Raw genomic sequence first — 64,958 nt, forward strand, 5'->3', positions numbered from 1 at the left:
ACTTTGCAGTAGAAATTCCTGAGAGTCACTTTTCAAATCACGTTATTTAAGAGACAATAACTCTCTGGCAGAGAGCCACGAGAGACGAATCTGTTTCCACTATCTCCCCGTAATCCTCCTCATCTATTCATTTTAAAGTTTCCTAAGTTATGTCCAATAATGATACTAAGAACAGTATCCATAGTTATTTTATCATAGGAGAAGAGATTGGATTTACATATTATTATATTTCTTAAAGGATAGCACGGCAAAAACGATTTTAGTATATTTATAGGACCTTTCTTCAATAGAGATAAAAAGGAAGTGATGGCTAATTTCAGGCACAATTAAAGCTAAGATGCCCACTATAACAGTTAATCTGGAGATGAACGGCTTAAAGGAGACTCCAAACCATCACCAACGGTCTGGCAATTGGTCTGTTAAACGCACCTTGAATAATAAAACGTCAAGTAGCATCTTAGGTGGTAGTCATGTATGAGTAATCGAGCATTGTGACTAAGCCAAAGGTTGAGACCTCTTAAGAGTAGGTTTAAGGTAAATTATAAAAATACACTTTCTAAGAAAGAGAAAATTACATTAAATAACTGTATTAATTATGTATTGAGTCAAATTAGCTGACTGGGCTGAGTAAATTTCTTTAATAAATGAATGTTCCACTTTCAAGGATAGTTCAATACCTATTACTACAAAACATACGTTCAACATCTATTAACTTAATTTAAAACTATTAGGAAAAAATGTAATCTTTGACATCCGAGCAATTTAACATTAATAGATATGTAATATCCGGCGGTAATGTGAATCGAGCAAGTATTTTCGATTAAATTTGAAACAAAATAAGAAATGTAAAAATGTTTTGATGAGGAATGTAAAAATTTTGTATAACACCTTATTCCAACCTACATTAATTAGCCACTGTTTTTGTCTAGTTCTCAACAAAAATTATCACTCAGAGTCCACTTTAAGTTGAAGTCCTGGATAATTTTCTCGAGTAGATGTTTTGTTACATATTAAACATTTGACAAATAACATGTTGACACTAAAGCATGATGATCATTGGATGGATTTTGTAATGAAATGTCATTAAATTTGACACTATCCTTTTTCATTGCAGTAAGTACACTGAATTTATATAAGTACTTACATATACTGGAGAGTGGGTTTGACACAATTAAAAAATATAACTATATATTATTTGTATTTTTAAAACATTATAGAATAAAAAAATACTGATAGATCTAGAGCTGCTTTCCCGTAAATTTACAAGGAGTGGAAGATATAAAAATCATAAGCCTATAGATATATGGAATAAGACGGGTTTATCAAAAGTTTACAAGAAAATCAAGTTTTACATTTTATTCTACATTCTACAGTGTGCGGAATGTTACATTGCTACAAATAAACTGTACAATATGAATTATAATAAAGAAAGATTATCTAATTTTAAACTAAAATACTTAAAATATTAAATATCTACCCATTTATGGGTAAGCGGTTTATAACTGCGTTTTAACGAGTTCGTAATAATGTTGTAGTGTCTCTTGAATGTTTAAATCAAGTGGAGTGTAATAAGATCTCTAGCCAGTTTATGACATTACTTTCCTAGCTGTAGCTATATGAAAGATACCTAAACATTCTTAAAACTTTTAACTATTAGTATATGGAAAACAAGAATAAAAATATCCATAATACTATTCAGTTTAATGACAAATATATTATGTTAAACTTCATTATTGTAAATAAACTATGTTTGTATTATCTGTAAATAGATACAAAATTATTGTAAAACTTTGACTACTACATATTTAGGTGTGTATTAGTAAATTGTTAGTAAATTAGTAAATTGTTACTAATTTACAGTTTTCCAGTAACTTCAACAATGTACTTATTTGAGTAAGGTACAATTAATAAACTGTTGCTTCGCAAGATATTGAATTTAATAATGATTTTTTATTTCGTTTATTTTTGTTAAAGAAAAATCTTTTTTTAAGTAATTGTAAGGGTTTACATTTTTATTTCATACGGCAGAAGACGTAAAAGCTAAAAAAATAATAAATACAAATGTCGTAATATGCAAATTAAAGGAAAAAATATAGATATTTATAATTAAACCTCTAAAGACAGAAAGAATCCATTTCTTATTTCTTTCCTTAAAAAATAACCTCTAGATAGATTTGAGATAGAGGTGAAAACTTTAAAGCGCTCTCCTGTAAAATTTGTACTGTTGAGTTGTGTCGTCTTTCTTTTGAATGAGCGATGTATAGAAATATCTGTAATTCTATTTAGTTGAATCAAAATTAGGTTATTGTAAACTATTACCACATTGTGGGCGCTTCTTCTTATTGGGGTTTATTCATTAATTAGAAAAAATCCACGCAATAATAATTCATCTTTATTTTTGTAAGACATTTTGTTTTCAGTAAAAAACATTTTTATACCCATATACTGAATTTCTACTTAAATGAAAACACTTGTCACTACACAAATATAAAGAGATACATGATTTTAAACCATAAAAGTGCTCCAGGTATATACGTAAAAAGTAAAACAAATATTTAGTCATATCTGAAACTGTGACTGTGAATTTAAAAAAGGCTTAAGTTCATTATTTACTGACTTATTTATATTCTTCTGTATAAAAATTGTTTCATACCAACTAAACAAAAGTGTTACGAATGGCTTACTAGCTGTAACTTAGCCCGATAAAATAAGGCATTCTTTGACTTTAGCTATATTCATAAGTAACTGCTAATATGTCTCCACATACATATTAACACAAATAAATAATACAATATATACATATATATACACAATACAAACAATATATATTTTAACGTATTATTTAAATAACAAATTAAAAAAAAAAAAATTTATAGAAGTTTTGATATATACTGAAGAGACAATAACAGTTTACGTATAAATGCTTTGTTGTACTGTTTCGCAGTGTAGACTCAGAAATGAGTATTTTACGTTCCTTTTGATCATTGAAAGGAAATGTGCCGGAATCCCACAATCCATGGAAAATAGAAGGTTCCTTTATTTTGATGATACATTTTAGGCCAGGACATGGAACTCTGTCCCAATTAGAGTGGCATATAGTCGCTGATTCTGATGTTTGAAGCTGGTAGAGTGGTGACATATAGAATTACCCGTACAGAATTGTTGATTGCCCTGATTAGATAAAGTTCATTAATTAGCGTTGCATTGTATGGCACCACAGTCCTCAAACAATTGTCATTGCGTTTCTCACAACGCAGAATTCCAGAGCACTGAAATACAATTTGTTTAATTGTAATGAAAATACTTATTAGGAGAACATTGAAGGCGCGACGTGCAATCTTAGAACTATGAACTTTCACTGTCTCAAAATTGGTCGATACATTTTGTACATTGTTAAAAGTATTTTTGTTACATTATTGATATATCTAAAGTTTTTAATGTTGTTGTATTAAAATTCATAAATATAAACTTTTGCGATACTCCACACCATGTCACGTAACAGGCTTCACTGATTTTGCATGCAAAAGATCAAGTCTGTAGCTCGTGTAATTCTTAAGGTCCCGAGTACAGGTAACCAATCACACAACAATGCTAAAAATAAATACTTTTTCCATCCCCCTTAAAAAAGAAGAGAAATTCTGAGAACATACTGAGTTAGAGGCTTCAGTGACTCTCAGTCAAAAACTAAGAATAAACATTCACCATTATATAGTAAATTGAACTTAAAAAACTAATATAAAAATGGTTTCTCTAATCCAATTGTTTGTTATTGTTTGTAACGTATACTAGATATGTCACAAGTGACCGGAGGAATTTTCGCATTCCTTATAAAGCATAATCTCTATTCTGAATAGCAAAGTCTGTATTTTATTTACCTCAATTTGTGTTGAATCACAATCCTCACTTTCATTTTTATTCTAATTATACTTCATAGCACATTTAAAATAAACATGTCCGTGTCTGAGGCTTCCTTAAAAACGGTGTTTTCCTTAAATACACGTGTATAAATTAGCAAAGTACAATTATATAATGCAAAATACCTTCCAAACTCTAATCACAAGTTAGCTGCAGAAAACACGTTAAACTACGAGTAAAGTTTATTGGTTGAACTTCGTATTGGAGATCTTCCAGGAAAGTAAATATGTAATATTGGCATATGCTTAGACTGAAGTGTAGCCACGGGGAATATCGTTCCTCGTTCATTACTTTTTACACGTTCAGAATGTTTTGACCTAATATTTTTAGTGTAAAGTAGCAAATGAATACAAAATCACTTAGGTGTATTAAAAATATTTGCAAACTTATCTGTGTTATATTTTTCAATAAATTTGAATTCCATAAAAAGTTGTTTTTTAATTTTTCATTCTTACTACTCTTTTCATATTGACGTAAATATATAAGATTTTAGCCTTCTGGGGAGAATATTTGTATAGGCAATTTTAGGACAAAGTCAACTTTGAATGTATATTCATTACAAACCAATTACATTAAAAGCTCCAATGGTTGGAGATTACTGAAAGCAGTTTTTTTCGTAATACGTATTTTAAGTTATATTAAAATCATATATATTTTACTCTTAATTACTCCATACAGTAATATGGCAGAGTCAAGAAATACAGATGATATGTATTTAAATATTAATCTTTCATCAATAAATCCTGATAAAGTATGTAAGATTATTTCTAAGTTTTATCAGGGCCAAAACATAAAGCTATAGTTCTCATATAACCCCAGATTTCTTTCAATTGTGATACTATTACAACTCGCTTGCTGTTACTAAGTCATTGTTATAACACTTTTACTACCTTTTTGGCACCTTTTTGGGACTAGTATGACTTTTGACAGCGAATGTGTATTTAAATAATAGTAAACTTATTGCATGTTACGTCTACCTTTTGAGTACCAAGAAAAGTAATGATTAATGCTGGCACACATACTACCTACCATTGTAAAGTGTATTTAAAACATGAATTTGATCGTAATTCAGGCTCTATGTTGAATAAAGACACTGACACGGAGATGCATAAAAATATAAACATTAAACAAACATGCCCCGCTGATTCATAAATGTGTATATTTAACTATTGTTCAACCTGTTTCAGCTGTTCTAATAACAATTCCCTTGAAACTTTGTTTAACGGTTATGGACAATAATTACGGAATTATTAATAAAGTATAAAATTAGCAACCGATCATAAAACTTTGTTTTGAAAGCTTAGCAGTACTTCTAAGTGGTTTTTTAAGTCAGCTAGCAGTGTTAAAAATACAATAAATATCTGTTAGAATATAGCGAAAAGAGTACCAGTTTTTATAACATTGGTAGTATAAGAATTCCCAATATCTATATTTTGTCCACTGCCTGTAATCAGATTATAATACGACTTTACATTTATTAAGTAAATAAATTAAACAATTTAGAAGTGAAATGTTTACATGAAATGATATTTTATATCCGCCCGTTAGACAAACGAGCAATTATTGCAGTCTACTTAGTCTATTATTAAAGTTCACCCCAAATGATTCCATATATGAATATGCACTATTATAAAATTCATTCTTGTTAAACAAAAATGAATCGAAATGTTGACAATAAAGACGAACGTGCACAGCATAAATATTTCAAACACATCACAGATACGTATATATAAATAAAACCGATAAACAAAGAATCATATAGCCAACAATTTCATGTTCCTCAAAGTCATTTGAAAACTTCGAAAATACTGCGAAATAAATTAGAATATTCATAATTTTTAGCCATACCTTCTTTTATTATGAAAATAAAAAAATTAAGGACAATCTATGAGACAGTTCGGTATGGACTAAACCAAGTTTTTTCTTATAGTAAAAGCTACATGGCAGCTTATAGAACACGTTTATTATACGGCTTTTTTATGTGGCGGCTTGTTTTAGGTACACATTGTGAAGTACATTATGCGCTGCCATTTTTGACTGGATCGTCGTATTCTGATGCGGTAGGCGGCGTTTCACTCTACTAACCAATGTGTTTTCACTGACTTTTTTTAATTAGCAAATTATGTCATAAATTTATAACACAATAAATAAAACTAAAAAACATTGGTATTTATTACACGCTCTGAGTCAGATAAAAATGTAGACCCTGAGGGATCTCTCCAAAGAGAAAAACAATCGCGGCTGTTGTTAGAGAGCAGATAACAAGATCTGTATCTGTAGAAATGTAGAACTTGAGAGGACACCTTAAGGAAAAAAGGTACTGTGGCTTTGGCAAAAGGGCACTTTAACGCATTCCGTAAACATACACGTGATCAGGATAGGACATGAGTTACACGGAATTTCGGGCTTAATAATTTGTAACAGATTTGTATTTAGAAACTTATAATTTTGTTTATGATATTTTATTTGATTACAGTCCATGGTACATTTATTTACATTTAATTTAAATGTTTAAGATAATTAATGTTGAATAAAGAATGATAGTCCTTGGCTACTATATTAGGTTTATATTAATTAATTACAGTTTAAAATTAGTTCCTTCTGTAATCAATAAAGCTGTCATGGAATTCATGAACTCATCAGGGAATGATAATTATTTAATTCTATCACGATGGCAGTGATGAGCTTAATTTTCTGGCATTATGAAAAATTATCCGACTTCTCATAAGAATGCTACAGAATCTAATATAATATTTGTTCCCTATGTGTTCCTTTTTTAGATGTTTTCATTTTTCACCCATAGCTTGTTTATTACATTTATTTTACACGTACGTTAAGGACTTTTCTTATGTTTAAACCACGATTGATGCCTATAACACCTCTGGAAAAAGGGCCATTATGAGCTCGCATTATATAGTGGTTATTTTTGTGCAGATTTACTTAAAAAAGACAAAATTAACAGTACAAAAATCATATCTTACCCATAGGAGATGCTTGATTAATTTTATATAACATTTGGTAACATTGACGTATTAGTTATCAATAAATCTAATAAGGGGAAAAATGTTGCTTCAAATCAGAGTTTTCTTAATAAACCACCAAAAATACATTTATGAATAATTGAACTTATTGATACTGATTAAAGTTTTATTTGTTCATGCATAAAAGTGTGAAAAATAATCACACAATTTAACCAACAAATAGAAATTATGACATTCTAAAATAATACCAGAAGTGATACAATACGGAACAGGTAGAATGGAAATGGAATCATTTTGTGTAGTATTTTGAGGGCACAGCTAGGATTTGAAACTGTACTATCTCTAACTGATCTAAGTTCAACATCTTAGACCACTAGACCTTCGGATCTCACACGATCGGCTCAAGGAGTTGGTCTAAATTAAACCAGCAAGAGCCTAGCCTATTTTTTTGGACTACTGCTCCGTTTTGTTATAGAATATCTTACTGATGGGTTTACGCTATTATAAGTGTATGAATGACTACAATTTGCATGTTAGGTAATGTCTCGAACTTTGTCTGGATAGGAAAGCGTTGTTAATTTCGTTTTAACATGTGGATATACGACTAATATTACTTTATCCTTATCGTGATTCTCAATATGGATTAAAATAATTCACGCAGTTTCATTAAAATATTAATATAAAATGGAGCTTACAATATTTATTCAAAAAGGTTTCTAAATTTCCCTATGATTGTGCATCATGAAAAGAATCAATTACTGGACTATTCCATTAAGTTTCAATATTTTTGCTAAATGGCCATACTTATATTATTACATTTTGAATAGTTATTAAAAAAACTTTTTTTAATTAGTCAAACGATCATATCAAAAATATTTTTGTACTAATAAGCCTCATAACAAGAATTTTATAAAAATAACCATTTATCACTAACCAAATGTTATAGGCATCTTATTTAGTAAAAACTAAAAACATATGTAAATCCAAATATAGTTTAAACAGCTACATTACTAAAGTATTGCATAACCTGAACAACCCTGTGTAAATTTTTCAAATATATGCTATAACGTTGAAACATTAATGTATTATGTTACATGAATGTAAAGGACCATCTCACTTGACAACTTATAATAAGAGTTATGTGTAATGGAGACCAGGAAATAATGATCTCTAAGGTATACTGCAGCTATAAATCTGTTTTCTGTAACCAATGTCAGGTTTCAGTTTACAGTCGGTCTGCATCAGTTTTACTGGTTTTACTGCTTCCTGTTATTTTAAAAGAAACGACGTTTATATCAGCAATAAATGATTCGTTTTACTTAATTACACTATAAAATTCTGTACATTATTGCATAAAACACTATATATATATATATATATATATATATATATATATATATATAATATATATATATATATATATATATATATATATATTTAATAAATGTATCACCAACTGAGCATCAAGATGATTTCAATAATTGATGCTAAAGCTAAGTTGGTGATACATATACCGTAGTTTTGAGAAATGCGTTAGTGGCCGGATATAACATATCTTTAATTTGATAATTACAGTTTAATAGTTTTCCTTGCTACTTGCATAAATTATTAAATAAACTATAGCTATATCTAGACTACGTGTACTAGAATAACGAGAATTTGAACTAAGTTAACTAAGCTTTTTATGCATCTTCAGAGAATGAGTTTTATTGATTCACCAGTATAGTTGTAAATTTATTTACTCAATTTTCAAGAATAATTTTAGATAGATTTGAGTCAAAAAGTATTTTAATTTAAAATTAAAAAATAAATCTTTTGATCACTTGATTGATATAAATAGAAAGTTTGTAGGTATTATTATTCTTGTTTATTCGGTATAGGCTTTAATTTGGTATTTGAAAATGATTTTATTTATTTAATCTTTACAAATAACAAGTAAGCGGATTCTAACAATGTTTGGAAAATACAATTGGCCGCCGTGTTGTTAGATTCAACCTTTTTAGCTCAGGGTTGTGGCCTTGCGTTCAATAATGAATATTTGAATAATTAATAATTTAATTTACAATAAGACCTGCACTTGGCTGTCGCGTGATAGTTGTCATGTGTTTTTGGTTTATTATTTGTTTTGAGACACATGTATTTTGATATATTTTATCTATATATGAAATTTTTTAGGATTCTTGAAACATCAAAATACCACACAAAATTTGTGTATAGGCCTACAACAAAACTACACCGAATGGTGGGCGTAAATGTTACATTCTGTTGCTAACTTACAAAAATATTTGTATAGTGCCAAAAGTTTGCTATCAAATTTAATTGGAGGGAATATATTGTTTTTGAATATTAAGACGATGTAATAATCTTGAAATTATGCAAAAATATGATCAAAAGTAAGTGATGATTTTCTGAAAGTACATTAAATCTTGCACTCATGTGTGGTAATTGAACCTTACATACAGCAGGTGAAATGTTATAAATTTACTTTATAGTGATATTCTCCAGATCATCCTAAATATATCACTCAAGCTTTCAGGGATACGTAATTCTTTATTTATTGAGGAGTAAATGTATGGAATACACTGCATTGCTCAATAAATATAAAAATGTTTTAACTTATATATTAGTTACAATAATATATAATAATAATAGTTACAATAAGAATAATTCACTAAAACGAAATAATAGTACATATTTCGTAGAAAATAGTTATTGCTACAGTGATATTTATTCTGATTAATATCACAGTTATCGAGAATGTGATCTAGTTTCAGTGCTGTTATAGCTACTTTTATATATTTACTCATACTCTTGTTAATTATTTTAGATTTTCATACCCTAGTAATACGAGTTACATTCATTATGAACTAGTTAAATTAATAATATTGTATACTTAGGTAATCTCGTATTATATAAATATTGTATTATATAAAATATTGGTTCCCCGTTGTCAGTAATGAAATAGTTTACGTTTACTACAATTTCCGGTAAAATGTTTTTAACTAAAGTTAATTTCAATGTTTCAATGTTTTGTGGACTAGTAATGATCACCTACTCTACAACGTTACTGACATATAAAACATGGAGACTTTAAAATCCAATTTTGTCAAACAAGGAACATATTAACAAACTCAAAACTCCACATACCTTCCAATATTGAGCTATTAGTATATTTTATATCAGATCTTTTTATTTGCTACATTTATATCAACAACAGTTTTTAAACATCTCATTTCCCTAAGGAACTTATTTTTTAATTAATGGGACTCATTCTCTCACGCACAGGTGCTAGGCACCTATGTGAGGAAATATTTCCACAAACATTAGAGGAGTCTATATGTAAGTATTTAATTTTTTACAATGTTATATTTTGATTTTAATTCCTAAAGTAATGTTATATTATGAATGTAAAATTATGCTCCTACGACTACTAAATGTTTGTGTCATATTGGTAAAAAAGTTGTTTTTGATTTTTTTTATATCAAAATGTGTTTTATATGAATTGATACACCACATGCACTGGATTGTGTGAATTTAACTTTTGTTAAAATTATTATTATTCTTGTTTTAGATAGGTACATTACATTTTTCACCTCTTAACCTCCTCAATCCTGGAAAAGTGTTGTTCTTTTTATTTAATTGTTTGTATGTAACTTTAAAATTTAATGAAATATTTATTATAACATTTAGTTAGAATAAGGAGAAATGGAGAGTAATGAAAAATACTTTGATTCAATTACTTGTACTGCTTTATGTCTCCTATACAGGAGATAATTCGATCGAAACCACTTAAGAGTACATAAACAGTAAGGAAAATAAAACTCTTATTTAGAAAATACTGTTTATTATAATATATAATTTGTTACTGAAAATTTCCTTAAATGGACTTGAATTATATTTCAACCAAACAATATGAAAGGTGTCAATAATAAGTCTATAATATATACTATATGATAAATTATAGGTTCCTTGATAAATAAAATAACTGTAAATCACACGATTTATCTTAACGTTCTTAAATAAACTAAAACAGATTTAATTTCTTTCTCTCAAAAAATACATTTCGGGAAAAAATTAAATAGTCACAGCTCGTTATAAAGTAAACCTTGCATGTTCAGCACCTTATTCTTGCTGTGTTTGCTGAACGATCTGGCATTTCTGGCAAGTGTAAAGTATACTTGGCCAGTAGTGTATATGGCGGATGGCTTACTGTTTTTGTCTTCTGAGGAGGAGACAGAGAAAATTCTGAGTTGAGTTCGTCTTTATCTGACTTTCCTTGGGTACCGTATGTGATTTATTGAGTATATTCTTCCCTGAACTGCGTCAAGTCCAATATGTCTTCTCCGTGTGTTTTAAATTAATTTTTGATTTTGAATCTCTCCTCTATTTAACCCATCCAATCAATTTTGAATCTCCTGGTTGGGACATCTTCGTCATTTTCATAATCATGTCTTCAGTAGGCTCCTTATTTAGCTCAAAAGTAGGATCATTGTCCAAATCGTCTTCGTCATCAAAAGCATATATATCGCTGACGTTTTAACGAAGAAAATTGTCCACGATGTCTTAAAATTGCTGGGAATATGTAAAAAAATAGAATACTGGGTTAAGAGGTTATAAAAAATGAGGTTGTTTTCCAGTTAAAAATACAGTAAGCATGTACAACATTTTTATTTCTCATTTTTATGCTAAGGATAAGAGAACAAAATAAAACATTACTTTTCAATCGTTATTTAATATTTATTAACCGTACAATAGTGTCTTTTAATTTTAATTTGTAATTATTTCTTGGTAATAACAAGGTAATATGTCTTATTACAAAAACAATCCAATTTTATAATTTCTGTTATGTATTAGAGTATAATAGAAGTTGTGTTCTAGTTTTGGATCTATTATCTTAAAACAATATAAGATTTACTTAAAGCACATAATATTTTAATACTTAATCTATTAAAAAAGTTATTCACTCTTATTACTAAATCTCGCATTTAGTATGAGCACACGTCTTTAAATTAACCATGAAAACCTTGCCTTTTGTCTTGTACACTCTTTTTTATTTCTATTGTTTTAGTTTTACGGGTTGAGTGAGAAACAAAGCGAGTAGAGTTTGAGAGAAGTTTCTAGTAGTAGGGTGAAGTTGGTTGTATCAAAGTAGTTTTATAGAAGTTTCGTGTTTTATTCCGTAAACTTTAATTTCTTTAACTAATCACATCTCTGTGTTAGCCTACAAAACGTAGTTTATTATAAAATTATTTTAAATATGTTCAAGAAATGAAATGAAATGAAATGAAATGAAAAATGACTTTATTAGAGGCGAAGTTAGGACCATAAAGTCCTCTCTACCACTTAACTTCAACTTAAGAAAAGGTATATTTACATATTTTTACGTGGTTAAATATAAATATGTTTCAAATTTGATACGGAAATATATTTTCAATTTAATCAAAATTAATGATAAGGCGGTAGTCGTGGAAGTGAAGAGCAGGATTGAGCATTTCCGTGCTGCAGATCTACTCTCAGTGTTGTCTTTGTGTTCGCGGAGTTTCAGCGGAGTTCAGAGATTCTGTCACCAATATATTTGGTGGTAAGACGGCTTGCAGGAATCCCACTTCAAAAGGAATGCCAGAATTTGTTCCCAAATGTCTGATGAAAATTTAAATATCCACAGGACCTAACTTACTCCGTTCTGACAGAATAATCCAGCTGCGTATCCTGATAGTTTTGATGTGTAGTTCCATGAACACCATCGAACTTGTTTCAGTTCATTGTGGTTTTTAGAGAGTTCTATATAAGCCATTTGAATTTGTAATAGGTTTTCACATCTCCGTGTTAGCCTACAAAACAAAAAAGGTATATTTACATATTTTTGTATAATTAAATGTAACATATGACTAGACTATATTATTTGATGTGAAAATAAATGTTTAATTTAATTTCACTTAGAAATGAGTGGTCTATATAAATAGGTTGTCGTCTTTATAAATTTTTCCTCAGGAAAACTCATAGCTGTATTGGGTAGAAAAGGCAGGATTCTATAGTCATGTTATTTAGACACTTTTTGTGTGTAGAGGCTTGGTCCTCGTTGGAAGAGGGTATAAAAGATTATTTTCTCATCAAAGTCAGTATATACAGATATGTCCTAAACCCCTCTTGAGATTTCCTATCAAAGAGGCATTCCTCCACTGGTAGTGACAAAATCAATGATAAGGCGGCAGTCGTGGAAGTGAAGAACAGGATTGAGCCTTTCCGTGCTGCAGATCTACTCTCATTGTTGTCTTTGTGTTCGCGGAGTTCAGCGGAGTTCAGAGATTCTGTCACCAATATATTAAGGTAAGGCTGCCTAATTGCAGGGATCCCACTTTGAAAGGCATGCCAGACATTGTTCCCAAATGTCTGATGCAAACCTAAATGTTTATAGAATCAAACTTACCCCGTTCTGACAGAATAGCTGCTTACCCTGATAGTTTTTATATTTTGATCATGAACACCATCGAAATTGTTTCAGCTCATTACGTTTTTTAGAGAGTTTCCATCTACGCCATTTCAATTTTTAAGAAGTCTTACACACTTTTATTTTATACATTTTTAAAGTTAAAAGTTACAAACCTTTTCTCAAATTCTGATCGATACATCCAGGAAACGGATACATAAAACATGTTATCCATTAATTTGGTCTTCTTGCTTTTTAACACCTGATGAAGAAGTTAGGTTTAATAACCCGAAACGTAGTGTCCTATATTTGAAACGTAATAAGACGTCAAATGTCCAAGATTATTTTATCCGTTAAAGCCATACGCCTAAATAAAAAATCAGTTTACAAAGAATTTAGAATTGCATAGAAAGGTTCTCTGTGAACGTCTCCAAATACGTCATCATTGCCCACCAGTAACAGAAGTAAATGTAGTACAATTTCTATCATTTCCGCCAGACTGTCAAATATTGGTGCAAGCAGATGTTCTACACAACCCGTCATCGAAGAACAATCATGGCTTCCTTTCTCATCAGATATCTCAATGTTGTCTTGAATATATGGTAGCCTTCGTATCTGTTGTACTGCAATTTTACTACGAAAATAGCAGCTATGGATTAACGATTTATATATTTTCTAGCTACAAATGACATATGACACTTAATAAATAGTTTATTTATTGTAGCAGATTTATAGTAATATTATAAATGGGTAAACTATACACGGTATACTATTACTGAAAAATTGGAACTAAATAATTCATAGCTAATAAAAATAATAACAGCAATATTAATATTTAGCTCAACAATATATTTAAAAATTTTGTTCAATTTTAGAATAAATGAAACGAGCAACATTCCCGTTCCTCGAAAAATTTTAAAATGTAAGATGAATAAAATTTGAGATATTAAATTAAAATTAGTACAGTATTTAAAATTTTGAATATTAAGTGGAACAATGGCTTTCTCCAAACGAATACCACATTAATTTTACTTTACACCTTAAACATAGATCTCGATGCTTGAAAAGACTGTCTTTGGCCTTACACTTATTAAATATAAGATCTACTTCGCTAGTGTTACAAAAGATTAACATAACATAACCCCTTGGCAACTTTTTGGGTGTAACTAATTTTGGAATAGAATAGAAAGTAGAACTAGAACTGTATCATAACTGTATTAAAATAGATAGGTTATTAGAATTAAATCATTATATCCCCAGTGCAATGTTTATGAACACCACGCACCTTTATCCTCTCAGGTTTGATAAAAAAAACACTATTACTATTAATTACTATTACCTCAAAATAGCACTTTTAGGGGAAAATGGATGTTTGAAATTTTGTAAAATAAAAGTTATAGGGCGTGTTACATTATATTCAAACAATCTTTAACCCAGATTATTTTTAGCACAAGTAATTTGACACAAAACAAGTTTTAACATGCTCAAAAATAAAACTTATAGGTGATGGAAGATGGATTAAAAAAATTTAAGTTAAACATAGGGTGGAATTTCCCCATTTTGAAATTCCACTAGACATCCTAAGCCAGACTATTCGTAGCAAAAAAATATAATTAAGTACATTTAACAGCATCTACAGGGAGGTTCCAATAAATGTTAAAAACAATTTTCACGTTTCATTGTATTTTACCACTTTCCTACTCGTGGACAAACAATATAGTTCTAAGACTAGTAATAAAATCAAATTTATGGAGAAAGGCAAGTTTCATCCCCATTTCCTGTATATTAAAATCTCATTTAAATAAACACTATTAAACGGCAAACTGTGCTGAATTGCACACAAATTTTACGTAAATATAAATACGCTATTTGTAAATGTCTGTTATTATTTTAAATAATTTAAAAGTCTTTGTTATTTTTATATTATGTTTAAAACAGGACTTCACTTGTTTTAATGTTTATTGTTGCTAATATGAGATTAACCCTAACACAATTGAGTGTTGTCAACAAATTTCTATAATGAATTTCTCGTCAAATGGACAAAATTTTTGTCTATAGACGTTGCTTTATCGTGTGTGGAGGATAAAAGAACTAAATTTTTTTATACTAAATAGTCAAATGAATGACGTTTAATGTGTGTGTTAAAAGTGTATAAATGCAGATTGAGCATTAATGTTCTGTAGATTATCCAAACTACCGGTATTGATTTCTATGTAAAAAATGATTTATGAGATCCACCGTTGAGAAGTTGTAAAATCACTCTGGTTTAGAAAGGGTTAGAACCAATAGAAGACATTTTATATAACATAGTACATCCTTTTAGGCCACGATTTCACTACCGTTCCAAAAAATGTTAAATAATATCACCTTTTTCTTGGTTATATATTGGTTTCATATTGAAAAGGCATCACATTTTCAGAAGATCATAAGTTTATCCAGGAACTTATTTGTTAGGATTTATAACACAAATAGAAGAGTTCTTTTTACATATGACCGCGTTGCTACTAATAGGCGCAGCAGAGGTTTCATCCAAAATTTAAATTTCATCCATATCTCATTTCGTTATCTTAAGCCTTCTAAACACTATTCTACTTAGTTCGTCGTTACACTCGACTCGGTCGGATGGCAGAGTTGGGGTTTGATATTGTGTAGTGACGGGCGAACAGTACTACACCGAGTTGGTTTACCATCTCGGACGTAAACATACGTCAACCATAGTGCAACAGACGGTGTGATCTTAACTTTGGGTACCAAACTACAGCAGATGCTACAACAGTAGCCTTGCACCTTATCGTACATTGTATTTTCAGTAGTTGCAAGTACTTGGCTGTTTTGTGTACAGCTCATTAAGTAGAGTTAAGTCCGCCAGTGATGAAACGCAGCAAGATATTAGTAAGTCTAATCAAAAGAAGAAAAGAAAGGTTATATAATGTCTGTTCAATGCTGATTAATAAATGTACTCTGTGCTTACAAGAAATTTTATTACAACACTCAGAAATGCTTTCTGTTTATGGGATGTAATTTAAAAGGATTACCACAATAAACTAAACAAAAATTGCCCAAGCGTGTAGTGCTCAAATTCCCGGAAGCAAATTATATCTCAGGCAACTTTGGGTTTCACAAAAACAGTTATATATATATATATATATATATATATATATATATATATATATACATATATATATATATATATATATATATATATATATATATATATATATTTAATATAACATGCTAAAATGATTTCAGAAATTTGGAGAAGAAAAGTGATGAAAGAGATCTGCTTAAAAATACTGAGTATGTATACTATAAACGTGCATTATAAATATATATTATTATATAAATGTTTGAAATTTACAAAATCTTTTGTTTTGTACACTCTTTCTTGTTTCTGTTGTTTTGGTTTTACGGGTTGGGTGAGAAACAAAGCGAGTAGAGTTTGAGAGTAGTTTCTAGTAGTAGGGTGAAGTTGGTTGTATCAAAGTAGTTTTTATAGAAGTTTCGTGCTTTATTCCGTAAACTTTAATTTCTTTAACTAATCACGTCTCCGTGTTAGCCTAAAAAAACGTAATACATCATAACATTGTCTTAAATATATTCATGATATTAAATATATTTACTTAATTTTGTGTGATTAAATGTAAAATATGTTTAGACTATATTATTTGATGTGAAAATACATGTTTGATTTAATTTAATTTAACTTAGACATGAGTGGTCTATATAAATAGGTTGTGGTCTGTATATATTTTCCTCAGGAACACTCATAGCTCTATTGACCAGAAAAAGAAGAATTCTATAATCATGTTATTAACAAGAATTGGTGTATAAATGCTTGGGTTCTCGTTGTCTCGTTGGAAGAGGGTAGAAAAACATTATGTTCTCATCAAGAAACTTCAACTGGCTGAATATTTTGATTGCTCATTTAGTTTTCTAGAGTCTGTATGTACATATGTGTCCTAAACTCCTCTTGAGATTTCCTATGAAAAAGGCATTCCTCCACTGCTGGTGACAGTATCTATGATATCGCGTCAGTCATGGAAGTTATGAACATTATAAAGTCTTTCCGTGCTGTAGATCTACTCTCATTGTTGTCTTTGTGTTCGCGGAGTTCAGCAGAGTTCAGTCTCTGTCACCGATATATTTTAGTAGTAAGGTTACTTAATTGCAGGAATCCCACTTCAAAAGGCATGCCTGACATTGTTCTCAAATGTCTGATGAAAACTTAAATGTCCGCAGGAACAAACTTACCTTCTTCTGAAAGAATTAACTATCTTGATAGTTTTGATATTAATTTAGTTGTAATTGAACTATTGAATTTGTTTCAGGTCATTACGGTTTTAATACATTACTATCTACGGCATTTGAATTTTAATACGTTTTACACACTTTTAATTCATACCTCTTAAAGTTAAAAAGTACAAAACCTATCTCAAATTCTGATTAATCCATACAGGAAAGGGGTACATAAAACGTTGTTATCCATTACTTTGGTCTTCAGGCTTGTTGACACCTGATGAAGAAGTTAGGTTTAATAACCCGAAACTTAGTGTCCTATATTTAAAATGTAATAAGACGTCATATGAACAAGATTCTATTATCCGTTAAACCCATACGTTGTAAATAAAAAAATAAAAAAAAACAGTTAACAAAGACTTTAAAATGTATAGAGATGTTCTCTGTGAAACTTCTTCCATTACGTCAACATTGCCCGCAAGTATCAGAAGTAAACGTAGTACATCTTCTATCATTTCCGCTAGACTGTCAAATATTGGTGCAAGCAGATGTCCAAAACAACCAGTCATCGAAGATCAATCATGGCTTCCTTTCTCATCATATGTTTCAAATGCTGTCTTCAATACAGTATATGGTAGCCTTTCAGAATTTGTACCTGATGTACTCCAATTTTAATAGGAAAATAGCAGCAATAGAATAATGAATATCTACATTTTCTAGCCATAAATGACACATGAACAAACACTCAATAAATTGGTTATTTATTGTAGAAGACTTTAAAATAGTATTATAACAGTAAACTATATTTGGAAAATCTTCCAGAAAATTCAAACTAAACAATGCATAGCTAATAATAGTAGTTTTAGCTCAACAAGTAAAACATTTCATCTTTAATTTCAGCCATAAAGTTATATTTAAAAATATTGTTAAATTTAATAATGAATTAAACAAGCATTCCCGCGCCCTGGAAACCCAAAAAGTAAATTTTTAAGTGGTAAATAAAATTAATAAAATATTTTAAATTTTGAATGTTGACGGGAAACATGGCTTAGCTTTATCCAAACGAATACCGTAATAATTCTGTACTATACATTACCTAGATCCTTTTAGATCCTTTACGTGGTCTTACACGTATTCCAAATAAAATCTACTGCGCTAGTGTTACAAAAGACTAACAAAACCTAACCCTGTGTCAAATGTTAACTAATTTTAGAATGGAATAGAAAGTACACCTAGAAATGGATCATAAATATATTAAAATAGATATAGATTTTTAAAATTATATTAATAAGGACCAAGTGCAATATATATGAACACCTCGCACCAACTTTTTTAATCTCAGTTTTGACCCAAATGAACACTATTACATAGCCCAAAAAAGCACTTTGGGGAGAATGGGGCTGTTTAGCATTTTTTGAAATTAAAGCTAAACATAGGGAGTGTTACATTTCATTTTAACCCATAAAGGACTGGAATTATTTTCTGTGGAATTTGAAATTATTTTGTATTTAAAAAACCCTTTTCTATAAGCTTTTTTGTTATTGGAAAATTATTGATTTTATTCTAGTGATGTATCTATATCGAAAATTTGTGTGTGACCATATGGTCACAGTAGGCTTTTAAGATACCTTTTCCGAATAAATAAACAACCAATCGCATTATATGAAACTTTACTTTATTATTTACTTTAAAACCATTAAACTATTAAGTAAAGTAAAATCAGATTATTATAAAGTTTTTGTAGACTCCAGAGTGACATATATAGTAGCCTACTGCAGTTTGTGATAGTTCTCGAAACATTTTACACACAGGCCGACGTCACATTTTTTGCAAGCTGTTCTTCCTACAGAACTGCACAATCTATTTGCGCACCTCCTGCGCTTTTCTGTTGGTATTACATAGTGATGTAGACCATCGTAGCGTAGACTATTTTTATTTTTTGCAACGAAGACCTTTCTTGAAGTACTTGGGCCGGGAAGAGCTGGAGGAGTCTTGTACCTTGTTAAGTAGCATTGAACTATTTCTCTTCTAAATGTCAGTTTTGTCATTTTGTTCCCTGACAATCTGAGAAGTCGCCAAGCATTAGTGGTGCCCAGATCTATAAGCCATGTAAACAAAGGCCACCACCACTTCTTTCCCCTGATCCCAATTCTGTGGGTGCTTATGTCCTCATCCATAAGGTCCGTCCCTCCCATGTGGTGATTATACTGTTTTATCACAAAGGGTTGTTGAATGTGGAGATATTTCTTTTCTGACTGAGAGAAGCGCTTCACACTAGCAATAGGCTCAATACCATATGATGTCGATGCGACTGTAAACAACACTATTGTCTTTCCAGCGAGCGACAAATATGCCATCTTCTTTTTCTATTTTACATTGAAAGCTTCCTCGAGATTCATTTTGCATATCTTTTTTTGATGAAAGAGGGCAGTCTTTTGGCAATCTGTTGATTCGGACAGTTCCTGTAGAACCATAACCTCTATCTTTCAGATGTTTCATCAGTGCTGGACTTGTAAACAAATTGTCAAAAAACAACTGGTAGGGTAACTCATCTTGAGGTATTTCATCCAGCATTGATACAAGAGGAGCTGCTGATTTCCCAAATAGCTTTGAATATGTTTCATTTGTTGTTGTGTTCTTCCCTTGAAAAATCTCAAAATTGATCAAGTACCCAGTATCAGTATTTAGGCTCCAAATCTTGTAGCCAAAACGGATAGGTTTCCCTTTCAAAAATTGCTTACATCCATGTTTGCCATAGTACTTTACCATGGACTCATCAAAACACAAAAACTCAGATGGTACAAAATTGTCAAGACATTTACATTTGAGTAAGTTCATAAGTGGCCTCATTTTCCACATTTTGTCATTTGGAATTGTCTCAGAGTTATCTGCACAGTGCAAAAAGCGCATAATTTGAATAAATCTATCACGTCTCATTGCTTGACAGACCATTTCATTTTTCATATCTAGTCCAGAATCCCAATAGCATTTCTTACCAGGCAGTTCATTGTATCCTGACAGTAACAAAATTGCTAAAAAGCATTTCATTTCTTCCTCCGTAACCTTTGGGTCTGGGCAGTTTTTGAATAAAGCGTACTTGTTTGTATTTTTAACTAGCAATTCAATAACACTGTTGTTGATGAATAGCTCAAAAAGTTCAACTGGGCTTAAAGAACTGAACTTACTGTAGTTGTATGCTTGAAAAGCAAGAGTCTTCTGAGCTTCCATGTCGCCATCAATCCAGGTTCGATGTTTTTTATCTTGTAGTTCCGTGCAACTTGATTCAACAAGATTACAAAGTCTTCTTACTCTTATTTCTGCGGGAGCTGATAGTTGTCCACCGTTCAAATTATTTATGGTACCACCTTCGTCTTCTGGACCAGAGTCTTCATCAGTGAGGATATCATTTTCTGGGGGGGCAATAAAGATGTCAACGTCTGAGGTGTCGAGATTCCCGTCATCAACAAAGTTTTCAATTACATCGACAGCTTCGGCTACAGTAAATATCCCTCGGCCAGTGACAGTTGTTGCCTAAAACAACAAATGAAGGATAATAATGTAATATATATACCTCACAAACATGAGAGGCGAAATAAAAATTACTGGTAAAACATATTCAATATTATTGTTTTTGTTCATATGAAAGCCTACTGTGACCATATGGTCACAGTAAAGTTTGAGGTGGCCTATGACATAACCTAAAACTGACATAGCATTTTCTTTAAAACATAACCAGTTAAAAGCTTATGAAATAACATAGGACATATTTCAGATATGTTTATCTTATATATAAAAAAGTTATAATACTTACAACCAATTGTTGTCAAGAAAATCAGCCATGTTGTAACATAAGTAAATTTAATACTTTACTGTTCCTCACAACTGAAACCAACCATCAAACAATAACACTACAGGTGAAGAATAACTCTTGTTCTGTCAGCTGGCTAAGAAAAAATCAAAACCAGCTTCATGAATCAGGCATACCAACCCAAAAAATAAAATACTGAAACTGTGACCATATGGTCACAGTAGTCTCTTATGGGTTAAACAATCTCTAACCCAGATTATTTGTAGTACAACTAATTTGACACAAGAAATGTTTTACATGTTCAAAAATAAAACTTTTAGGTGATTTAGGATGGATTTAAAAAATTTAAGTTAAACATAGAGTGGGATTTTCCCGTTTTGAAAATATCCAAACTCAGCCTTTTCGTAGCAGAAAATATAATTAAATACATTTAATAGCATCTACAGGGATATTCCAATAGGTTAAAAAGAATGTTCACGTTTTATTGTATTGTACCACTTTCCTACTAGTGGACAAAAATCATCTTTTTCTAAGACTCATAATAAAATCGAGTTTATCAAATTTAGGAAAGCTAGTTCTATCCCCATTTCTTCTATATTAAAATCTTTTTAAGTAAACAGAAATCAAACAGCAACCTGTGCTGAATTGCACATAAATTTGACGTAAATATAAATACACTACATATTTAATACATATTATTTTTTATTTCTGATGATATTGTAAATAATTTAAAAGTTTTCGTTATTTTTAGATTATATTTCAGAAAGGATTTCACTTGTTTTAATGTTTATTGCTGATTATATGAGATTAACGTGTTTACGTCGTGTTGTCAACAGGTTTCAATAACGAATTGACGTCAAATGGACAAGTTTTTTTGCCTATAGATAAAATAGATAGATGTCGTCGTTATCGTGTGTGAAGTATAAAAAATTATATTTTTTATATTAAATAGTCAAATGAATGACGTTTAATGCATATGTCAAAAGTGTATAAATGCAGATTGAGCTATTACTGTTTAGTAGATTATTCAAACTACCTGCATTGGTTTATTTGTAAAAAATGTAATTTATGAGATCCGCTGTCGAGAAGTTGTAAAATCACTAGATAGAGTGAGAATAAATAAAAGGCGTATTATAGAACATAGTACATTCTTTTAGGCCACGAACTCACTTGTTTCAAAAAATGGAAAACAAGATCACCTTGTTCTTTTATATTGGTTTGATGAAAACATCACAATTTCAGAAGATCAGAAGTTTATCCAGAAACTTATTTGTTAGGATTTATAACACAAATAGAAGAATTTTTTTTACACATGACCGCGTGTCTAATAATAGGTGCAGCAGAGGTTTCATCCAAAATTACAATCCATAGCTCATTTCGTTCTCGAGAACCCTTTTCAAAATTCTAAATTTTAGATTACTGAAAACTCAAAACACGGTTTTAGACAACTTATTGTCTAAACTCTATTTGACTTGGTTCGTTGTTTCACTCAATTCCGTCGCATGGCAGAATTGGGGTTTGATATTGTCTAGTGGTGGGCGAACCGTACTACACCGAGTTGGTTTACCATCTCGGACGTAAAACATACGTCAACCATAGTGCAACAGACGGTGTGATCTTAACTTTGGGTACCAAACTACAGTAGATGCTACAACAGTAGCCTTGCACCTTATCGTACATTGTATTTTCAGTAGTTGCAAGTACTTAGCTGTTTTTGTGTAAAGCTCATTAAGTAGAGTTAAGTCCGGCAGTGATGAAACGCAGCAAGATATTAGTAAGTGTAATCAAAAGAAGAAAAGAAAGGTTATATAATGTCTGTTCGATGCGGATTAATGTACTCTGTGCTTACAAGAAATTTTATTACAACACTCAGAAATGCTTTCTGTTTATTGGATATAATTTAAAAGGATTACCACAATAAACTAAACAAAAATTGCCCAAGCGTGTAGTGCTCAAATTCCCGGAAGCAAATTATATCTCAGGCAACTTTGGCTTTCACAAAAACAGTTATATATATGTAATATAACATGATAAAATGATTTCAGAAATTTGGAGAAGAAAAGTGATGAAAGAGATCTGCTTAAAAATACTGAGTGTGTATACTATAAACGTGCATTATAAATACATATTATTCTATAAATGTTTGAAATAATTTTATCATGTTATCGAGCCACTATTTATGTAAAAAAGGTTCATTGTTTACAACTTCTTTTAGTTACCAAGAAATAAAAGGAAAAAGAAAAGACACAATCTAACTTTATAGCTTATTTTAACATTGTTTGTTTTTCTTGGTCAAAGATATCACTAACTAAATTGGGTACTTGTACTTCACCTGTGTTATGTTCTAACAGTAATGTTGTATGTTTTCTTTTTGAAGTAAACTTGTAATGCAACATTTTCAAGTTTTGTTATTTGTGTTGACGGTATAGACAACCCAGCTTTATTACATTATATCATGGTCAAACAGACAACATGAAACTGAACGTGTCAACTAAAATATTCAAACAATACTGATTCGATTGTTTGCAGTAACACGACGAGTAAAGATAATATTATTCACGGGTCGGAGCTTTGTTTGTAACAGACTAGGTTCATTAGTGAGTGGGGAACAGCAAGCCAAATATTTGTGTAAATCTTCAAGCAAAACGGGACTGTCCGATTCCTCAGATCGGGTTGGATAGTATATGGGGTTATTGATAGTGTATAGTCTTCGTATTTGGCAAGTGTAATGTTTCCTACAAACAATATATGTTTATGTTCAACATGATGTGTATATTCAACATTAACAATAACTTTCCCAGAATATGTTATGTATCCTACCGAGAGTTTTAAAACAATACCAATGGCGCAGTGTAGCGGGTAAATCGCAAGATAACCAGATCAATCAACGTCGAGCGTGGCTGCTGCTTGGATGGGTGACCGCTGAGCGATCCTGTGCTGCCAAGCAGTCCGCCGGCCCGGCCATTGGTGGAGGTTCGGAAGTCACCTTTAAGCCGTTGGCCCTCAGGTTAAGTGTTGAAAGAGCTTCTTAACGTTAACTTTGCTTGGTAAAACAAGACATCTTTACTTTACTTTTTACTTTAATGTTGTGTTTCAGTTTCGTAACTGTGTCCACCGACAAACGTCAAGTGCAATGATTACTTAACTGTGTTCTACGTCCGCCTGTCTGCATTTTCACCGACCACTGCGGTGACGGCAATAACGCAATTAATTGCCATTATTAAAATATGACTTAATACCTCGTACAGATGATGAATGTCAATAAAGCAATAAGAAATACCAACTAAAATTTAAATGTCTACTAAAAAATATGCAGTAATATATATATATATATATATATAATATATATATATAACGTATATATATATATATATATAAATATATATATATATATTACGTATATATATATATATATATATATATATATACGTATAAGGAGTTTAGTGATGTTTCATTACAAACAGATTAAATACAGAAGTTCATTAGTATAAAACGGATCATTTAAGAAGTAATTCAATATGATAGACTACGTTTATATGATCTAAATGAAAATGAGGTTACTCTTTTGGTTTTGCGTTTACTAAAAACACATACACATACACATTTTACTAAAACACTTACTTTGAAGTGAGAAAACCCTATTCAAATCTATTTTATAATAATATCACTGTTGTCAAAGAGGTAAAATGGTGCTCATTTTCAATTACTCTTTGATATTCGCATGAGACATACATTTACATTTCAAAGAACCTAACATGGTTCTTTTAAGCTTTCTTTATGGCCTTATTGCTGTAATGTCAACTGCACGATTAATGTTATTAATTTGTAAAGGAGTGAGTAATTAAAAGACTCAAATAGACCTTGCAATTTACACCGGCGGAGCGGACACAGAAATACGTGGTGTTACATGGTTGCTGGAAGAGCATGGAGTGAAAGAGAAAGGCTCTAGTTTGTTGGAGAGGGATGATCCTTTTATGTGATTGGTTAGTAGGATCACCTGACTTGCTCCGCCAATGCAACGTTTAATAAATAACCGCATGATTTCTAATATCAACATAATTAATGAACAAGAATATAAATTTTAATAACAAAAATAGTAATACATATAACAATACATTACAATTGCAAAGAATGAATATTATTCTATATATTTTGAATAAATAATCACAATAATTATTTGTAAGTTTTTATATAATTATTAATGTATATCTATACGTTTATTAGTAATTAAATTGGCGTATGTAAACTAGAGTTTATACAGACGTGAGCGCTAAGCGTAAAAACATTATTATTAAATAAGAAATATGGTAAATAATAAGATGTTTAATTCTAAAGCGTTTGTTGTTGAAGTTAAAATTGATTCTGTAATGAGCAATCACTACACTGAAGTACATCAATAGCTCCATGTAAGAGGAACTTAGTGACATATACCTGGTGGTGGATTAATACAAGTTACCAAATCACATTTCTAGCACATCACAGCACGCACTTGAACAAACATTTCCAAACTAATCCAACAGTTTCTGGGAACCCAGTCTAACGTGAAAGCTGGGAATCCAAAATAATATTGTATAGCCTAAAATACAAGAGCAGCCCACACGAAAATTGTCCGATTGTGGGAGTGTCTGAAGTTCCTTTCTACATCCCACGTTATAAACTGAGCCAGCTTTACATAAATAGTAATTACTGATCCTTCTCCACACTTGTTAAAGCGAACATCATCAATTGTTGAAAAATAAATAAAAGCTGCATTTGATTTCAATTGTGCGTTTTTTCAAAAATACAAATCAAGCAGAGTACGTGACAGTAGCCACGTCACATCAGGCACAGCTAGTGGTCAGCAGCGGTGTGACGTCACCACCTCTAGTGTCACTAGACTATTTTCGTGTGTGTAACAATAACCGATATCAAAATTTTTTATAGTAATGTCTAATTAATAGGATGCAGGATAATAAGAGGTCACCGTTGAATCATGTATATCTTAACTAGTACCGAAACCAAAATAAAGACCAAATTAAATAACGTTATAGGAATTTCAAAATATAGTATATTTATGCTGTTTTTATATCTAAAAACCAACTGTATGATGATGAATAAATCTATAGGTATGTGTTTAATTTAGCAAGCAAAACAGTGTAGGTTTATAAATGTTTACTTAAACATGTCTAGTAACAAATGTAATATCGCCATTGAGTAATGTGGCTATTACTCAAATGTTATAAAAATAAACTTCTAACAATATTATTATTTAATAAATTAACTATGAGAATGTTTTTTTTTAATTTTGTTGGTTTAGATATTCCTAATCGATAATATGGCACCCTGTTTCAATTGTGGTAGTAGCCACGTACTATATTGTAGCCCTACGAAGACATTAATTAAATGTTATTTTCTTTTTCCTCCTTGCATGCCCTCTCACATGAAAATTGCAATACGAGGTATTAAAAATTGTAATTTTTGTTAAACATTGAAATGAAAAAATTTATACTAAGAGATTCTAGTATAATCAAGTAATCTAGAATCTAGTAAGATTCTTTATACTTATCTTGAAATTACACATGAAATTCAACAAGAATAAAACTTCTCCGAAAGTAACTAATTTACTGTGTTTTTAACTTAAAGACTATTCCAGGTATTAAATTATGCTCTCAAATAATTAAGTTAATAATATGATGCGGTCACTAGTACATGACTAACTTAATATAGACCATTGAAACTTAACATATGCTGGTAATATTTTGCAAATTTCGACAAGGTTACATAGCCTATTTGAAAACTATTTATACATTTTAAATGTTCATATTGAATATAAAGCATGCAATTAAAGAAGGAATTTTTTATCACCACATTCCACGTCATAAAAGCTTAAATAAGCGAGGCGGAATCCGGGCAGACAAAAGATGTTGGGGGTCGGGAGGAAATAAAGGCAGAAAAATATCTTCGCTCTTATTTTTAATCTTGTATGATTCCATAAATAATAATGTGTGTTTTGGCATTATTGGATAAGCTAAGAATCTATCTAAAAAATGTGTTTTTAACATATTTCTTTAAAACAATACAACATAAATTTTTAATAGGAAATACATAGGTGAGACAAAAAATACCATTAAATGTCACTACTCAAGAACTACAGACAACACAAAAAAGGAATATTGGAAAAATATAAGATTACCCAAAATTGCTTGTCTAAAAATCATTACATTGAATGGCTCAAGCCAACATGACACTCAGAGAGTAGAATCTTTAAAGGCAAACTACTGAGGCTTCATTCATGGAATTAACAAACCAACCGTAAGTCAACCTTTGATTTATGTTAGGCCACTTTGTCTACCAATATATCAAAAAATAAGTACACAGGCATCCTAAATATTTTAATAATCAAGCAAAATTTATACACACACAGCGATATTAAGTTCTAGGACTCTACTGTACTCACTCGTTCCTGACCTGACGAAGAGAAATGTTTTATCTTTTCCATCTACCGTCATCAATTACTTTAAACCAAGAATTAGCCTTTAATATAATTTAAAGCTCCATTTAATGGTTTCTGTTATCATCATGTTTCAAACTACCACACAATCCAATTGTTGGAACGTAAATATAAAATAAAATATGTTGAGAAATACTTGATTAGTAGTATGTAAACGAATAGAGCTTAAAACTAAATCATACAGTAAACTTTAAACCATATATAATATGACAAATATTCCTTGTACAGAAAGTATCAAATTGATTAAAAACTGTTTTCTATTCTCAAATGTATTAAACCCTCATCAAAAGGGATACATTTGTATTAATAAGGAATAATATAATATTTAAAATATCTAACGTCATTTAATGTATTATATTAATATATAAAACTTTCATAATATTATAATTTATTTGCCACTCTTTATAAATATGTTTAGTTTTATATTTACTACCTGACATGGCCATTATTCAATGTGGCTTGGTTATCACACGATTCATTTCATATAACAGTTATGGAATATTATGTATTGTAATAAATGTAATTGCAATATTTATTATAAATATATATATATATATATATATATATATATATATATATATATATATATGTATCATCCTTTAATTTCTGATATGTATATGTATATGATATAAGTTAGGATATTATATATATATACATATTAATATTATTATATTCAAATAATAATATGAATATTATATTCATATTTTATGAATATAATAATATGAATATTTTATATATTATATATATATATATATATATATATATATATATATATATATATATATATATAATTTACTCTCGTCTTCGAATTTTTTGTTCTACATTACATTTTGTCAGGCTCTCGATTAAGAAAAATGTGTATACAAACACAGGACAGAGAAGCCTACTTTAGAAAAAAGCAAGCTAAGATGGATTTTATAACAAACCTAAGAATACATTAAAATTTAGATAGCAATTTTGTATTTTATATTCATTACAGTACTAACCACGGACTGCGTACTTAATATTTGCTCGAATAAAATAATATTATTATTAAGATAATGCATTTGTCTATGCTAACAGTGGGTTACAGAAAAGTTTATTAGGTGAAGTGATGTTACTACTATATGCTTTCAAGACTATAAATGTAAACGCATTGAGCGCTTTTGTTAAATAAATTAAATATTAATTGTTATTGTGTTAAAAATATGTTTACACACAATTTTTGATTTCATTTCACACGCTTTATAAGTAATTCAGCCAATTTCTATAAAAACCATACATTGGCACAAGAAAATAACTATAAACTTTTATTTAAACACCAACAATTTAGAAATTTTCCAAATTTATTTTAGAGTATTAAGAAAAGTTGTTATAACTATTTTTCATATGCTTTTCCTGATGTTCCTTTTTTTAATGGAGCTTTTGTCATACATAGCTCATACATTTATATAGGTCATTACAAAGCTGTTAGCAATATTGCAAGCTTTTACCTGAATATTAGCTGGTGGGAAAAATTCAATAACTCTATAAAGCCTACGGTATTGGAATACGTATTTTATTGAAATACTTAAACTCATTATTATTTATATTAAATTACTTTTAGTTATAGTACATAGTTTTCTGATGTCGTTCTTAAATATTTGCAGAGTTTAATTATCTAATCGCAAGCAATTAAATTGATATCAAAAATAAAACGCGCAATCAAGTGAGGTCAGAGATTGCAGAATAATATTGACTGATTGCAGTTAAAAAAATAACACAAATTAGGTTAGTTGCATAAAGGATATTTTATTCCTCAACTATTAAAAAGATTTCCATCCATTAATGATACCATTGTGTTTTAAACCCTCTCAGTTCCATGTAACGACTCCTGATCAGGACATTCCACGTATTGCAAAGTAACAATACGTGTTAATTTGGCGTCTGGGTTGAAAGTAAATTACTTTATAGAGCGTCATTGACGTCAGAATTGCTTAGGTTTCGTACAATTCAAGTAACTGTCTCAGCATTATCGATGCCTTTAAATTTAACAATCGAGTTTTTTTTTACAACCAAAGGTAAATTTATTTACGATAATTGTGTTTGAGACCTCCGTGATCATTTTTTGGCTTCGGTGAAAACCGACTAAAGCCTGCAATAGTGCCTTTATTGCTCTTATAGCTAATTTTGTAAACTGATAAATTAGTAAAAGCATTAAGAAAATGATAACAAGGTTATATCATTTTGCTATTTCATTTATTTTCCTGTAGTGGGTTTTTATTTATTTATCATTTTTTTAATCACATAACGACCTAATAGAAGACATAATATTCACTAAGCAGTCGAACTATCTTGCTTCAAAATAACAAATAACGTTATAAGTGATTTAACAGTAGTTTCTAAATCTATTCACTCAATTACTACTTCAATGTATAGTTTTTTAAGATCTACTGTGAAAATATTCAAATAAAGGATAATACATGGCACTAAACTTCTATTTTAGGTTATATTAATCTAGTTTACAAGTATTTGTGTATTTTTCCACATTTATTCTGCCGTAAAGATAGTAGATACCATATCATGGACTAAAATCACGCAACAAATTTTGTGCTATGGACACAAAGTTAAAACATGTGTTGAAAATTCAGTTGGAATATGACGAAAATGTAATTAATCGTGAATAAAGGCTTTATTCTAAGACTTACATAACTGAAACAATACAATAATTGTACGTTTTATTATAACATGGGTAGGTATTTATTATTTTGTGGTTTATATCAAAATATTTTAGATTTCATATCATAATCTTATCTCTTTTGTGAAGATTTTACTTCTTAAACACTTCAAATTTAAGCGGCTGCTGACTAATAATGACCGTAACTATTCGTGAGAAGCTTTCACGTTTAGTTAAATTTTCATAGAGCCACTTTGCCACCCATTTTGTAAATTTGTCTAAATAGCATAAATTTGTTGCCCGTTTCGGTCCATATATGGTACTATAACTTACATCATAACTACATGTGCACAAATACAACTACCACATCCACCATCAGTCTATGGAGATGTGGGTGTAGGCTTATATTGTTTAAAGACTGATATGAAGCTCAATTTAACTAACTTAAATTTGAATGAGGCAAGATATCTCGGGAAGTATGTAATGTGTGTTTTTGAAATTTTATGACAAATTTCAAATATCTTTTAATTTATAAAATTTCAGTCGAAATTAAAGTTTAAAATTTAAATGAAGTTTAATTATTAAAAATTTGAATGCCTAGGCATTGGAATATTTAGAGCGTCGCTAACAAACTATATATTTTGTTTTGCGGAGGATGTAACCATTTCTTTGCCGAATGATGATCTTTTGTTATATCTGTCAATTATGAAATTTAGCTTTAGTCTAGAAAAGGATATTGAATCTTACTGAAGTCAGTTTCGCAACACTTGCAGGGTATATATTATGCACAACTCACTAAAAGGCCAATAACTCTCAATGCTGGCATTTAATTTTAATCGTACAACTTTGAAGTATAATGTGAATACTTGTATATGTTTATATAATTGTAATATTAATTTGTTGAAAATCGACTTAGATGAAATTAATTATTAATTGTGTTTGTAAACATCTTAACTTACGAGTGATCAGTTGTATACTGTTATAACTTTAAATAGCTGCCATATTTAAGCTTTAACAGCTATAAACAAATAATTCAGTATAATGTTTTTTTTATTGTTTTATAATTTTAAGAATATTTTAAATTGTAATTTTTGTTCAAATACCTGAGATTAATCTTTGGCGAAAGGATTTCGTTGAAAAATTTATAATACACATTTTTAATAAAATTAAGAAATAATTTGTTATCTTGTATAATTTTTTTAACTATATTGTTCTTTTTTAATTTTACTTTAAAGGATTTCCATATTCACCATTTTGATGACTTAAAAGCATAGCACACAATAATTTTTCCTCATATTTATTACTACGTATCTATGTGCATCGTTTAGAGAATGTATATTTACGCATTCAAGAGATATTGATATTTGTATAAAAAATAGTGGCCAGCGGTTAAACCACACATTTTTCGTCCTATATTTAGAGATCAAATCTTGTTGGGAATAATGAGCACTATAAAAAACCCCGGATTTCCGAAATCTATCTGATTTCAATAAGCAGAGTTTAATTAAATCTACCCTAAAACCACGATAACCTGTATTAAATATCGTCGTATTGACTTTACATTATTTTATTTTTAACAATACTTTAAAATTGTGTGTCGCATCAAAAGTAGTCTATAATAAATCGCAACGTTCCTTACTGTGCCCTAGTGTTGGAATAGTACGGAATTTGTTATATAATAAAACACAAAATCGTAGTTTTTTTAATTATGGGGGTGATATTATTAGATTGGTTTTATAAATGAATCCTCATACGTGGCAAAGTTGTATAGTACGAGAGTACAGGAATAGAGATAAGAACCACTAACAGAATGGGAAACCTAGGTCAGTAATGTCCAAACCGATGTTTCTAGGTCAATATTGCAGTTATAGTATCAATACTAGAGCACACCATCCAAGATAATCAAGACTCGTAACGCTGTATTACGTAGCATGCACTTTCTATAGTCAATAAATGCTTGACACACAATCTTCAGAATGTTTACAATGTCATAATGACTGATTCCTGTGAAAATGTATGGAAATATATTTGCGTGTTGCGAAATATATACGCTTGGTTGGCTTGAACTAGAATGTTGAAACTTAACCATTGCTGATGTTTTAATACAACCATTAAACATGATACAATATAAGGTACGTATTTATGAAATGTACGACACCGAGCGTTCAAAACTCTTTGCACAATGAAAGTATCTTGGAAACTGTAAGAAATACAGCAAAGATTTAGCGAATACAGTTGTGCGTGATAGGGGCAACAATCATGTATGGATAAGTTAATTATTGTTTGCGTCGTTCACTCGCTGTGCTCAAAAACAATTAATTTTCAGTCATAATTCTCAAAATATCAACCCTCTTTAATGAGTAAACATTTATTACCTTTTTTTTACATACAATTTTAATGAAATTTCTTCTAGTTTTTGAATATTATAATGAAACTGGATTGTTTAAATAGGGTCGACGAGCTCCACTGCCCTAGACATTCTTACTTCCAACATGTTAAGTTTTAGATAACAATACACAGATATCACTTTCATCAGTATCGCACTGTTATTATGATAGTAGTACTACTCTAAAAACAGGTCTAGTACTGTTTATAAGGCAAATACAAGCGTTCATTTAGATTGTAAATATTAATCCTAGGGCCACCCTTTGTTTATTCTAGGTCTTGGGTGAGAGTATTCGTGGCGCCTTACTCGGACTTCCATATGAGCCTGGTGAATAGCCAAATCTGCATAAATTTACAGCTTATTAGTTAAATAATATTTTATCTATGCAAATAATAATTATATAATATTAATATGTAAAACATTTATGTGTACAATATTGTATCTTTATGTATTGTACTGTAAGGGAATTGATTACCATTATGAAATTCAAATCTGGGTGACGTACGATGTCTGTATATAGTCTGTAAGGAACGTATATACAATATATGTACATATATATGTATATATCCATTCAATTAATTTGTAAAAGAAGCAATAGCCTTATTTAATTTCAATAAACATAGAATCACAAAAAATACTTGCTCCGCCGGGACTCGAATCCGGATCTCTCACTTGTCGGGTGAATGTGCTACCATTACACCACAGAGCCCTCACTTTTTACGATTCAAATATTTTGTATTTGGCTGTTTCTTTCACATGTGTGTTTAAACTACCAAATTAACATATGACCGGAAGACCAAATACCTGTCAAATGACATTTATTTACATTCAATTAATTCAATATATATATATATTGGATGCAAACTGCAAACAATAGTAGGTATTTTAACACTAGATACTTAGATTGAGTCGTTATAATTAAATGTATTATTACAATGTTTATAAAAAGGGAAGTATAACGGGTTCTATGCGGATCCTTTTAACATAAAACATAATAAGCTGAAATAACAATATAGTATTTTAAAATCCAATTATCAGCAAGAAATGACTGTCACATCTTAGAAATTTTAATTATTAATAAATATCACATTCCCTGGTATTTAAATCTGTCTGTAATTTAGATACCCAATGCCACTGGTTTTTTACGTATCATTTTACTTATTATGAGGACTTAGTTTTATTACTGAGTAAATATTTCCATTCATATACTCAAAAAATTATTTATAAACTTCCTGAAATCGTTTCCGTAGTAACACGTATAACTAGACATATTATAACCTTTTCCCCTAGAATAATAATCTGAGAAATTGCAATTGGTCATAAATAGACTTGTGCACTACTTCCGTGAGTAACTAAATATTCAGGACACGTAACTTTGACAGGGGCCGCCTCCTGTCGAGATTCTTTTAGAATGATTTCGGGCAATATGTCTAGTCATATCAAGAAGGGGAAGCCAGCTCTGTACCAGTCCCTCCATGTCAAGACTACCAACTTCCCTTAAGGGCATTGGGAGCCCCGCCAACTCCAACAGTTATCTTCTCCAATAGACTGACTTATAAATTAAACTTTCCCCTCAATATCTCGAACCAAATTTTAGATTCAATAATGGTGCGCATGTATCCCATGGGAGTAGGCTCCATGGGGAAAGTTTTACAAAGGCTTATTGGAAACCATAATGGAAAATACAAAATTTAAAAATTAACGGAAACCTTAAAAAACTGAGTAAAATCATGTGCCATTTTAAAATAAGACGTAGTAAACACACGTAGCCTATTAAAATAACTATTCACTTGAAACTTTGCATGAACCCTAAATTAAGCCTACTAGGCGACACGTGGTGTGTCGTACTCCTAACTTGTATAGTATAGGTCATAGTCTAACTGTTAATAGTCTTATAGTATAGGTCATACTCTAACTAGAATTACCCCCCCCCCACGTTAATGTCGATACATATATGTCTGGCTTGATTTTAACGTTCGATAGATGTACATCTTTTGGTCGGTGTCATTCTAAAGTTTGGTTTGAAATAAAAGCATAAATATAATGTTGTTAATTACTCTTAATTTTACATTAATTTTGATATTTCTTCGATGTTCTCTTAAATAACAAAAAGTATTTGTAACCATCTCGTTGAATCAAAACTTTCATATCAGTAAATTTAAAATAAGTAATCAATACTTGTAGTTAAAATTATGATAACACAGCAAAATACTATGTTATATTATAACATTTTCAACTGAATATTAGGAATATTATCAAATGAAATGGGTATTAATTAATACGGGAAGAAGAATAGTAATACCCAGTAATAATCTAATAATGATTCATAATGTTGGATATTCTGTAAATCCATCAATCTAAATCTTTCTATTACACCACTTTTAGCGTGTGTCTTTTAAATTGATTCTATCAGAAAGATCTATTTTACTGTACTCAATTGAACAAAACCTTTCTTTAGGTTTTATTTAAAAGTTTACATTAAATGTAAATTTTACCTATTGTAATTTGCACTACTTGTAGCTTCCGAATGCAAAGAGAGCGACTCTCGATGTTCCAGCAGTCAGTGTGTAAGTACACTCACCTGTTGTGATCTCTTCCTCGAATTTTAGGACAATTCGGATAAACTCTAGACTAATAGAAAAATATAATGAAATAAAAGCAGAGGAAATTTAAATATGCCAAAAAAATACTTTCGTCCTCTTTCATGCAGTTAAAATCAGTGTAAAGTTAGGGAGTTAAATCGCCAACAACGATATTAATTTTCCTAATACTTATATTATTATTTTTGTACTGAAATAATTATGTCAATATATATGTATATTCCAGGTTAAGTTCTAGAGCGAGTTTTTTAGTTCTAACTTCGCCTGGTAAAATAAGACATCTTTACTTTATTTTAATTTTAGAGAGATGTCTATGTGATATGTCAGGTTCAGTGCTTATTGTAATTTAGGTCGTATACATTTCCGGTTTCAGTAGATTCACCACAGGGCACAATTTATTTAGATTACATAACATTTTACATTTCATTATGTGAAAAAAACGGTTGCTCCACCGTGTTTGGGGATCGTGTCTAAACAATCGCAGTGCAATAAATTGTGCACCTGATGAGATAATGAGAAAACCTCTTCTTCTAGATCACATTGCTTTCTAGATGTCTAATTTTAAACGATACAATAATTCATTCAAGCTTCTTTGTGGCTAAACCTTTTGGATCTCTTGAGACGTCAATGACTCCAGATTCCGGGATTAAAGTCTGTCAAAACGTCAAATTGTAGATACTAACAGTAGTTTATCACCTGTAACGTTATTTGGAAGGTGAATTGGAATTGAACTCAATATTATTATTGAATCAACCCTTCTTACCCTTATATTTGGACCCGATATATGCTTGAGCTAACAGTAACAACTCTTTGTAAATTATACAGACATGTACAACAAAGTTTGTAAGTTTAATGATCAATGAAGTAATTAATGATGAGAGTTAAGAATCCGCTCTAGTTTCCACTTGTATTAATAAAATCTGTAACAGTGTAAACTGGGTTATTGCCTTTCATTATGAGTTATAGACTGAGTTGTATCAGAATGGAATAACAGTCTTTGAGTTAACTGACAACATTGTTTTAAAATATAGATCATATTCATCTTGCTTCAAAGGATAAAATAATTTCAACTCTACATGTTTAAGGAATGTGGTAGATGCTTGCTTGTGATTTATTTGTCTAGCTGCTGAGGGCCAATTTAAGACCAATCAATCTAGTTTTTCGTATAATCAGCAGAATATTATTGTATTTTATTTTTATAAATTAAAATACATCTTCAGCTGCGGTAGAAATAAATGAAAGGATGTGTTATCAAAAAGGTTTAAAATAACACATTTCTCAAATAACACTTCTTCTGTTGAAGTACCTAACACCAACTGTCATATATGTAAATAAATATTATATCAGAATGACAAAAGCATATAAAGACTGACATCTGGTGTTTACAGTACAACATACTCCGGTTCTGTGTTTATTTAATCAACAGTATTTCTTGTTTTTCATTAATTATTTAGAAACAAACATAAGTCTCTAACAGCCAGAATTACCTGAATGTTTAATATCTCCAGTTTCAGACACCTTAGAAACAACAACCCGAGTTTAACATTGAATAACTAAATATTCCTTAATTTTTGATACGTTAATATTGCGGTAATTAATTCCTTGCACTGTTTATTCATGTTTATTTTCTTAGTATTATATTTTCGCATTTCACGAATAAATATACGATATAAAATTCCAACATATCCCTGTTGCAAATAACATTGTAATTACAAAATATAAATCAAATTGAAAGGTATGTTTAAGAATTGGGTGCACGTAAATAATTAATGCAATAAAATATGTATTATGAGCAAGTATTCATTATTATACAGAAGGTCCCGATGTGGTTATTTTCAATAAAAGAATAGATGCTAATTTAAGTGAACTTTTTAATGACTATAAGTTGGGTATGGATTCAATAATAAGAAGTGCCTCACGATAAACTAAAAGTGTAAACTAAGTGAGTCCATTAACTATTTTGATACTAATAAACAATCGTATTATTCATAAGCTCATATTGAATTGAATTCATTCCTCAATAAACGCGAGAAAAAACTAATGAACGGTTTAACTCAATCGTCCATTACAACGAACACTGGATAACGGCATTAATCGATTCAGAGAGTTAGTCTTCGTGAACATTATTGCTACTTAAAATTAAACTAACTGCAATTTTATACATTCTGAAACAACAACAAAATCACGACTGCCTGACTAAATCTAATGTTATGCATTGAGCTACGCCATCATCATCAGTTATTTAATTTAAATGTGTGATCTTCTCTTCATGTTCCATAGTTTAATGTTTAGTTTATTTTACATTGCATTATCTATAGGTAGTTTATATTTTTTATGCATTTGCTTTACAGAAATACAATTTCCAAAAATCCTGATACTATGGCTTCAGAGACGAAGTGCTAAAGTTGTGGACTATGGTTCAAAGGTATATATTGTAGAATTGAACAATAATTGAAATATTTAAACATTTTAGAACTTAAAAATCCGTAACCAAATGTACCTGCCTAGAAGTTAAGTGAAAACTTGACAATATAGTTGAAAATATTTTACTTAATTGGTTTGATTCTTGCAACAAAAATCCACGACGTCCGCATTTTTACCTAAAGTTTGTATTAGTTAATATATTTAGTTTTTGATAAATCATTGTAATTTTCTTTTCATATTTATATGTTTTGACAGTTTACTAATGTTAAAATAACTTAACTAGCATTAAAGATAAAGACAAGAAGATTACCTAAAAGCCAATTACTTTCGCCATATTTGTGGAAAAAAGGTGTAGCCCCATATTTTTAAAAATTCATCAAACTTCATAAACTTTGCAATCACTTATAATAATATAATACTCGTACTATAGTACTTACGCACATAGTATTTTAATACGCAAATATTGTTTCTATTGTTGTAATATCCCATAAAATTAAAACTATAAGGTAACTAAGGTGTAAACTAAATGCAATTCCATACCACTATATCGAACAAGCGTACAGAAAGGTTTAAACGGAACAGCGAAACAGATAAATGGAAATGTTATCTGTTCAATAATAGCAGCTACACGTTTCAAATTTCCCTAGACACTGTGTGATATGAATCGGTTTCATTTCTTTTTACTGTATGTTCTCGTGGATTTACCACGTGTATAGACATATCAAAAGTATAAATATTTAACAGTTACCAAAATATTTAAGCGATTTTTCCCTCCCCTGATGACAGATTACTTATTAATGACATTATTATAGAGAGGCCACGATGAAGATGAGATTTTAATAATTACGCACCAATCCAGAACAAGTTTGTGACTAATAGAAATATATTTTAGGAAAAGGAGATTTACAGGACAAAGAGGCAATGAGTGATGAATTAAGATCGTGACAATGAAAGGAAAGAAGATGGAAACTGCAAAAGAAAGGGAGAGCGAGAGGAAATAATTTTGATAAAAATTTCAAAAGTATTTTGGTTTCAAGGAAAATACACCGTTTGTGTAAACATTTTTATTTATGTTACATAAAAATATCCCGTAATTTGTTCTAATTAATAAAACCAATATATAATTTTATATTAAAATTTTTTAGAATTTAGCAATCCTTTGCCTTTTTTGGTATAATTAGCAACATTTGAACCATATTTGGTATAATTTGAACTTATTAGTTATTAAGTTATTATTTATTTATAAAAGCACATACAGACAGACAGACAGATTGGAAACTAAGCATCAGAGACCCATGTTCATATAGTCAAATATCATTGTCTTGACCTGAGCAATAAAGTGGCATACATTTGTCCAGAGAATTACGGGAGTCCCTATATTTCTGACGCCAATGTTGCGTTGGCCTTGATTCCATGATCAATAAAAAACATAAAAAAGTTTATATGTACGCCCATTGCATAGTTGATTTGCATTTTTTCCAAACCATGACAATTTATAAATCACAGTTCAGAGAAGTATACTTTTGTCAAAAGCTTAATAAAGTGGGTTTTGTAGCAGTCGTTATATTATAGTAAAGGTTATATTGTAAATTAGTCTTTTATATCTAATACTTTTGTTAAAAATGTAAATTTTTAAGTGCAATAACAATAACAAAATATACGTTTTTGTTTCACTACCAACAGAAAACTATTTTTATATTTTAGAACATTTCGAGTTGTTTGCATAGTTCAAAAACACAGTCCAGGAAACTTTCATTTAGCATATTTCTTACCGTCTACTTCAAAGGGAGTCTTCAAATTCAAGTTCTGATCATCTTTTCTAATGAAGACGAGTATTTACCTAATTACTGAAATATAAAAACTGCGTAAAAACTAATGGTTACTCCTTAGAAAATGTATACACTACGAGTATTAATGTAAACAAATTGAAAATAGTGATTAAATGATTTAACATATGTTTGTGTTATCATAAACAAACTTTACATAGAACAGTTGAAAAAATTTTGCAGGCTCTTTCAATTAATATTTTTCATCCTTATTCACTAAAAAATGGATTTTTGCTACTTTAGAGACCACTCTAGCGTAGCCTATAGTGATTTTCGAAATAATAATAGGTTTGTACTAGGGACCCTATGAATTTCCATATAAGATTTAAGCACTATCGGTTGAATACTTTACGCTAATAAAACTCACAAAGGTAATTTCCCTTTAACAATATTATTATAATATATAGTAAAGACAGTAGAAATTATCTACCTAATAACGTAGTTAATCCCTTACATTCCCTTAAATAGGTTTAATTTTCAATTGCCTAAGCAAAATATATACATGAAAAACTTCGATACGATTTTCACCTTATTATTTTTTGTACCACAAGCGTTCAATATAATGCATCAGTTCTTTGTAAACAAGGACACGCGCTATATTTTTATAATTAAAATCATTCATTAAAACAGTGATAATCATACTTAATGAGTGGAAAACATAATTTATAACTAATTTTAAATAGTTCTAGTACGTTTTTGATCAGTTGCACTTTTGTCAGGTTGGATTCGTTGCGTGTAAAATTTGTATGGGTAAGGATCCGAATGAAACAGTGATACTGGTCGTCATGGACACTAATCTTTAACAGAAGTAATTTAGTTAGTATGGAGGTAGAAGTGAACTTAATGCTTGAGAGTCGAATCTATAAGTTGTAATAACAGTTTTTTTTAGATATTTATACTCTAGATAACTAAATTAGTTTATAACATACGAGCGTTTATTGCTTTATAAATAAATACTATATAATTGTTGAATATATCCAATTAAGTTGAAAAAGTAGACCTTTAAATATTGATACACGTTTAAAGCACGTCCTGTTATAGTATGTAAGCATATTAAAAGTTTGTTAAAAATATTGTAAATTGCGTCCTAGAATGAAAGAGGGTAACAACCCAGCCCCAAGTGACAACAACAAACAAGAGAACTTTACAGTATAGATCTTCGCCTGAAATAACTTAAAGAGTTATCCTTAACTCACCTTTTACATCAAAACAGAAGTGACTGAGATTAGCGTCACTGTTCAGTCAATCTAATGTTACACTTGTTATCCACTCACTGCGATATTCTTCTTTTCACCTTGATACATCAGTTTTAAGATATGAAATTAATCCGTATTGTACATTATAAAATGAGAATAAGGTCAGAAATAGCTAGTAAGCAAATTACCAGAGACACATCTACATTACGGTGTGACAGTGAAGTGATATCTACAATATGTAATAAAACTAACATGTTTAACATTTTTGTATTTGTCTGTATCAAAACAGAAGTCTAAATCGTGTTCAGATACGCACTAAACATTAATTAGAGAGTTTTTATTCATTTCAACGAAGTTATTGTGTATTCCTTTCTAAAAAGATGTATTTTGATCGAGATACCACAGTGCTTAGTTGCAATCCAATATTGACACGAAATTTCAAGAAATATTTTATACTTTTATAACATGTTAAACCCAACAGTTAGCAAAACATTGCAACATGTTATTTTGATAACAAGCGTGTTTTACAAACTTTTATCTCAAAATATACCAATCTCGTACCGTAAGGTTTACGTGTACTCCAAGCAATCACAACTCTCATAAAATGTTTAATATTTCAATGTTTGATTTGGAAATGACAGAATAATCAAATCCTTTTATCACCTCAACTACTGTGCAGTGACGTGGAAATAGTACTTGAAGCTATACCAATAGTATCAGTGACACTTGACATGTTCCTGTGAAATGTAAAACATTTTTCAAATTAAATGAGTGCGATGTTGTGTCTGTGTAACCTATTCATCGATGAATTACCATTTTTACTGCTGTAACAGTTATATTTTATCTACTTCATTCCAATATGTTAGTATAATTAATGAACTATATTCAAATTTATTTAATTATTTCTGTAGCACAACATGAATTCGTACACCATTAGCGAAACGTTTTCAAAATCCTTGTCCACAAAATACCAGTTGCAATCCAGTTGCAAAATATAAAATGCCGAAACTTATAAAATAATAAAAAAATTAATATTTTAGTCAGTACATTATAGTCCGATAGGCACACCCAATTTCAAAGCTTCAACCTCTACGCATTATAAGTATACTACATATTGAGTTTAATCCGTCTGTATTTTATTTAGCAAATTAACTGATTTCTTCTACGCTATTTTAAACACTTCCTATGAAATTTTCCAACTCTTTAACAGAAAATATGTCACACAGTTTCAAAAATTATAAATAGTTTATTATCGAAGTGATATCCAAATTCAAATGTATTGTCACTACATGGCCTGACTCCTTTAGAAATGGAGGTCCACGAAAAGAGCCAAATAAACAGTGATTTTTCATCTTGCCTTACTCATTGTTTTCTACTTGGTCTCTTTTAAAGTTAAATTGCATTACTTTTTTATATATTTGTGGGATATTTTTCTTAAAAATAACTAATAGTTAGGAAAGCACTTTTTTATTTGTTTTGTTCCTGACGATATATATATATATATATTGTAGTATTGCTCAAGCTCCATATAAAACAAATATTTATCTTATTTATATCTGTATGATACGTTTTTATAAAAAGAATATCTTGGTTATTTTATTAGAAAATGCCTGCAACAGCTAAAGGAACACGTGTTGGATAACTCAATATATCTGGAATAAAAGGAATAACAGAGAAACCACTTAGATGTTCATTAGTTGTTCTCTGTCTAAGGAAGAAAACTATTGCTTTTTGTGATCAAAAACGACAATCCATCAATTTTTCAGTTTGCGCAACAATTCTTCATAGAAACGTTCCAGGATTTTTAAAAAGATTTATTTTGGTCTTAGAAAGACATATATTAATTTTAGCGTGGAAATGGCATTCTGTCCGTCTGTTTGTATATTTCTACAGAAACTCATTACAGAGTTATAAAAATAGGCGCAAAGGCTTCCTCAAGGATAAATGTATTTACTTTTTTGTCAAAAGGTAAAATCCATCCATCTTTCTTTTTAATGCTTATGATACGTACTTTCGAGTAATTTCATACTTCATTGAATTGGTTTATTATGTTTAAGTTTTAGATTATATTCTTATTGATCAATCTGTGGTATTTTACAAAAGCAAGTAACTTCTATCATTTAACATGTTTTTTTTTTCAAATTATTACCAATATATTATTGAGAGTTGACCGTTTTAGAGTTCAGTAGTTAAATACTGTTTTTAAACACGTTCCACACAAATTTTTGCCTATTGTAACACTAATCAATGGTTTTACAAACAATTAAAGGTTTTAATATTATTAAAATAAGAACTGATAACAAAATTGTAAACCATCGAAGTAACAGTAACAAATTCAAGAAGTAGAATCTGCTTCCTTGTTCAGGTCTTAAATCGTAAAATATTGAGTTATTACAGATGAAAATACAGTAAATTTTATAATGCCGTAGGCTAGGATGTTTTCATACATAGTCTCAGTTTTATTAACATTTTGCTCACCTAATGATATGTTGTAGAATATAATACCTGACTTATGGGCTTCTGACACAACTAGAATTGTTAGTCTATGTTTTTATATATTTTTTTTACATAAAGATGGCTATCGTCCAAACACCTGATATTGTTTTAAGTCGTGGTCAATAGTAATTAGACTTTTCATGATTCATTTGTAAGCTGTAAGCTTATTACATGTTAAAGAGGCTTGAGTGAAACCAATATTAGACGTATTAAACCCGAAGCAATTGTGGATCTTTGAAGATTAAATGGGTTGTCAGTGTTACATTATTACTAATACTAGAAAACAAATTCACGAAATTTGTGGGCATTTAAATTAAAATAATCATAATTTGATATTTTGGCAAAAAAATTGCATTAGGCAAAGAATTTATATAATAAAACAGCATATTTTATCTTTATAAAATGAATAAAAAATAGTAGTCTCTTAGAAAGAGTTACTCCGATAATTCTCATCCACAGTAATAATTCCTCATCCAAGTATTTTTAAGGCTGTTGTATTATAATAAAACTATATTAAACTGTGTACTGCGTTTCATTCCTTTAAATTTTCAATAATTATTTTTTACTGGTGGAAATGTGTAATTTAAATAAAGATAAAACTACCTATAGCTTCAAATATTTTGCGTGACTATGTCACATTTCCAGAGTATTGAATAAGTAGGTAGAATATCAAACTAAGAAAAGTATATTTTATCAGATATAGAAAGTATTAAGTTTAAGACAGAGCTTGACAACTAATTTCTTAAGTGTCAATTGCAATGGCAGCTATCTTAACTTTATACTAAGAAAAACAATACTTTGCTTTTTATTCTTTTCGATTAATGATTCTAGATAAAGTTCCAAGTTTTGTACCTTAATATTTGCAGATTGAATAATATAATATTTTACAGAATAATCTAATGCTTTAAGCGGAATTATTATATTACTAAATTTATCTGTTAATTTACAGAAAACAATACAATTTCAAGAGTCTTTTAGATGAAATATTCTTTTCATGAGCTGAATGTTAAGGGTAATTTAATATAGAATACTATTAATATCTTATGGTTCTATATCCAAAAATAAACGAGCAGCCAACTGACTGTTCTTTGTTTGAAGGTTATTTTTGACGATGGAAGGATTGTGAAGGAAACAGGATTTTTCCGGACTTTTGCCATCGTTCAGTGAAACAAGAAATCAGAAACACTACGTTTCGAGATCTGCAATCTGATCTCTTCTTCAGGTAATAACATAATACCAAATACATAACCTACCACACAACCTAATACCATATACACCTACCATACCATGTGTAACCATGGTACCATGTTAGTTGATACCTAATACATAATTACAAACTAGGTCAAAATCAACAAATCAACTGACTGTAATTACATCATAAAGGTGACCATCCTAGTAGCTAATACCCTCGTAGGCAGCAGATATGTGGCTAATCACAGGGTCGAAGCCGCAGAATAACGTTTTATATGAAACATAAAAATGTATAAAACAAAGTATACTATAATATACAAATAGATTTATATATAGCAAACAAATATACTTTTCTGTTTATGTTACGCCAAAACATTGCTTACGCAATTACGTTGTTTAAATACACCAGCTTCACTGACGAAGGCCATTAACGTCATGATTAACGTCCGTTGACTGAAGTTGTTAAACACAGCAATATTAATATATTAAGAATGTAACTGCATAATCAATGTTCGACGAAATGTGGAAAAGAAAATGTAAATGTTATTTATAACACTGACCTCGTATGCTGAACTGACTTTTATGTATATTTAAGTAGTTGATTAATTGATGTAGTTTTTAATATGTGCAATGTACTGTATTACTGATCGATATTTTATTTGGAATAATTGTCTATGAAAGATATTTCTCAGAAAGAAATACTGCTACACCAATTACAATACATATTACAAGGTTCTATAATATTAAAATGTCTCTCTATTATAACAGATCTTTAAACAAATTTGTTTTAATAAGATAATAAATTATACAAAAATTTCATTGCACAAGATGTTGAAACCTATATATTGGTGCTTATAAACCATTATTAAAATTATACAAACTTAAAATCAATTAAATTATATAATACTTCGGATGATTTTTATTTTACTATGGAAACTTTAAAATACCTGTTAGGTCAACGGATTCTTACTTATATATATATATATATATATATACATATATATATATATATATATATATATATATATAAGACAAACTTGGCTCATCGATATGTTCAATATAAATAATATAACTATGACAAAATTACCCTTGTCTCAAGAGCAGCCTCAAATCTTTCCAAGAACAAAATAAAATTGTTATAGCAAGGCTAAAAGGGATGCTAGATGTGTACAGAACGCTTCCTTTAATATATAAATATATAAGTACAGTTGCTTTCTAATGTTTTTTTAAAGTACAACAATATAGTCATAAAATACTTATAACATGCCTTGGTGAAAGGGATGACACATATATTATTCCTGTGAGTACGTAAGTATAGTATATTTAAATGTTGAATAACATTTTAATATAATAAAAGATACTTATAAGAAGGCTCGATGAGAGAGGACACATATATTTTTCTTGTATGTATGTAACTATAGTATCTTTCAGTGTTCAATAACAGTACAATATAATAGAAGATACTTATAACAGGGCTTGATGAGACATATGACGTATCTATTCTTCCTGTGAGTATATAAGTATAATATCTTTCAATGTTCACTAACAGTACAATATAATAGAAGATACTTATAACAGGGCTTGATGAGACATATGACGTATCTATTCTTCCTGTGAGTATATAAGTATAGTATCTTTCAATGTTCACTAACAGTACAATATAATATAAGATACTTATAACAGGCTTGATGAGACATATGACGTATCTATTTTTACTGTGAGTATATAAGTATAGTATCTTTCAATGTTCACTAACAGTACAATATAATAGAAGATAATTATAACAGGGCTTGATGAGACATATGACGTATCTATTCTTCCTGTGAGTATATAAGTATAGTATCTTTCAATGTTCACTAACAGTAAAATATGGTAGTAATATTAATTAACCATAATGAAATGTGAATATCAATACACGCATCTACTTTATATTTACGAGTCGTGAGGGAACAAAAGATAAAGTCAGAAAACGTAGATTCGATAGTACAAAGGCACACCTGTGCCTCTAGTAACTTCCAGGATCCAATTATTGGACTAACCTAACAGACACCTGACCAAGTAAAAGGAATCTTTGTGTTCAATGCATCCCATTTTAATCACAAAAAGCCATTTTATCAAGTTTGACCTGTTAAATACTCTTTATTACAATGTTTTTAAAGAATAAATGGAATGGGCATACGTAAACAATATAAACTACAATTTAAATAACGTCTGTACTAACAGAAAATTAATTTCTAACAAGATTGCTTGTGATTACAGCAGTAAGTTATGAATTCAGGAAAGTGTTTTAACCGGAACTCGAGCACACAAGGTTACAAGGAAAACACTATTACAGCGTTCTCGTTAAAACTATTCATCACCCACTCGTTGGATACTATATTAAAGTTTGCCACGTGTGTGGTTTTTTCTAAGTTGTATTACTCGATATTTTTTTAATTTTGCAAATTTTAAGGGTATTTTATCATCAAAAAATATAAAATGATACGCGTGCCTCCTATGAGGTTATATTATGATTTATTTCTTTATTAGTGATGCAATAGATTTTGAATACGGGTAGAATTTTTAAGGATATAGGTTTTTAAACAACGCCTATGACCAAATATTTTATAATTTCTCATAAAATTACACGCTTGTGTAATATAACATTTTGTGAATTTCGTAACTAGGCTCAAATACATGTTTCTAAACTTAAACATGTGAAATTTTTACAGTACGTGCATGAGATATAGCTTCAAGAGCAGTGAGATTATTTATGACTTAAAACTTGTACCATGCCACATGTAACAGACTTCTTTGTAGTTGCTTGCGAAGTTATGTAATCCATAAATAATTTTGCTATCGAGATTTTCAACCTATAGACAAACAAAACATACATAATAGAAACAGACTCCAAATTCCATGAATAGACACGCATCATCATAGAACTTATTCTTGTCTATATATGCATTGAAAGTCTAGGAATTTCATACACAAACAAAACATACATAATAGAAACAGACTCCAAATTCCATGAGTAGACACGCACCATCATAGAACACATTCTTGTATATATATGCATTGAAAATCTAGGAATTTCATACACAAACAAAACATACATAATAGAAACAGACTCCAAATTCCATGAATAGACACGCACCATCATAGAACTTATTCTTGTCTATATATGCATTGAAAATCTAGGAATTTCGTAGACAAACAAAACATACATAATAGAAACAGTCTCCAAATTCCATGATTAGACACACACCATTATAGAACTCATTCTTGTCTATATATGCATTGAAAATCTAGGAATTTCATAGACAAACAAAAACATACATAATAGAAACAGACTCCAAATTCCATGAGTAGAAACGCACCATCATAGAACACATTCTTGTCTACATATGCATTGAAAATCTAGGAATGTCCTGCTACATAAAACCAATAGGATTAAACAAATACAAAGTTTAAATACGTTTATGGGGAGATTACCCCTAAACTCATGATTAATATAACAAACAAAAGGTTTATATTTAATTAAGTAACTTTTCTGTAGTATTTAATAATCGTCTGTTTATAAAGTAACACTTCAATTAACCTTATATGATTAAATTAATCAAAGAAAGCACTGATGCACGCTTTTAAACCTGTTATTTGATAGAATGTAACTTGTATTTAAAATGTAACTTACGGTTTCTAAATAATTTAAGTTTATACTGTTGGCCCTTCATTTTGCCCTTTCATTTACTGTTTTCTCTTAGTAATGCGAATGTGTTTTAAGTAATTAAAGTATTAGAATTTCTTTTCCAAATTATCAATGATTGATTGTTAAACAGAATAAATATTTACTGTAACATAGTAATCGTTCAGTTACTGTGTAACAGTGGTCTTACATGTGTCTCACATAGGCTACCAGCTGATAAAAATAAGAGATGACGTAGTAAAACCAGTTATTGGTATTCCTACGACTTCCTAATGGGCTTCGGTTGGACAGAACCAAACCTAATAAATGCAATTTTAATCATGATTGTTGATGTTTCTAGATTCTTGTAATAACTCTTTTTTAATATTTTGTGTCCTAAGTTCCCAAATGAACTATTCAGTGAATGTTTTATCTGCCTTACAATAACTTTTATATGCGTATATTATTTGTAGTTTTTCAAATGTTTACAGATGAATTATATATATATATATTTATTTATTTAAGTTAAGTTTTATTATCATACGTCGATACCAAAGAGTCAGAAAATAATTAGAACAATGTTTTAACAATCAGCTATTTGCAATTATGAAAATAAAAAAAAATAACATTATATACATAATTAATAATTAGTAAACAATAAAAAATAGAAAAAATAGAAATAGTTAACAAGGATATACTTTCATTACGCCCTAGGCGTTATATAATCTAATTAAATTAATAAATATTTTTATTATACGAAGTAAGAATAAATTTAATATACAATAATGGTTTTTAAGGTGGCATTTTTATGAGAGCTGGATCATTTGGGACATATTTCCATAGTTTTTATTCTTACTATGTAATATATTTTTCATCTGAAGTTCTATCACATTTCTTTAAAGGAGTTAAACATATATTCGTAAATTATATTTTAGTCGGTAACTTTTTAAACTTTAATCTGTGAGACGAATAAATTGGATGTTGCAAATTACACTGTAAGCAACAAATATTATTTCAATTCCCTCTTCAAACAGTTGTCTTTAGAGTTTTCATAAATCTGTCTTGTGATAAATTGATAGAATATCAATAATCTCAATATCTGAGTGGATGGTATATGCTTGTTATTTTTGCTTGCTTTACTTTATAGATGCAGCAAACTTTACACTACAAATAAGTTAAATACTTTACTGACCAGTAAAGTAAGCACTACACATAAATATCATTTATAGCTTTAAATCTGTTCATATTGCAAAATAATTACTACCGATTAATGCACAAACATTCTTATTTCACGCCGTTTATTTTATTATATTTATCCATTTATTTTATAGGTTATAAATGACGTAGGTGAAAATATTATATGTAAGCAAAAGTATGAATAATATATAAATATTATATAGACATATTATATACAAATATTAATATACAAAATATAAAACTTTCGCCCTTATTAACCTCCCATTTGGAATTTGATTTCCTGTAAAGCTTGCAGCTGGCGGTCGATTTCAAGATAAAACGTTGTCGTGGGTTATGCCAATTTGCTCTTAATACTTGGACTGTAATAGTAAAACTGTATAAAAAGTGACACACATGAGTACACCACTGATTTTAGGAATGACAACAGTACTCAATGTTTTAAAAGAATATTTTACTGTCGACGACGTACCAATAGGAAGGGGCGTGAACTGGTAAATATTGTTATTTATAGTTTGGTCAATTTAATGAGCCGAGTTGGTGATACAGGACAATGTAACAAATGGTACGGGATTGTTGGAATTCTAGATCTAGTGATCTATAGGAAGTAGTGATCTAGAATAAATGGTGGCTTCCGCGGATTCTGTTGGTATGGGGATAACGGTGTGAACAGCATTCTCCAACGTTATACTTTCTTGCTGATATGTGCACTATATATCATGTTTACTATGGTACTAATAATATAATATATACATAATGGAGCAGGTTTAAAAGATTGATCGTTTATTGTGACTTGCCTTCCTATTCTCATACATAAAGAAAGTACTCATTTTGAGGTGGTCTTTTAAAAGACAGAATTATCATCATCTACTTCTCTTCACATTTTCCAGATATCTCCTTGGCTCATGATGCGTTTGAGCATTCGAACTATCTCAGAAATTTTACCACAACATTCACACCGTGAGCATAGTCAAACAATTTAACCGAATAAAATTATTAAGGATGAAAAATTCATATTGGTTTCTATGTTCATAATTTTTAATTTCTCGATTTGGTTTTACGACAAATTTCATATGTATTTTTTCCTAATTAAATAATATGACCAAATATAATCATTATTAACATTTATTTCTTATTAAAACACTGTTTTTTTAATCTGAAAATTATATTTAACGATAATTACTAATGAATTATAATACTAATGTTCAATACATTAAAACAGAATCATCTGAAATAGATAAAAACAATGATCAAACTATAATATTAATTACGGTTTTTAATGTATTAAATTTCTCTGATAGGTGTTCGCGTGTGTAGCAGTGTTGCTGCATTCTGAATGCTGCAGTAAACCCTGTCCTGTACACTTTGTTCACGGCACCATTTATAAACCCTGCGCGCCACGATCTTCTCTCCTTCCTTAACTCCTGCAAGTTGTCCCGGAACACCTGCACATTCTCAATGTTGACAAGGCATAATGCCGAGTCCTCATGTCTGCAAGAGAATGATTGGATGAATGAGAATTTTCTTTATCGAAAGGAGTGTTTTTTTTTTTACAACGAGTGTGAGGGTATGAAATGCTCACACTTAAGTGAAATAAATAAATAGGTTTAATGACCTAAAAACGTATTTGTTTATCACACAAATTACACACTACATAGCTTATAGTGAGAAGTATCGACTTAAAAGGAATGTGTGTATAGATCCATTGTACCCTCCACCTAGTGCACCGTCTCAGATCTTATACTGTGAAAACCTTGAGTCTTAGTATATAGAGTGCACATCCGTATAAAGGGATCTAGCTAAGACCATAACAGTAGGATTAGAGTACCTTAGTCGTTTTGTCTGTCTTTTACATTAAAATTTAGATATGGATGCCCTCAAGGATCTATTCTCAGCCTGATTATTTTTATTCTACGCAATTGCCTTGTCCATCTCTATGCACATCAAACTGGAGCTATGTTTAATTATATGATTTGCTGCTTGAGTTGAAAACCAAAGGAACATTTGGAAGAAAAGGCTTTCTCTGACCGTATCCAACATTTTACACAATCTTACATGAAAATTCTTAAAAGTCGGACGGTATTATGGGCTTATTACGGCCTAATATTACCCACATACAAAGTGGAGGCTCGCTAAAATTTTTAAAAGAAGCTCCAAAAGAAATTGATTCGAATAATTGTTAAAACCATTATAGGAGTCTGGCCAATCAGACTTAAAGAAGGCAAATCTTAATTTTACAAAGTATATGCAATTTTCAGATATTTTAATTCTGATTATTTCAGTGTACCTTAAAAAAAGCACGCAGAAAGTGGTATCGAAATAGGACATACAGAACGGCAGTCAATGAATAGTTGTTTTTTCCAATCAGGTTTCACTTTTATCAACAGTTGCCAGTTTTAATTAATAATTACACAAATGCCTAAGACGTTAAAAAATTATTTTCTTGTCTGAGAAGTTTTATGTGAGCGAGTTTTTTATATACATATCAGACACCTCATTCGGAAAAATGGCACTGGCATTGACAGTAGGAAAATTGCAAAAGATTTATATGTGAATGGAAAAGCGTCAAGTTGACAGGGTGGAGTTAATATAGAAATTTTAATATTAATCATATATTCGCCATATTTATATCTACATTATTAACGGCAATAAAATATTGAGTTTTATTTTCTGTTTGTACTTGAAAATAAAACTAAACAGTATAATAATTTGATAATAACTTTTTTGAGGTGAAGAAGCCCACAATGCTGAGTTGAACGAGTGAAAAGGAATATACACATATATTACAATATCGGAAGCACGAGTTGAAGTCAGTTCGTTGAGACATGAACAATAATCTCCCGTAAGCCTGTTGTCATGTCAGCAGTAAGGTAAAACGCTTTATTGACAATACAATAAAACATGAATTTGTGGATTTAGTAACGTCACATATAAGCGTTTATATTTACACTGCTATATACAGCGAATATATGCTTCAGAGTCTTAAACTGGCTCATTTTTTGACTCTATGACTAAGTATTCCAAAATTAACAGCGTGCCATAACCTTATCATAATTACTGATGATAAAATATTACTCACCATCCACAATTTTTTCTATTTAGTGGTTATTATAAAATATGTGTAGTTGTGTTGTAATTTATGATTAAATGTTGTTTTTATCACGCTTGGACCAAGAACTAAATTTAAGATTATGTTGATGTCCATATGAATGTATTTTTATGTTTTTTTTTTTCCTACCGCTAGCTGTACATGTAATATAAATTTATGACATACCTATTTTCAACATAAGTTACATATATTACACTAATTACTTTTTTCAGAAAGTGACAGGGAACAGTCACAGGAAAAATGCTTCACATTTTTTCAAGAGGACAGCCGTCAAGGTCATACTTGTTACTTTTTTTATTGTGCACTAAAGCATGGTAGCCTTTTATGATTTTTTGTAAGGCGGTGCGAATAAACGATTATAAGTGCAGGAGTGAATATAAAACATTTTTAAATGTTTGCATTCACAATAAACTAAGAGTTATTTATATATGAAACTTGACAATTTTGTCAAAATATATTCTTGCGGTTGAAGCCATAATATCGAATTTTCAAAGGCAAAAATAAGTCATTCTTGTAAGTAATAAAAATGTGGTTTCTTGATTTTTGTCCTTACTCATACATGTTTGATGAGACACATGTATGTTTATGTTATGATAATATTATAACGTTAATTTTATTCAAATTCATTAAGTCATCTTGTTGAATTAAACATAAAACGTATTTAAATGAATATAAGATTGATATTCTGTTAATTATATTATTCCAGTAAAATTATTCCATCTTTTGTGGTTATAACTAGACATAAAATTAACCAACAATTTATAGACCTGCAACACTTAGTATTTGTAGTTTTTATTTGTGTTTGTTGTAATCACAATTTATAAGGTGTTTTTTGAACAATCACAAGACTTTCAATATATTTTAATTATTGAGTTTAATAACCACTTGATTTTAATCATGCATTTACTCCAGATTTATGAAGAGTTTCACAGTAATAGTCTATTATTATACCATGTAGATATATTACTGTATTCATGAAATATGATTGATGTCTATAATTTTTACGTATAAATAGGAATTAGAGTAATTATCTGTTTATTTGCAAACATAAAATAACGCAAACAACTTTTTATTAGATTATAATACAATTAAATTTATAAAAATATAATTAATATACAAATAAAGTAAAGTTACTTTGAATTAAATACTTGAAGTAAATTTTTATCGATTTTGAATCATTTTTATAGTGCTCAGCGTAAACGAAATAAAAACTGTAAAGATTTAATAGTATATTGCTTTGTTATTATTAAGAGTATATTGATATATCTGTTACGTCATGAATATATACAAATTAGCTCCCCTACAATAAAATCTCTAAAAAATTATTCGGTTTTCTGAAGCTTAGGTATAACTAAGAATAAGAAAGAATAAGAATAAGAAATATTTATTCCATTTGAAAATAAATACAGATATAAATCATAATTAAAAACTCGGAATTCTAGCCATCTAGACTGGTGGCGATGGCTAGCACAGTTCATCAAACAACTAATTTGGCATACAACAGTCTATATTTGACACTTAAACTGGCGGTCCACTGCAGCGCCTACTATATACACACAAAGTATTTACACAAAACTATTAAGTCAAAACTAAGAATTATAGATTATTTCTTGTTAAAATTAATACCCCAGTAAGTACATATTTTCAAATTTTACGAAACAGAAATAAAATATTATATATTCTAAACTTAATGCTACCATTTTCAATGTTTCATCCACAACATAACATTTAATGGAAATAAAATTACTCCCAAGATGAAGTATTACATCATTGTATAATACAATTTTAATTTACATCGAGTTTATAATATATCACTGAATGATGCCTGTTTAATTCAGTAATTTCATCCTTTTCCAGCAACCAAATTCTAATTTTTTTTAAAAATAAATGTTTTTTACAAATAATTTTGATTTGGTTTGGTAGCAGGTTAAACAATTTTGGACCTAAAAATACAAATGACTTTCTAAAGAATGACTTATACACTTTTGGTCTTTTGAAAAGACCTTCTGAAGCAGCTCGCGTATAATATTTAAACTGTTTATTATTGTCATCACCACTTCGCATATAAAACGTTTTTTAATACTTTAAATACAAATAGATATGTTAATGGTAGTATTTTCAACTGTCTGAACAGAGGAAGGGGACGGCTCACGTTTACATTTAAATGTTATTATTCTAATAAAGTGCTTCTGTATTATCTCCAGTGGGTTTAAAAGCTTTATTACTAGCTCCCCCCCAAATTTCTATCCCATAAATAAATCTGGAGTGAATTAGTGCAAAGTAAAGGGTGCGCATTACAGCCTCAGGTAGCAAGTTCCTCAAAAAGTAAAATTTTCTGACGTTTCTTCTTCTTAATTTTTTGACTGTAGATTGTCTGTATGTGGTTTCCAGGATAATGATTCGTCGATTATTATGCCAAGGTATTTGATTTGATTCACTTGCTCTATAACTGGACATTTACATTTATTGTCATTCTCGCAGTTAATATTTATGTGAAATTTCAAGTTGTTGTCGAAAGAAAAACGTTTAAGACCAAAATTTATAAATTTAGTTTTTTCGGAGTTTACTATCATGTTATTATTTTCACACCACGCTTTTAATGACCGAATGTCGAATTTCATTTCCTCTAAAATGTTAGTCCAGTGTGTATTATTATATTGAAGAGCAATGTCGTCAGCAAAAGCTGTGGCTCTTCCCTTGAAGGGAACGCATAGTAAATCATTTACGAATATTAAAAACATAGTTGCACTAAGCACAGAGCCTTGAGGGACGCCCCGGGATACGGGTTTTGAGTTACTGGTAATATTAGCTATATTCACTTTTTGAGTTCTGTTCGTTAAATAACTTTCAAACCAGTCCAGCGCAACTCCCCTTACTCCAGCAGCCTTAAGTTTTTCTAAAAGTATTCCGTGATCCACTAAATCGAAAGCCTTTGAAAAGTCTATGAAAATACCGGAAGATTTATTATTGTTATTAATACTGTGTAAAACATTTTCCATAAGAGTTGTAATTGCGGTCTCAGTACTCTTTCCTTCAGTAAATCCGAATTGATAGGGCGAGAAAAATTTTACTTTATTTAAAAAAGACAACAACCTTGCTTTTCAATACATCTCTCAAAAACTTTAGAGAATACACATAATAGAGCGATTGGTCTGTGGTTCTGTAAAATTTCCCTATCACCTTTCTTAAATATTGGAACCACAGTTGCTTGCTTGAATTTAGTAGGGAACGTTCCACTTAAGAAACTTAAATTCACTAATGACATAGATTTACAGTATATATAATCTACGTTCTCTTATAACGGAAGAGACCATGAAGAGAGACAGAACCACTGATCTCATGTCGGAACGTTGCACAACGATGCATAAGTAAGTGGAGGAAATAGTAGGCTACGGCACCATAATTGCCCCAAAAAGTTATTCCTATCTCCTTAACTGAGTTTTATTACTTACATTTTGTGCCCTCTGTAGTTTATGGTCTAACCAAGTGCAAAATTTTAGATATTCAATATTTAGGTAGTTGCAAAAGAAAATTTTTTAATTTTTCCAGATAATTTTTACAGTTTTAGTCAATACTCTTGTTTCTTTATACCCAAAACACAAATTCATCTTTTGAAAATTTTTAAGTTTTATATGTTGGGAACGATTACCCATGTTTAATTAAAAATTCACATCTGGTTTATTCAATATTAAAAAATATTGACTCATTAATTTACTAAATGATAACTTATTAGGTATTATGTAATCCATTTATGTTTTATAGTAAATTCCTTCATAGGTTTCAAGGAAAAAACTTGTTTGTGGGCGTATTAAATTTAAACTGGGTCAAGGATTCTAGAATATAGTGGCCAAATACAAATAGTAAAAATTGTCATAAGTTTTTTTAGTTTTAAATTGTATTAAAAATGTTTAGTTTATCAATAACACTTCCCCCCGCCAGTAAGGAGCTAATTGTTCCTATGATCTAAATCATAGAATGTAATTATTGCATTGATACATATTTCTATCTAGTCCATATTCTTCTATACTCCAGGTATCATATTACTCTAGATATGATAGATTTATGTATGATTATGAAAGTCATTTATAATTAAAGAATAGTTATTAAGCACGATTTTAAATTATTTGAATTTTAAGTCATTGTTTTATCACAATGTCATATTACAAGCAAAGTGGCATAAATAAATAACGATACAACTAGTATTAATTACAACTATAATTTCATTTCGTACGTGTTTAATATTTAAACCACCCTCGGACTCAACTGTTTAACCAGCTCGAGAGCAACCCTAAGTAAATCTGCTTCTAACTCTCCAAAGTAAATGTGGACAAGTCAAAACAAACTACTTACCTTTGTTCCAGTAATAAACATGGGTGTTTGTAAAAGCTAATGCTAGCATTAATATTATGTTAAAACGTCACCCAAAGCTGGTAACATTAACGTTTTCTGCCACTTACACATTGCTAATAACAGAAAGAATGGGTGCATAACTGAAGACGAAACTACCAACAGAACTATATGTTCATATAACCATGTTTTGGCATTTCTGAAGAGCCCGAAAAGACCTTCTTGAAATTATGTCGTGTCCATCGTCTGTCCGTCTGTATGTGCATGATAACTCTTGATAGAAACGACCCAAAGTTTTGAAACTAATTGCGTGTATTACTTTTAGTCTTATAATGAGTGCTATTGATTTTTGGATAAACGTTTTAAAGGTCAGGCCATTTGACCGTATGTGCAATAAAACTTTTGATTTTTTCGAACAAAAGGGCCCAATTATCTTTTTAGCCTTCTCTATTCTGCCTATTCTCGTAATCCACAAGCCTGTACGAGGACCTTATTAAACATAAAAAGTGTTTCGGAAGAGCCGATACAGTAGAAAATTCTGATAGAGAATGGACATACAGGATTTGAACCTGCACTATCTCTAAGTTAAAACTAAATATTTCACACCTAAGAACGACCGGCAATCAGTTCTCATAAGCGCAAAGAGAATTGTAAGCAGACCGAGGTCCACGCCAATCCATAGTGTCGTAAGGTCTGAGAGACTTGAAACTTGAGACATATTTTCGTCTCCAACGAATTCTTTTTATTTATAGATAAATGTTTTAAGGCCAGATCTCCCATGTGCATGCCGTGCCTCTGTCTGCCAGTCTTTGAGACAAATCTTGTTGTAAAATTGTCTCCATACTTGGAACAACATGGTTTAAATGTACTTCTTGGTTCAACGAACTCCATTGATTTTATGGAGAAAAATTAAAACTGTAACACTTACTTTGTCCGTCTGTGCGCTAACCTCTTCTGTTAAGTTTTTTCGAGTTGGTTTGTGGAATAAATAGACAAAAATATGGCGATATATTGAAAAGAGCTAAGGCCACCTTCGGTTTCGAAGCTGAATGGAGCTCTATAACTCCACTTGCAATTTTAACATCTGTAAAAGGTTATACTAGGAAACAATAAACAGACTACACTGTTTTGTTTATAATTATTTATTATTGTTATATTATTGATTTACAAAATATGGTTTGAATACATTTTAACAATCACTCAGGGGGGTTTTTCGAGGTATGTTGAGTTATGTCGAAGTATGTTGTGCTGTAACTGGATGTCAAAAAAGGAAAGTTCATCATCAACCTAAAAGCGATTCCATGTAAGCACAGTTCCAGTGCTTATCAGCTCGGAGCAAGCAATAACTGATATCTTTCAACTGTGGCATGTTTGCCGCTCCTGGCTTGTGCAAGCCGTACTATTAAAGTGGTCATCCTCGCCTATGCGTCTTTTTTTTGTTATTTGACTAACATTATTAACAGCCGCAATTTTGTTTAATGTGGACTCCTACTTACGAATTGAGAAACCTCCATATTTTTTTGGTCAGTAACGTAGTCTCCTGGGACCCACGAGGGCCGATCTGCACCAGTTTGGGAATTTATAACTTAGCCAAACAAGTTAAAACTGTTGAGTAAAACTATATAAAAAAAGAAATTTCTTACTTTATTATTAATAATAACACTTAAATAAAAAAAGTCGACACTTTTAAGTATGGGCAAAAAATAAGTATAACTATGAGCACACTTTAAGAATACACATTTTGGAATGATTTTTTGTAGACTACTATCTTCTTCAAAGTCTATTTGAAATATAACTAGTTATTAGTACATAAGTATTTTACAACTTGCAGTTTGAAAATATTTTAAATTTTCAATACGACATAGTAAAAAGAAAACGAAATATTTTTGTCCAACATCCCAATTTTGAACAGTTAATTCTATAGTGTATATTTTAAGAAGAGTAAAACATACAGACTTGTACATTTTAGACAGTTTTCACAAATTAGTTTTGAGTTTGTTTAATGTGGTATTTCAGCAAACATATTATACAATAACGATTATATATATATATATATATATATATATATATATATATATTATATATATATATATATATATAACTCATTTTAGTTATTACTAGAAAAACTATGTGCAAAGTATTATATATAAATCATAAATTAAAAAAATATAAGAAACTTAATTATTATTACAATAAATAAATAATATAAGAAAAATCATAAATAAAGAAAAATCTTATGTATTATTCTTCACCATTAATTTTCAAACATATAAAATATTTGTTTATTCGAATTGTAAGAAAAACAGTGTTATGATGATGTTCAATGTAGCTTGCTACATGGGTTCCTCCTGGTCCAACGAAAAACGATGTTGGGATTAAAAGGGTCATAGGGCGGCTCGTCCGTCTGTGAGATGACTCTTGATAGAAAGGATCATAAGGATTTGAAATTTGGTATGTAGTTTCTCTTATTCTAAGAAAGAACTCTATGCTGAAATCAAAAATCAAATGGAAGTCCGCCCGGTCTGTCTCTTTGTATGTGCGTGTAAATCATTTCGTTCTGTTCATATGTGATGTCGGGTACATTAATACTCTCAAAAATATTGGTTTATTTATTAACATAATTGAATTAACATAACTTCGTACTTATAAAAGGCTGTAAATTAAAGTGGTGACTTGAAAATAATGTTATGTATAAGCTAACCATCAGAAGTAATAATGAAAAATTAGCGTTTGTAATGTATTGATGATAACATGTGTAACTCTATAATTGGGCAGTAAAATACACAGGGTATCACAACAACTGAGAATACACACAGTGAGGGTGATGGATACACACTATTTAAGAGGTTAGTTAAATAATTTAATGTTTATGAGATTGAAAAAGTTTGATATCCCCTTGAAAAAAATAGTAAAGTTTGTGTTTTTAAATCCAAAGTGGAAGAAATAGTAACAGCTCATGAGAGAGGTAAAATGTGGTAGCCTACACATTGGTGGCATATTGAAATGATTCTTGTGAACTGACTATTTACGTGTGTCGTTGAATCACTAATAATTTGTCACCCTCTTTGTACATATAATGGATACACACATAGTAATTTCATGAGTAATTTTTAAGGCTAAATTATAAGGAAATCTGTATATTTGCACTGACACAGGATATTATTAGATAGGTACACTCCATCAACACTCTGGAAATTACAAAGGGAATCCAAACAAAGAGTGGAGAAGATAGTGCTTCCACCAAAGTAAAGTAAATTTAATTTTGCTGTTTACCACCTGAGGTAAAGAACGCGTGTCTACACCTCTTTGAGCTTACTTTGCTTTGGAGCTTTACAAGCCTGGAGAGCTCTTTCAATAACATTAAAATTTACTCAAGAGTCATTTACAGACTTCACGTGGTTTAATTTGCAGAAGTTCAGTAAATCTCTCAGATTCCATTACTTTGTTCCATTTGTAATGTCTAAATTACAGATTTCGTAACTGTAACTCAAAACTTATCGACGAATTTAAATCAAGTAAAGAAATCATACAAAAGTATTTTTATTTGTTTTAGTTTGATTTTATCGTAACTATACTGTGTTTTGGTGTTTCTGAAGAGGGAAAAATATTCAACCAATATCTCGGGAATATTTTATTAGTTAAAACTTTCAACCAATTTGCGCATATTATGTATGCTTTTAATATTAATTTTGAGTTTATCTACAACTCACCTTCCTTTCAGCGTCTGGAATCTGATGCTGTTGCCGACTCCTGCGATTGAGAGCCATTTTCGTCTGAAGAGATAAAAAAAAGTCACCGACAAAGAAACTCAAAACTCGATTGCTCCAACGTGACTTAGAGATCGGGTCAGTAACATCGTAAGTACACGGCTGTGTACCTGACGAGACAATAAGATTGATGTACTATAATTTATATTTTGAAAACCATGTGTCTCTAAAGACGAGACGCTGTAGATCATTCCTTTTGAATTTTTTTGTAAAAAAAACTGTATACAATTTATTTACGTTTTAATTTATTTCCCATGACATAAAATACATGTAGTGTAATGAACCAATGAGCTGTAGGTCTGAAATTTTGTTTGCAAGCTTGCAAGAGTGATCTCTTACGGGGACACTTGATATGGTCATTCGTACCTTGTTTAATAGTTCAACGTTTAATGACGTAAAACCGGACGAAGAAACAAGGAATTATGCAAGTTGAATTTACAAATGATTGGATTAGATTAAGAAGAACAGCCAACATAATCAATAAATGAGTTTTGGTAATTCAATATTTCAAACCTTTTTATAACGTGCCTCTGGGCTCCATTTTTTTATTTCTCGGCAGAGTTTCCATAGATAATCCTTATTAGTTGCACAAATCTTATTACCTTACGTAGTAAAATATTATAGCACTGCCATTAAAGCTTCCTCTGCGGGTCATATTTCTAAGTTATTTAAATCTTACAGGCAAGTGGATAAAACAGCATATAATAATCTAAAACACTCCATAATAATTATTGCCACTTAACTTAACAAGTTCACTTCTGGGAGTTCAACTTAACTCACTGAATAGGTGATAATTTTATTATATGGTTATTGGCGCTTCCGAGAACATTCAAAGTCGGGAACTTATTAGACAAATGATGAAGAGGTTACAGTGCCATTCGCCGCTCACGTATAAGGGGCTGATCATATTAACTGACCTGACCCACTGAGTGCTTTCTCTCCAACGGCGCTTTTCAATCTATTGTCATTTTTACTGTCAGGGATTTCGATTGTAAAATCAGATTCCCTGTATATTATGGGTTGACCTGTTTATTTGGACCATTTCTCCCCACATTGCTCGTAACATTATGTTGTGCTTGGTAAATAAGTTTATACTTTCTTTTGATATAGTTTCCGTCATTTTTTCACTTTTGTCGTATTTTTGATTGAAAAAGGGAGGTGATAAAGGATAGTAAAAGTAGCTGTATACTATTAAAACTTATTCCTCTTTTAAATGGTTTACTGTACGTAATGTGCTTAAAAGTCTGCTATAAATTTGATTCTCGGATTTTATAATGAGGTTTCAGTCCCTGTAGTTTAATAATTAGCATGAGCAGGAGAGTAGGTATAACACAGGTTTGTAGAGTTACCGAACGTAGGAAGGTTTATAATGTACAATTTATTTTTTTATAGTTTGGGAAATGAACAGTAGTTAATGAAAATCAACTTACATAATTTTATATCTAAGATATATTACGAAACCCTCATAAGAGAATTCTTGGTTAGTATAGCAACATGGAGACATTAAATAAAATATATACTCCGCGGCTCGTTATTTTTGTAAGTATGTATGCAAGTATGTGTGTGTGTGTGTGTGTGTATGTGTGTATATATATATATTAAGCGTAGGATTTCTTTTGGTTAAACAAAACATCCAGGTCAAAATAATAACAAGTTATGAAAATAGATTGTGTAACAAAACAGACTGTACTGACACTTTACAATGTCGCATCTCTCCCCCCATTCAATAAAAGCCATCCTATCACGATTATAACCGTGTCTGCAACGTATCGGGGACTGTTATTGCTTATACATCAACTTTAGGTACACTCACTCAAATTCACGATACGTTTCGACTTTCCATTAACTGTAACCCTAAAATAAACATCTGTTTGGCATTTACCACGGCAGTAGTGTTCAGCCATTCCATAATACGCAAAGTCCCTTGCTTTTTTTAATAATCAGTGTTTTAATAATTTTTGTAAAAGTTTCTGAAACTAAAGTGGGAACGAAGGATACGTCAACGATTATGACCAACTTTTAGTTGGGTCTATTGTTAGCTAATCATGATGACTATATTCTGAAATCTAGCAGCATTTCATGCGAAAGTAGCCCCAAACATACTGCACCAATGATAGCCATATATTTTTTTTAATTGTCTCTATCTAAATTTTACTTTTAAATATTCGTTTTTTCATGCTAAGGGGAAAGACACTTTTTAACGTGGAGTTAGAACACTAACATAGGCTTTTGAAAATACCTTTTGAAAAGTCTTTTTCTTTCCATTGATAGTATCCAACTATTCAAATATAATCTATGTCATGTAAACATGAGTTATAATAGATGTGTAAGAAAGGATTTTACGTTTTTTACAAAACATTGCTTTGTTGTAGTACTATTCATATTGATCTTGTGTATTATTATTTGTTGGCCATGTTGGCAACACTACTTGAAATGCATGCACCATTCTTCTGTCAGAGGAAAATCCTGAATTATTGGGAAACAGGTAATACTCAAAATCCCTATGAGCCTCTTAACAATACATTTTGGTTCCTTATCCCAAATTTTGTTCTTCTAAATATACTAAAATACGGAATATAAAGTGTCGTGTTAATCCTTCAATGATCCTTATTCTAATAATTGTAGACTTTAAGAACGTTTAAGATTGAAACTATAATAAACGAAAAAGCTGTTGTAGAGTTAGAAAATTACGTACAAAGGAGAACTTTACTTAAGGGGAAGCTTGAGAACTAATGTTTGAGGCAGAAGATTCAGGGAATCTATCTTATTCAAGCAGCGGTCACTAAATATTGATTTTCAACCATTTTATTAGGTTATTCTAGGGTTTGTTGTTTCCACTGTAAGACGATTTTTAAGATTGTAATATTTTATATCTCAATAATACTTAGTTTTAGGGGAGATTCATAACAAAATAATGTAGTTACCTGCTAGAGGGTTTAATTAATTTTTCAACTATATCTTTAGAAAATAGTTTACAAAGGAAAAATTTGAGTAAAAATGGTACTTTTGGAAAAAATAATAACCAATATTGTTGTCTTTCTTTTAATAAATGTTGAGCAGGAACTAAATAGTGAACTTCTCTTTTAACAAACAAAATTGCAATGCTAGTTTGATAATATTTGTGTTACATGACATAAACAGCACTGCGATCTTTTGGCATTTCGCACTCTCTTTAAGTGACATTTTATACAGCTTGTTAATACTTTTTCAAAACATTTCAGTACTAATTTGACTATTGTTTATTTATTGTGATTCACTATAAGTTTAGTGGTTTTGTGTGTGGTATATTCATAGTATCCTGTTTCAGTCGATTGAAACAGTTTTGCTCTACGTCTTGCTTCAAGGAAGTATTATAAGATAGATTTTAATAATCTCCTCATGTTATTCCTCTTGTTATAAGATAAATAATAAGTTTCTGCGATTATCTAATTATTTAAAAATACATTTGGAAACAAACTCAATACACCCATAAGAGGTTTAAACATAGGGCATGTAGCATAAACTATCCCAAAATATAGAAAATAATTTTATACGGAATAGGTTAGTTGACTTTTATTATTTAAACATATACAGGGTGTAAATTAAGTTCTGATGCCCCTGGATATATTCCAAACAGATTGAAGATAATGATGTACAGCCTTCACCATTCCTAAATAAATGCTTTACAGGATCTTTGAATAGTAAAAAAAACTTCCCCCCTTTTCAAAGGAGGGTATGGAGGGGATAAAAAATTTCAAATTGCAATCCCTATCTTATGACATGTAATTCGAAAGATATATTTAATACAAAACACAATAAAAATTAGAAAATAACCTGTACGCCGTTTGTATGAATATAAAAATGAGTTATAATAATAATTTCCATTGTTTTTACAGGAATATTTTGTAATTGGCGGTACTATGATGGGGTTCTGCCATTATTAATAGTGTGAAAAAGAAATAATACAGAACATCTTACGCATTCAGCTGATAAATCTCTACATAGACTTTACAATGATATACTTACAATATATATTGACAATGATAATTATATATTTATAATTTACGCGTAAAAATGCTGTGCATATATTAGTCTAATTGAATTTTATTACTATTTTCCATTTAATTTATACAATGGTCTGCTTGTTATGCTGCTGATTATATTTTTAATGCGTATGCTGTATACGCTGATTACCATTGTAATATATTCTGTAATAATTATTAATTCACAAAATCTCCAAAACTACAAAGCAGATTTACATAGTCCCTTTGTTTCACATTTTCGTCT

General features: G+C 30.1%; 1 protein-coding gene across 1 annotated transcript; it reads right to left on the reverse strand.

The window, feature by feature from the left end:
- Positions 1-19,845: 19,845 nt before the first annotated feature.
- LOC124370382 (piggyBac transposable element-derived protein 2-like) lies at positions 19,846-60,692 on the reverse strand. Its single transcript, XM_046828667.1, has 4 exons — positions 60,636-60,692; positions 58,422-58,486; positions 50,741-50,960; positions 19,846-21,090 (listed from the first exon to the last, which is right to left on the reverse strand). The coding sequence occupies exons 1-4, from the start codon at positions 60,690-60,692 to the stop codon at positions 19,846-19,848; spliced, it is 1,587 nt and encodes a 528-aa protein (XP_046684623.1).
- Positions 60,693-64,958: the final 4,266 nt, after the last annotated feature.

Source organism: Homalodisca vitripennis, unplaced genomic scaffold (genome assembly GCF_021130785.1).
Source record: "Homalodisca vitripennis isolate AUS2020 unplaced genomic scaffold, UT_GWSS_2.1 ScUCBcl_140;HRSCAF=1361, whole genome shotgun sequence".
Lineage (NCBI taxonomy): Eukaryota > Metazoa > Arthropoda > Insecta > Hemiptera > Cicadellidae > Homalodisca > Homalodisca vitripennis.

Coding starts and splice junctions, on each gene's coding strand:
- LOC124370382 (XM_046828667.1), bottom strand. CDS start 60,692: ATGGCTCTCAATCGCAGGAGTCGGCAACAGCATCAGATTCCAGACGCT. Junction 58,487..60,635: donor TTCCAGACGCTGAAAGGAAG/GTGAGTTGTAGA, acceptor AAACTGGTGCAG/ATCGGCCCTCGTGGGTCCCA. Junction 50,961..58,421: donor ATATGGAGGTTTCTCAATTC/GTAAGTAGGAGT, acceptor ATTCTCTTGCAG/ACATGAGGACTCGGCATTAT.